Source organism: Arvicola amphibius, chromosome 1 (assembly GCF_903992535.2).
Source record: "Arvicola amphibius chromosome 1, mArvAmp1.2, whole genome shotgun sequence".
Classification (NCBI taxonomy): Eukaryota; Metazoa; Chordata; class Mammalia; order Rodentia; family Cricetidae; genus Arvicola; species Arvicola amphibius.
The window spans coordinates 9,036,433-9,108,521 of record NC_052047.1 but is presented as its reverse complement, the minus strand read 5'-3'; the positions used below and the strand labels follow the sequence as shown (position 1 = coordinate 9,108,521).

Below are 72,089 nucleotides of genomic sequence, written 5' to 3'. Positions count from 1 at the left end.
TGACCCATTTCTATTATTTCACATTTTACCACGAGACTTGTGGTTTACTGGTAAACCACATCTGTCTCCTTCAGCAACTACATGGCATCTCATTGACTCTGCCTACTTTCCTCATTTACCTGCTTGGAATTTCCACTTTCTATTCTGCCCTTCTGCAGGCCAAAGCAGCTTTATTCATTAACCAATAAAAGCAACACATATACAGAAGGACCACCCACACCACAGGGTGATGAAGGAATCGGAGAAGAGCAAAGGCAGCAGGAGAACAGGAAGACTGCTCAGCGCAGCCTCCATAGATAGACAGTGACTATGGGCTGGGTGTCACTGAATCCTCTGACTTTTCAAAACCAGTTTGAAGTCCAAACCTTTATGTCAGTCATTCCAAATTCAAAATATTAGTATAATGCCAATCTTCAATTAAAACGTGCATGGTTGAACAAAAACTAAATCTGTCTAAGGAAGGCACAGAGAAAGAATGTCCAAGACTAAGGAGCCAGAGAGCTGCCGGTAGAGCCAAGCCAGATAAGCAGTGTGTGAGGTAGTGGCTGGGACATTTTGAAGCGAGGAACCCGAGCTTGGAACTCTCTCAGCCTCTGCTGCATTTGACCCCTGTATTCCTTTGTCTCTTCTCTGCGAACAGGGAAATAACAACGACCTTGCGTAGTCAGTGAGAATGCTGCTGCCCCATGGGAGCATGCCTGGTGTGTAGTTGACAGAGTTGGGTCTAAGGAGAATATGGAGCATGGGACCTCCAAGGCCTTCTGTATCCAGATGTGGGACCAGTTTGAGATTCTGAGTTTCTCTTTAATGACTTAGCAATAAAAGTAGGTCACTTGGAACCTTTCAGGAAAAGAGCAAAATATTTGGAGGACTCTTGGCCATAGAGGAATCTCTAGGTTTACAGAATGTGTTGCCATACATACCAGGCTTCTCCTGGGCCACCAGCCAGCTCCCAAATCATGTCATGGAGACTTACTATTAGTTTTGAATGCTTGGTCCAGCTTAGGCTCCTTTAAATTAATCCGTTTCTCTTGATCTACTTTTTGCCTTGTGCTTTTTTCCCTTCTCTTTTGTGTATTTTACTTTCACTGCTTCTTGTGACTGGCTGGCTGGCGGCTGCTTGGCTTCTTGCCCCGGACATGTTCCTTGTTCTCTCCTCGTCTCTCTTTCTTCTCTCATTCCTCTCCCAAGCTTAGATCTCCCCTTCTATTTATCCTTTATGCCTTCCAGCCTTGCCTATCCTTTCTCTGCCCAGTTATTGACCATTCAGCTCTTTATTAGACCAATCAGGTGCCTTGGGCAGGCAAAGTGAAACAAATGCAACCCATCTTTACAGAATTAAACAAATGCAGCACCAACGTAGGCAACACACCTTTACACAGTGAAGTAATATTCCACAACAGACATCTTTAGACCTGCTGACTTAGAAAACAGAAACCAAGGGTTTTTTTTGTTTCTTATTCATATTTTAATATACTATTTCACTTAATATGTTTCTAATCTCTCTATTTTACCCCCTTTTCAGTGTTCAGTGTAAAACAGTGGAAGAAATGTAATGTAACTAGAGGTCTAGGTCTATAAATAGATAAAACTTGGACCATGGTCTTGGTCTCTTTCTGGAAATCCTGGTATTGGGTGCCTTATGGACTCCACTGAACCCAGCATGTGCCTGTACAAAGGAAGGGTGGTCTGCCAGTGAGGTCAGCAGCAGCAGCATAAGTAGTGGCTTCAAATAGGAACCGAGTGAAATAGGTCTTCAGCTTGACTGAACTTCTGAGTTACACATTTAAAAAAAAAAACTAAAAATTGACCCCCCCCAAAATATGCAATTTAAAGTCACAATATTATACTCTGTAGTAAAAATGTACTTTGTACCACTGGTTTATTTTTGAGTGGCCATTTTCTTGGTTTTTTCTCTCTTTTTTTATTGAAAATAGCTTTTTTTTTACTCCACAAAATATATCCCGATTACAGTTTCCCTACCTTCCACTTCCCAGGTTCTTCCCCACCTCCCCTTCCATCTAATCTGTCTCTAATTAGAAGACAAACAGAATTCTAAGGGATAATAATAAAATGTAATACACTGTAATAAGGTAAAACAAAAACTAACACATTGGAATAGGACAAACAAAAGGGAAAGAGCTCAAGAAAAGACACAGGAAACAGAGATGCAAGACTTACTCATTTGCACAAAGGATAAAAACACAAGCCTGGAAGTCATAATATATATGCAAAGGACCTGTAGAGTTTAAAAATGGGGGAGAATAACTAGCCAAATAAATAAATGAATGAATAAGTAGATTAAATACCTTAATGAAATAAAATTTTTAAAAATTAAAAAGTCCTTACATTACATTCTGAGACAAGCTACCTCCAAAGATGTCACTGATTGTGTTTTCCGTTGGCTTTCTACTGCTGGGGATGTGGACCACCCTAAAGAGTAGTTGTTTTCACAGTGAGACTCCCTTGGTAAAGACTAAGTTCAATTGGCGGTAACATCTGGGTTAGGAATGGGTGCAGGTGTCCGCTTCTCCTTTCAGCTCTAGGGCCCCATCTAGTGGAGACCTGCAGGCCCTGCGCTTGCTGCCGCAGTTTGGTGAGTTCATGTGGGCACCAACCCTGCTGATACAGAAGGCCTTGTTTCCTTGACGTCCTCCCTCCCCTCTGACTGTTACACTCTTTCTCCCTCCTTTTCCAGGGATTCCCTCAGCCCTGAGAGGAGAGATTTGATAGAAACATCCCATGTAGGCCAGAGTGTTCCAAGGTTTCTCATCCTCGGCACAGTCTGGCTGTGGGTCTCTGTATTTGTTCCTATTTGCTGCAAGAGGAAGCTTCTCTGAGGATGGCTGAGCAAGCCACTGTTCTATGAGTACAGCAAAATGTCATTAGGAGTCATATTATTGCTGTGGGATTTTGCTTGTTTGTTTGTTTGTTTGTTTTTCTTGACAGGGTTTCTCTGTGTAACTATCATAGCTGTGTCCTTGAAACTAGCTCTTGTAGACCAGGCTGGCCTCGAACTCACAGACATCCACCTGCCTCTGCCTCCAGAGTGTTTGTATTAAGGGTGTGCACCACCACCAGCAGCCTTGTATCTGGTTTTCTGTTAAGGTCTTTGGCCTCTTTAAAGTTGAGTTGTGTGGAGGGTGGAAGGCATGGCTCTAGGTACACTCTTCGGCATGCATCCATGCAGTTTGACCAGCACTGTTTGTTGAAGCTGCTGTCTTCTTTCCAGTGCATGTTTCTGGTTTCTTTATCAAAAATCACTTGTCCATAGGTGTATGGATTTATGTTTGGGTCTTCAGTTCAACTCCATTGGTCAACATGTCTGTTTTTGAGCCAATACCATGCTGTTTTTATTGCAATAGCTTTATAGTATAATTTGAGGTCAGGGCTGGTGATACCTCCAGAAGTTCTTTGATTATTCAGGATTGTTTTAGCTATCCTGGGTTTTTCATGTTTCCATATGAAACCGAGAATTGTTCTTTAATTATCTGTGAAAACCTGCATTGGGATTTTGAGGGGGATTACAATGATTCAGTAGGCTGCCTTTGCTAGGATGGACATTTTTGCTATGTTGAACTTACTGGTCCTTGAGGATGGGAGAGCTTTCCATCTTCTGGTATCTTCTTCAGTTTCTTTCTTCAAAGACTTGAAATTCTTGTCATACAGATCTTTCACTTGCTTGGTTAGTTTTACCACATACTTTATATTATTTGAGGCCTTGTTAAGGGTGATTTTTCCCAGATATTTTCCTCAGTCTGTTTGTCATTTGTTTATAGCAAGGTTACTGATTTTTGTGAGTTTATTTTGTATCCAGCTATTTTCCTGATAGTGTTTATCATCTGTAGGAGTTTCCTGATAAAATTTTTAGGGTCACTCATATATATCATATCATTTACAAAGATACTTTTATTTATTTATTTCCAATTTGTATCCCCTTGATCTCCTTCAGTTGCGTTATTGCTCTAGCTACGACTTCAAGTGCTATCTTTAGTAGTTAAGGAGAAAGTAGATAGCTTTGCCTTGTTCCTGGCTTTAGTGGAATTGCTTTGAGTTTCTCCCCACTTCAGTTGATGTTGGCTGTGACCTTGCTGTAAAATACTTTTGATGGGTTTAGGTATGTCTCTTGTATCTCTAATCTCTCTAGGGCTTTTGTCATGAAGGGTGTTGGATTTTTGTCAAAGGCCTTTTCTGTATCTAATAAAATGACAACCATGTGATTTTTATCTTTCAGTTTGCTTTTATGGTGGATTATGTTTATCGATTTACACATTTTGAATAATTCCAGCATCTCTGAGTTGAAGACTACTTTAATCATGGTGGATGATCTTACTGATGTGTTTTTACATTCAGTTTGCCAGTATTATATTGAAAAAATTTGCATCTATGCTGATAAGGAAAATTGGTCTGTAATTCTCTTTCTTTGTTGGGTCTTTATGTAGTTTGGGTACCAGGGTAATTGTGTCCTCAAAAAAAAATTGGGCAATATTTCAGGTGTAATGCTAATAGGACTGCCTTAGCTTTTAATATTCTTTCTTTGTTCTATACATGGAGTGTTCTGATTACTATGTGCCAAAGGGAATTTCTCTTCTGGTCCAGTCTGTTTGGTGTTCTTTATGCTTCTTGTACTTTGATAGGCATCTCTTTCTTTAGGTTAGGGAAATTTTACTCTATTGTTTTGTTGAAAATATTTTCTGTGCTTTTGACTTGGGTTTTTTCTTCTTCCTCTCTTCCTATTATTCTTAGATTTGGTCTTTAATATAGTGTGCCTAATTTCCTGGATGTTTTATGCCAGAAAGTCAGATTTAATATTTTCTTTGGCCGAGGTGTCCATTTCATTTATGGGGTCTTCAGCGCCTGCGACTCTCTTGCCCACCTCTTTTATTCCGTTGGTGAGGCTTGCCTCGGAGGTTCCTCAAGTTTCCAAAGTTTTCATTACCATATTTCCCTCAGTTTGAGATTTCTTTATCGATTCTATTTCCACTTTTGTGCCTCGAGCTGTTTTATTTACTTCTCTCCACTATTTGTGTTTTCGTCGATTTCTGTAAGTGATTTATTCATTTCATCTTTGAAGGCCTCTAGAATATTCATAAACGTTATTTGAATGTCCTTGTCTTGTGCTTCAGCTATGTGGCAAACCTCAGGACCTACTGTGGCAGGGTTTCTGGGCTCCAATGAAGACATATTTTCCTGGCAGTTATTAATTTTTTTATGTTGGCATCTAGGCCCTTGGACTTCAAATGATTGTAACTCTAGGTGCTGGCACCTGGTCTTGTTTTTGTTGGATGGTGTTTTATTCCTTAATTTTTGTTATTCTGTGTGGTTCTTAGGAGGGCATGGTCTCTGTGTGTTGTCTGGTAGGGAATTCTTCTGGGTTCCTGCCAAGTGAGGCCACTGAAGGTTCTGGGTAAAATGTGTTTCTAGGTATTGGGATCCAATACCTAGGGATGGGGATGTGAGATGGTCCTCCCCAAGGGAAGAGGGGAGGGAACAGGACTGACTACCAGATGTGGTTAGGCCCCTGGGAAGGGGGGCAGAGCATGATGAGAGGCCACAGCAGGCAGTCTGCTCTGGAGATCTGGGGATGAGACTGGGGGGATTGGATTTGGAGAGGAAGCAGGAGTGTGGAGACCTGAAGCCTGCCTGCCCCACTGGCCTACTTGCTTCTCTGCAGGCTTGACTGGTGGTTTCCCAGGGAGAGCCTGCTGGGGCTGGGGCTGGGGCTGGGACACGGGATGAGTGGGGTGGGGGTGGGGTTGGAGGGGAAGACCTGAGTAATGCTGGGGATGGGGGAAGAGAGGAATTGCCATTTTTGAAATGGCCAGCACTTCGGTGTGAATTCAAGTGTGGTGGACATTTTTTTTTCTCTTGAGGGGATGAGAAAGTAGTAAAAGCTTTGGTGAGAAAGGGGACATACCAATACAGTCTGTGCGCGCGCGAGCGCGTGCGTGCATGTGCACGGGCTTCTGTGTGTTCTGTTTATTTATTTTGCTGATATGGATGAAGCTGAGAAATTCATGCATTTACACAGAAGTGGCCAGAACTACAATTCAAAAATCACATATTCCGTTTCTGTATAAAAGAAAGATATCAGTGCTAAAGGGTTATTTGACTGCAGTCACAGTTTTGCCTAAGGATGAATGCTGAACTCAAGGGTCTCGGCATCTCACAATGCTGACAGTACACGCTTGGAAATGCCACAGTTCTTCTCACAATTCCCACAAGATGGCAGCATTTCGCCAAAGATGTCCCTTTCATAAGAGACAGAAGTAAAAATCAAGTAGCCCACAGGTTGAAAATTCATAAAAAAACAGAGGAAGTTCAAAAAGTTCCAAATCCTGATCATCACCAATTAAATAAAGGCCTTTAACCTGAGTTCACTTCATAAGGACTTCCAGCCTCCTACAAATGAGAACAGGTCCCCTTCAATTCCTTCAGCCCTGCCCTGTGTTTACCACATGGGGGCAGTAAAGGCCCTTTCACAGCAGAGTCGTTTTGTTTTTTAAGAGTTCATGTTTCTGGATCCATCCTTTTAGGTTCTTCTAGAAGAAGGATGTACAGTTATCTCTTGGGTCTACTACCCCTCCCTGAGCTGTGGCTGGCGCAATCCGAGCAAGGGCAGGGTCACAGGAGGACTCACACTTTCTCCACCATCAGCCTAATGAATTCAGTAATTTTTGTCCTTCAATCCCCAACGCTCCACAGTTGTCCAAATCTTCTGGAACTTTTCTTAAACATCTCCTGAGCTCCTAGTTCAACCCGACCTGATCCTATTTGGTTTCTTGAAAAGAGGGACTATGTTCAGTAGTTGCATGAGGCATACCACATTCCCTGGGGATCCGTGAAGATGATAACAAGCCGGGTATTAGAGCCAAAAGATAGTGTGAGGACAGTCACAAAGGACTATCCAGAACCATCTTCACTCTCTGAGTACCTTCACAATATCAAGGCTGTGGATCCCTCTTAACCCGACTCCACTCGGCATGTGTTAGCTAACTTACATACTTATATGGTAACATGGTTCAGCTCTGACAGTCCCTACTTAGGCGAACATTGCTGCAAAGAAACCATGGAGAGAATTCAGGAAGGTTGTTAGGAGATGAAGAAAAGCGAGAAAAGAGACTTTTGTTGGGTAGCTTAAAGTTTCCTGGAAAGGGGGAATAAATAGGTGGGTGGGTGGACAGATGGGCAGATGGTAGCCTCAGAAAGGAAGTAGACTTTGTGAAATCACCTCAGTCTCTATTGCCCCACCCCTGTAATTGAGGATGCTCCGTCGGCATCTCTGTCTGCCTTGCTACTGCTCAGATTGTATCTGTGCTGAGTGAGGCAATGCCTTCTTGGCACTACCGTCACACACACTCGGTGTTTGAAGACGGTTATCGTATCATTAGTCATTGCCGAGCCAGCTCTGCTCCCATGTTTCCACACAGACGAGTCCCTCCCGCCCCCTCAGCCATGTCTGCCCCGCTCTCTGATCTCCTTCCAGCCCTTCGCTCTTCCTCAGGCCCCAGAGCTCTTTGCTAACAACTTACTGTCTCAGGTAAAAGATCAAAGTTATCAGGGGAGGATGGGGGGAGAACGGGGGATGTTGTATAGACTTGGGGGTAGGGGTGGGAGGAAGTAACACTTTTCACACCATTCTAAAGCCAGAACCAGAGGGAAAAAAAAAAAAAAAACTTCATTACTGGCCACAACTATATTTAAAGTGCTTGACTATTGCATGTCAGACACTTACATTTGGAAGCATACCTGTAAAATGTATTGAAGACATTTAGTGCCTTTCTTTCTCTTCATCAGAGAAAAATATATTACAGAAACCATAAACTTTTGTAGAACAAAGAACAGACCCAAGACGAGAAGAATGAGGACCACAGGAAGAGGCCTCAGCCTTGAGCCAGAAGAGTCTGCACACTCCAAAGCCTCCCACAAGCAGCCATACCAGGGGCAGACATGAGCCAGTTGGAAAAGAAGATGGGGAGGAGGCACAGGAAGGTGGAAGTTGAGCTGAATTATGTCTGCTGGCCTCGACTATCTTGATGAAGCAGGAGGCGAGGGTGAATGGCAATGAAGTAGTTCTGAAGAAAGTCAGACCAGAGCAGCCTGGAAAAGAGGAGCATTTAGTCTCAGCAGAGAGTGGACACCCCCACCCTACTGAGCTTTCAATATGAGGGTTCGGTGCCCTCCACCCCAGCATGCCAGGACTATCATGAATACTCATTCCTTCTGACAGTCCCTGTTCTTGGTTCTGTCCTCTTTCCCCCATCCTGACAGCCATTCTCTCAGTACAGGTCCGTTGCTCATCTCGTCATCTGCAGAGTCATACGGTCAATCTTCCTCCTCTGGACCCCCCCACCCCCATCCCACAGGCCTTTACCAAACTCACCATATGGCCCTAAGACTGAAAAGTCTTCAGGGACTGTGAGACAGAAGTCAAGCTCCTTTATTTGATATGTAAGACTTGATAAACTGAAAAATGGCAACAAAATGTATCAATTATATAAATATATTTTTACATAGTGTGGTGGCTTAAATAGGAATGCCTCCCCCCTAGATTTGTAGATTTGAATGTTGGTTATTAGGGAGTGACACTACTTGACAGGGATTAGGAGGTATTGTCTTGGTAGAAGAATTGTGTAACTTGGTTTGAAGTTGCAAATGTTCATAGCCAGGACCAGTGTCCCCTTCTCGCTTCCTGCTGTCTTCAGATCTGGATATAGAACTCTCAGCTACCTCTCTGTCATCATGTCTGCCTGAGTGCCACCATGTTCCCTGTCATGATGATATTGGAATAAACTTCTGAACTGTAATTAAATTGTGGTCTTCCTTTTTAAGAGTTGCTGTGATCGTGGTGTCTCTTCACAGCAATAGAACATTGACTAAGACATATAGTAATTTTGCATCTCTTCTTTTTTGAGAGATGGGGTCCATCCTGACATGACACAAACACACACACTCACAGAAGGGGTGTGGAAAAGCTTGAAAGCATGTGTGTCCTTCTTGATCTCTCACACCTGGAGAAGTCTATGTGAAGAAGCTCACCTCAATGAATTAGAGGACACTGCACAAAGAGACTGAACATCCTCCATATTGCAGACAAGACCAGCATCACTCAGACAACTCCAGCTGACCACAGAAGAAGGATCTGGTGAACTCACCCCAAAGTATTGACCCACTTGTTAATAAACTAAACTACCAAGGACTGAGAAGCCTAGAGACCAGGCCTTCCATGGAGTAACTGAAAACCCTGGGGTACAAGTTCCAAGACAGTCCTCTCAACTGTGACCACGAATGCTCCTTAGAGCTCCTGTTGCTGAGTCTACCATCATTGGTTATATGGTCATGGAAAATGGACACAAGGATCCTCTTCATCAGGTTCCTGGGAAGTTTGTCCCAGCCAGTCAGCAACTGGACCACGGCCCTTACTCCCCTTCACATCATATCTTACACCATAGGATACTGCACTCCTTGGGGTAGGCATTGTGATCAGACACCTGCCTTGGACTGCCCACTAAGATAAGAAACATGCATTTGGGATGTAGAATCCCTGGGAACACAAGGCCAGCCTTGTCTGTATATTGCGTTCCAGGTCAACCAGGGCTCTTAGTGAGAGGAGAGAGAGAGAGGCAGACAGAGAGAGAAAAAAAGATAGACAGACAGGCAGACAGAGAAAGATAGACAAAGAGAGAGATCAACCAGATTCTTGGCCTTGAAATGTGATCAAGGAAAAGTAAAGAAGATCTACCATAGATAGACCAGTAGCAACCTTCTGCCGGTGAAATGCCCAGATCACCAGGACGAGTTGCATTCCAGAATCTGCCTTCTGGAAACATCATAGTTCTGTCTTCTTCCTAACAAGCTTTCCACGAGATTGCTGCCTCCCTTGAACTAGCTTGCTTCCACCAGTTAGCTCTTGGCCTTTTTCCTGCTTTTGGGTTCCTGTGAAGTTGCATCTATCCCCCTAAGTATGCATTCTCTCTGTATCTCTGCTTGGTTGGTTGTTTTGACGGAAGGCTGTCTCTTTCATGCTGGTTATGAAAGATGGTGTTGATGCTCCTACTGGAAGATATCACAGTCTTCTATGTCATATACCCATCCTCCAAGCTCCTTCTGCATACCTTGAAGCCAACGGCTCATACCCTATACACATAGTCTCCAGAGAATTCCAGCACCTGATATGCCAGAAGTTTTCCATCTTCAGCCTCCCTCCACCAAGGTAACTAACTCATAACCAACCAGTGGGAGTTCAGGTACAAAAGTCAAGTAAAGACTGGGGTGTACCACAAGTATCAGAGTTCCCTTGGGAATCAAGGTGCATCTAGAACTTTACTTAAGATATTCTCTTGCTTGGCTTTTTCAAAGTTTTATACAATGCTGTTAGCTCACTTCTGGTTCCTTTTAGAAGCAATTTTGTAGCATTTATTCCCTAGAGACACTCTTACCATGTTTGTAAATTATACTTAGTTATTCTTTCTATCCAGTGCCCTTGGCCACCTTGAAAGACAATGAATCACCTTTCCTCTGTCCCACTATGATGTTCATTCATAGCAATGCCAATGATTATAATTAAGCAAATCAACATCTATAACTGAACAAATCCCTCCATATTCCAGTGATTATTAGGGAGAAGGGTGTGGTTGCTGCTGTCTACTGGTAGATCTCCCATCATTAGGGATGAAGAATATATTTGTTGATTAGGAAACTTTTGGCATTGCCTCTTTCTAACTTGTTTACTGGTACCCATCGTGCCTTTTCATACAGCAGAGTTAACAGCCCACCAAGCTGTGAGTCTCAACAACTCTGCGCCTAGAATCTCTCATATGCTTTTGAGTCACGTGACCTACCATCTTCTTGCTACTCTAAAATCTGTCAGTGTCCTCTCAGAGCCTGATACTCAAAACTGAAAACAGGAGCTGCCACAAGGCAGACATCTGTCAACTGACCTCCTCAAGTTGAGTCAGGCTTTGTCTGTCTGTTTTCTTTACTGAGACTGAAATGTTTGCTGAAAACGCAGGTGGGGTGTCATCCCGAGGGGTCCACATGAAGAAAGCAATCAGTTAAGACAACCAGGCTCCCTTACATGGAGATTCAGAGCCCGGTTTTTCTCCTCTCGAATCAACAGCATTGGTTTTGAACCTACCCTGAAGCTTTAACTTCTGTCTATCAATCAGGCGTAAGCTCTTAATCTTGTTTTGTCCATTATTGTCCCAAAAGGAAACTTTTTCCCAGTATTCATATATCAGTGTGTGACCTGTCCAATCCTTTTCCTGATTAATAAGAGAGAAAAATGGGAGCAAGGCAAGGGCAGAGCCAGAAGCCTGTCCCCTCATTAAACATCCTTATCCAGGTGGACACGAACTCATTCGTCTCCCCCCAGCAGGGACTGTCGCCAGCAAGCTTACATGTCTCCTAACTACTATGACGTCATCGGAATTTATTTGCTCATGGAGTGATGTAAATATTTATTTTTAAAATTGCCCAAATCAATTGTTAGTGTGCACTTGAAATATTCCTAATGGAGAGAAAATTATATAGCAGGCAAAATTATGATTTCAAGGGTCAGAGTCAGATAAATCTAAGTTCTGCCACTTATCAGCTTTGTGACCTTAAGCAAATATATCTAAGCCATCATTTCTTTATTTCTTAAGTAAAGATAATTATGGTTTCCATTTCAGAGGAAAGTTGAAGTAAATGAAATTAATCAGAAATTTAAGAGTCTGGATGTCCATCCATAAATCAAAGGACAAAAAAGTGTGGTATATAGGTAATAAAATTTTTTTCTGTAATGAAATCACTTTGATAAAATAAGCCAGAATTAGAAAAAATATGTTAAAATAAGAAATCATTATGTTAAAATAACACAAATTTAGAATATTATTTTCTTTCAATGAAGAATCTGTTTTAAAATTTGTACAGCTATAAACATGTAAATGCATACTGTATAGACACGTATATGACATGGAACAGAAAGATGGTTATGAAAGAGGTTGTGAGGGGAGGGAGAAAGGAGAGGGAGATCTAATGGAGAGGGGAGGGAGAGAAGAGGGAAAGATCTAATGTGGAGGGGAGGGAGGGATTTAATGTAGAGGGGAGGGAGAGATGAGAGAGAGAGAGATCTAATCGGGAGGAAAAGATCTAATAAAAGGGGTGGGAGACAGAGGAATCAGTCACTGCACTCTGTGTCAAGAAGAGAAAAGCAGGACTATTTAAGAGGGAGAAGGGGTCCAGCAAGAAGACAAGATGGGGCAGGAGAGACAGCACTTTGGGGGCTAATAATCATAAAATATAATTACACATGTGTATGAAAATGTTATAAGGAAACTTATCTCATTGCAGCTGAACCCAAAATAATAATTTTTAAAATACCTTCATTAAACGGAATTTAGTAGAGAACAGAATCATGCAGTCATAACAGTTCATCTTCTTACTCTAAAGCAACACAGATGCTGAGGAGATATCAGCTGATGGAGAAGGGACCAGAAGGCTGCATAGAGGAGCCTTTTGAGCAGAGAGCTGACGGCAGAGGAAAACCAGGCAGGATGCTGTCCTGGGAAGAGTGTCTCAAGCCTAGGCAATGGGAAGAACTCCCGCTAGGTGATGGGATCTGAGATATGAATGATCACAGGGAGGAACCACAAGAAAGGAGATGAGGATGGAGACAAAACAGGTGTAGACCTCATTTGACCTTGTATTTCACCCTGGAGGATAATAAACCATCATCAGAATATGGGCAATGGTATCAGCAATGTAAACGAACTCTGCTCTGATGATAACTACCATTATGTGGTTACTAGGCCATAAGAAGTCAGAGTCTGGGCAGCTGCTGTGGGAATCCAACAGAAGATGAGGGTGTCTTGACCTGATGAGAGTTGTGGATGTGGTGGGCAGTGGTCTGTTTTCAGAAAGAGTTGAAGATGCAGTCTTCAGGACAGGTGATGAGAGACCAATCAAGGATAACTTCGTGATTTGGCAGAGCAATTTAAATTATTTATTAAGATGAAAAATTCTCAGACCTGAGAGCTGTCATTAGACTATGTCATTAGGTTAGTCTGTGGGTATTGTCTTGACAGTTAATGTGGGAGGGCTGTGCCAACTGTGGGCAGCACCATCCCTAGGCAAGTGGTCCTGGGATTATTAAGAGAGTTTGCTGGGAAGCAAGCCAGAAAGTAGCACTGCTCCATGACCTCTGTTTCAGTTCCTGCCTCCAGGTTCCTGTCCTGAGTTTCTGCCTTGGTTCCCCTGAAGAATGGAGTGTAACCTATAAGCCAAGTAAACCCTTTCCTTCCCGAGATGCTTTTGGTCATGGTGTTCTATCACAGCCATAGGAAGCAGTATTGGCTGAGCAGGATGCTCAGGCCATCGCAGACCATTTGTGTGGGTTGGAGCAAAGGGGAAGACAGAAGAGAGAAAAGGGCAATGGGATGTACGTCTTGTTTCTCTGAGGCCACAGGCCTCTGGGAGGGAAAGGTTCTGTTCTTTATTAGAGGAACGGATTTAACTTTTAATTCTGATCTCTGTCTTTAAATCTTGCTATGGTGTCCCTAAGGCTAGTTATTACACTTCACTGAGTCTTTTACAATTTTATCTTTCCATGTGTAACAATCAAACAGGTTTAGGACATTGATAGTGTTGTCTGAAAGACTAATGAGAAAGATTAAAGAACTCTGTGCATGTGCTGAACTCTCTAAATACGGGCATTCTGTGAGGAGCGAGGAGGAGTATTTTGGTGACAGACCTGCACTCTTCATTATAAAACTCACAAGCAGAGATAAAATATCACACTTATTCCACTCGGTAGCTGGCTATCACAACAGGAGTCGATTCATCTCTGTGACTGATTGTGTAGGAATACCCTAGCAGAGTGCCCCGCCCATTGCCATGGCAACCTGCTCTCTTTGTCATCTATTAAGTTTACTCCTGAAAACTACAGAACCAAATTTCAAAAAATAGAAAACCATTAGGCTGAGGTGACAGCTCAGACAGAAATCTGTTTGTCCTGTAGGCAAGGGATCCTTAGAACGCACGTTTAAGACAGGCACGGTGCCCACGACTGTAATCCTAGTGCAAGGGAGGTGGAGAACGAAAGCCTCTGGGCATTTCTTGCGAGCTGAGGAGCTCCAGTCCAGTTGACAGACTTCTTTCCAAAAGCAATATAATTTAGGCGGTGCCTAAGAAATGACAGCCAAAGTTTCCTCTGGCCTGCATAAGCGTACGCACACCATCACCACCGCCACTACCACTGCCACCACCGCCACCACCGCCACCACCACCACACGTCCCATGATGTTTAAAGCAAGGTTCCAGTTTTGTGTCAGGACACATGCGCAGCTATCTGCAGTCACGTCAGGCTTGTCAACTGCATGTAGTCAGGCTGGGAGGAGAGAAAACATCTCCTAGTCTGGAACTTTTGAGGGTGCATCAGAGCACAATGGAAGCGTGCAGCATCCCAGCCAAAAGGATGGGGTTTCCTTGAAGGTGAGCCCACCATTGTCTTCCCCTGCGGCTCATCCAGCGGTGCTGGCCGTCATGTAGCCTCCTTAGACCATGCTAAAGAGACCAAAGAAGTAATGAGGCCTGAGGGGCAGTGGACTGTTCCGTCCCAGAACTCCTGCCCACTAGCACAGTCCCCAGGAGCCTCCCTGGGGTCTGTTAGGACTGTCCAGGCCCCGTTCTGGAGTCCTGAGTCAGAAAGGCTTAACCTTCCCCTTTGTGTTCGTTCCCTTCTGTCTCTTTCAGGTGCTGTCCAGAGCCCAAGCATACCTCTGCTTATTCTCTGGGCTTCCTGGCTCTTCCTCTGAAGCTCCCATTCCCGTCAAATGGCTGCTTGTCCTCCACGTGGATCACGTCCATGCCTAACTCAAACATCACGACTTTTTCTCCCTCTTAGGCTCCCAGCTCTGAATCCATAATAAACGTTTCTCTAAAACTTACCTTCTCTGGTCAGCGGATTTTGGCCTTTGAATTCATGAGACAAGAACCTGAAAGTCGCAAGCTTGGGTGGCCAGAGTTTCCAGGACCCTAGCTCCTGAGAAAGGTGTTGTTTTCAAAAGCACCTCATACCCCATGGAAATGGTGGAGGCTGAGAAATCCCTGAGTCGTTCTGGTCCCAATTCCTCTTTGTTCTTCACAATGGCCTTGTTAGTTTTGGGATAGGTAGAGAGCAGCAGCTGATACCTCTTTTCTAGAACCCACAGGGTCAGTTCAGTAAGCTACCACAGCTGAAAACAGGCCTCTGCCTTACCTAGTCTACCCACTCACCCAATACCTAGTTTAATAGCAAATAGATCCTGAGCTCCCCGGAGAACCGGTTTCTTGGCTTCGTTGTTTTCTCACTAGTTTGACTGTTTCAGATGCTCAGATATCCTGAATCTGACACCTCTTCCCAGGCTCTCTTACTGGCTCACCCAAAGCTCTCTGCTCTGCTGTTTACACATCCATCTGGGGGACTGGGTTTGTCTTTCTCCACCTTCATCTATTCTCTGTTACTGAGTCCTAGCTAGGTTACAATTCACGGAGTACTTCCCCACAAGGAAAGGTCTTTATCCTCCAGGGATGGTGTGTCCCCTTTCCGATTTCCTTAGATAACAGGACTTTGTCTAGCACACTGGTCATTTTCAACAGCCCATCTCCATCTGGACAGCCTTCAAAGAGGCCATCTTGTGTCCCCACAAGGGTGGTGACAAATTCAGCACAGGACGGGGATCATTACTTCTCTAGATCTTAGTAAGCCAAAGAAAGTCTTTTTGTAAATGACCAGGCTCTTTAGGATGTCTACCTGCACATCTAGATTAGCAAGCACAGTTCTAACAGCTGCTGTGACAAAGATGCACACATAACAATAGTCATCTGCAAAGTCCTTGGGCTTTCCCAGTCTAGCATCTTGAAGTTATTATATTGGGTCTTGCATAAGCCCATTTTCAATTGCTAGGCTGGGTACCGACCACTCTTTTCTATGAAGAGTCTTCTTATCTTGTTTCATGGCATGCAGCTGGAGGGATGAAGGCAGATTCTGCTAGGCCTTTGTCTGCTACCCCAGTCACAGCAATTAGCCTCTCTCCCTTTCCCTCTATAAACACACTTAAACAAACACAAAGGGGTCAAGCAGAGGAGAAGGTAGCAGTATACAAACAGGATGCTGCATCTACTTGCTAATTCACCTTTGAATTGGGCAAGCCGAGAAAGTGGGTTCTAATACTAAAAACCTTTAGGCCCTCAACAGTCCATTCTGCTTCCGTTAGTCCAGATCCATGACTCACAAAGAAGATCCTGAGGGTCAGAGAGGGGAAACTTCCCAGAGACCAGAACCCTGGCTGGAGTGGCGGTCACCAATTAGTCCCCAGTCCTGCTCTGGCTGGAGTGGCGGTCACTAATTAGTCCCCAGTCCTGCTCTGGCTGGAGTGGTGGTCACTAATTAGTCCCCAGTCCTGCTCTGGCGCTTTCCTAGGAGGTGTTGCACACTTATCCCATGTCGCTAAGTCATGTTAATCACTTTGCGGGGTTTTTATATTACTGTCAAGGGTGGACTTAAAGTCATCTACTCATAACTACAGGGAGGACTAACAATTTAACCATTTATGAGCTGGAGAGATGGCTCAGCAGATAAGAGCACTGGCTGTTCTTCCAGAGGACCCAGGTTCATTTGCCAGCACCCACGTGGCAGTTCACAACTGTCTGTAACTCCAGTTGCAGGGGATCTGATACCTTCACACCAATGCACATAAAATAAAGTTAAATAAAATTAGAAAAAAAAAACCCAACTGAACAATGTGAAAAAACACACACTAACTTGGATTTTCTTTGCTAGTCTTTGTAGAGGCAGTGCCACCCACAGTAGTTATATTAGAGTCGCTTTATTTAATTTCTCAAGCGCAGATATGCTAATTATTTAACTAAAGAATATGAAATCTGCGACTCCTGGATGATAACCAGGCTACTAATTGTCTTGCTCATGAGTATGTTTACCGAGCACACGTTTATCTCCACATCACCAGCCATCTGCACTTAGGAGTTCTAATCACTTGAGAAGAAACACAACACAGTGCCTCTCAGGTGAATTGACAAGGCTTTCTGCTAAACTCACTTTCCCACAGTGATTCATCAGGAGACAAATGATTTCACACTTTCATTTCCCCAAGCAGCGGCGGGGGGGGGGGGGGGAGCAATGCCTGGCTTAGGTAGACAGAAAGTTGGGTGTCTCATGAGGGGCGCATCTCCTTCAGTACGCTCAGGATCTCCAGAATTTTCTCTACCAGTGCTGAAGTGGGCAGCTCACACAGATGAGGAGATCCTAAGACAGCTGCCTTGAGCTGTGGACTGCCGACATGCTGGCATAGAGAGGAAAGAGGCTCGCTGAGTGCAGGAATGAGGCCTGTGATGGCTAATAATACTAAAAGGGAATTAGCTACCTGGGAATTTCTTCAGTGAATTAAGTGAATGAGAGGGAGGGAGGGAGGGAGGGAGGGAGGGAGGGAGGGAGGGAGGGAGGGAGGGAGGGAGGGAGGGAGAGATGAAAGGAGGGAGGAAGGGAGGGAGGAGTAAATAATCCTCTGAAAGGCCTTGGCTCTTAGGTACAGAGTTGGAGTATTGTTCTATTTCACACTGAGGCAGTCTGCACCTTTGAGTTTCTAAACCACACGGCTTGGAGACAGAAGTCTTCAGTCCCAAAATTCTTGTCAGCACTGAGTAGAGTCAAGTGACCTTGACTACATGAAGCAGAGAACAGAGGCAGTTTTCAGTCATCTAATCACACACACACACACACACACACACACACACACACATACACACACACATACACACATACACACACACATACACACACGCATACACATACACACACATACACACACACGTACACACACATACACACCATACACACACACATACACACACACACATACACACACATACACACACACACATATACACACACACACACATACACACACACACACACACACACACACACACACAAAACAAGCTTTGCCTTTCAACCTCCCGAAGGGTGGATAAAGTCCACGGCTTCCCTGACCACGTTCTTATTCAGGAACTCCTCTGAACCCTCAGCTATAGCAGAAAATTGCCCTAAACTGCTTTATTCTCTGTCTGGCAGTCTCTTACCCTTAGACTAGAGAGGCGAGTGTTGCTTTGTATTGAGAATCACGGGTGAAACAAAAACCACCCGTGAACGGTGGAGGCCACTCATAGTCTCCAGCTCCATATCTAACTGAGCAGCTGAACGTCTATGGATGGAGTCCTCACACAAGGAGCAGGGCAGTGGCAGAAATGTGCCCAAAGAGAAAGAGTGCTAGGAGGGGGGTAGACTTGGAAGTTTCAGAGGTTCCAAGCCAAAGGCGACAACAGGTTTAATTGCGGAATCTTTGTTAGACATGGGCCACCCCCTGGCGAACTGTGTCCTCAAAAGCAAGGGGTTATTTCCAGTAGGGACACACTCTCCTGTTATCTACCCACATCCATCTCCGGCCAGACCCCAGCCAGGCCCCAGCTCAAAGCCCTGTAGGTTTGGAATGTGTGGCGGGCATGCCTCAACACTACTACTGATGCCGCCTGGTGCTGTTCACGCTTGTCTGTATGTGGGCTTGCAGCCAGCCATACAGGTCATACATGTATCCACTAAACTGCAATATACACGTGGCACAAAAGGGAAAAATACTCAGTAGAGTCCATGAAAGTTTCCACATGGTTTAAACCGCTGGCTCACCCGGATAGTAAAACAGAACGGGAAACCTTCTCTTTAAACTGCCTTAGAATCATTAGTCATAAGACCGCATTAGAAAAAAAAAATAAGATCAGTGGCCATATTTAGGTATCTCATGTCACAAGGGTAGTGGTTTTAAAAACTTGAACAAAAAGAACTACTTAGATCAAGTATACTTCCATACAGGGACAGAGTATAAATACGTGGCTTTGGAGCCATATGGTCTCTGCCCAACCATAACACTGTGATTGCAGCAGGAAACAACCACAAGAGACACACGTAAGTGGCTAGCATGACCATGGTCCCTTAAAGCTTTATTTATGGACACAGAAATTTAAAGTTCCCATCGTTTCCATACGGCATAAAATTTAATTCCTTTTTTGAGTTTTTCAACCTGTTTCCTGTATAGGCCATCGAGAACAAGTAACTGGCTAGAGGTGGCGACCCCTGACCATAGACGGATGGAATGTAAACATTGCTACTGTCAGCTACAGTTACGGCGGCCAGGGGAAGACAGCGCTAAGGGAATGGGACAGTATTGCAGAAGTATATTCATCACATTTTAACATTTTCTGTTAGATGTTTTAACATCCTAAGAACCTGGCTGGCTGGTGAGAGGCAAGCCCTCCCAAGGCTAGACAGGCCGGCAGAGAGTGAAGGTGAAGGGGCCACCTTTCATATGCGCCCTGACTAATTCCTCCTCTGTTCCACTGGCCCTCTCCATTGCCTGACTCCCGCGTGGCATTTCTTCTGTCCTAATCATTTCAGGGCACCTGAGGACCATCCCAGGCCCCGGGAATAAGTGATTAAGGTTTTCCTTGCCATGCCTTTCCCAAAGAAGCCTTCCTATCGGGCAGGGCCTCTGTTTCTCTTCTGCTTCTGCCTCCTGTACCTACTGATTCCCTCTGGTCCTCATGGCTATGTCCTGTCCACTTCTCTGAGAAATGTAAGATTTCTTTCAACGGTGCTGGCTCTCATGTGTAATTCTCAGTCACTTACACCAATGTAAATCTGTAGGTACAAATAAGACCAGCATGCCTGGAGCCTAAAATGGATCCAGGACCCCAGCATCACAGAGGCCCCATGCCAGTCTTGCAGGTTGAACATCTTCAGGGAAACAAGATTCCCCAAACTATCTGCAAGGGTACAAAAGCCTGGGAAGCCCTGGTGAGTTAAAGCCTGGGCTCTGGATTAAAAGGCCTAGTTTAACCCTGTGCCTCTCATTAGCTCTGCGGCCTTCGACAAATTATCAGAATATTCACGTATCTTGTTGTGCACCTAAGGGTGGAAATGACGGTGGCAGAATCTGTGCTTAAACACCTTAGGAAGTGTCTAAAACATGCTTGCTAGGGTTTCTTTTCAGAGCACAAATGCCCATCCATGCCCACAGTCCTAAGACCCTCCTTCGGGAGTGCACACATTCTGAACCAGTCGAGTGACCTTTAGCTATAAGCCCACCCAGCCACCGTTCTCTCCAAAACGCAAAGAAAGAGTCCACACCTCTTGGCCACAGAGTGTAAAATGTATTGACGTTGTGAAGGGACGACTTGGAGACAGTTCAGGCCTGTTGAGACAATGCATACGCAAGGCGTGCTGGTTCTCAAAACAGCATAGAGAGGTCAATGAACACGCCTGGGGTTGGAACTTGGATTGTGCGTTTTTATTAGCTGGGCTCACTACTCTAAAGTTTCTCCTAGAGTGCGTCTGAGAGCTGCTCTCAGAGCAACTACAGGCCTATTAGATGTTAACAAGGTGAACTGGTTCATAGTGAGACTGACCATAGTGCCACCAGCAACCTGGTTCTCATTAGCTTTGTTCATTGGGGGAGGAGGCTACTTTTCCAATTTCCTCCTCGTTTACACGTGTAATCACCAACAGGCTCCAGAAAATAATGAACAATAAGTTAGTTAAAAACAAGTATGGTTATGTCATAGATTTTTTTTTCCCCCAAGACCCTTAATGTCAGACCATTTACATTTACGGGGGTGGGATGGGGCATTATGGGAAACTAAGTAACAATAAAAACAAAAACTACTGAAAAATACATCTATAGAACACAGGGGTCAGTTGTAAACAGCTCAGAGGGGCGAAGAAGACACCGTCCGTCCTTCCAGCAGGATGGGCAGGTCCAAGGGGCCAAACTCTGCTTCGTTTGTCTGTTTCCCTAGTGGCTATTTCCTACCACAGTGTTGCGCTCCATTATTATATTAAATAACTTATACGGGCAAGGAGGAGTGTGCTAACCAGCAGCCAACTCAAAACCTCCGGGGAAGAGGGAGAAGAGACGTTGACCACACTGCACATGCTATGGGAACAATGTGTCCCCAGGCAGCGGACATCCACCCAGTCTTCATCCTCACCAGGACACTGCTGGCTCAAGCAGAGGTCTGGGATCCAAACTGAGGTGTGTGTGTGTGGGGGGGGGGGGGGTTCTCCTCCCTCCTCTCCCTTTTTCATTTAAATTAACAAGGAAACATGGACTTCCATAGAGCCAGCACTTGGCTGGGTAAGTTCCATTAGCAGCAAATGTTCAAGACAAAAAAAAAAAAAAAAAGCCACACACACACAAAAGAAAACTCCATCCAGGTGCAGAGCTGTGATTCACATGGAAATTCCAGGAGATGAATCATGGGCAGAGCCGGGAATTTTAGAGGATTCTTTCTCAAGTGTCTTCAGCGAGCATTCTGTCTCCACGCTCTGAGTGCGTCTGTCGGCTGTAGGAAATGAGTTCTCCATCTGCTCTGCAGTTGGGCTTGCTTGCAGGCTCTGCACTGATTGTTCCTAGTACTAGATGCCAGAAAACAAAGGCCAGGCCGTCCAGGGTCTGTTTGATGCAGCAGCAGCAGCAGCAGCAGCAGCAGCAGCAGCAGCAGGTCCCATATGTTAAACTCTGCCCAGCAGGCTGGACCTGTAAGGCAGAAGGCAGAGGATACTTGGATTGGCTCAGATTGCCTTGGTTAATGCTCATCTCTCCTATATTTCCAATGTCTTTCCACAGAGTGAAACGATGGGTGGAAATCAAGGTCTGGAGTCTTAGTAGTCCTGCAGGAACACTGCTACACCCTTAAACAGTTATTAATGGAGACAGCCAAAGCACCGCTTACAGTAAATCTCTATCTTGAGCGGTTTGATATTAAAACAAAAGGTGAACACCATTAATGATAACACGCGCCTGATACCCAGGCTTATGCCTTAGGCTTTAGTCGCTGTGATAAAACACAAGGGTCGGAAGCATCCTGGGAAGAAAGGGTTTACTTGGCTGACACCTTCCACATCACAGGCCATCGTCAAAGGAAGTCAGGGCAGGCACCTAGAGGTCAGACTTCGAACCAGAGGCAACAGAGAAGTAAGTGTTGCTAACAGGTTGACTCCTCAGGACCACCAGTCCACGGTTGGCTCTGCCCACAATGGGCTGGCCCTCTCCTGTCAGTCATCAATCAAGAGGCCACCTAACAGGCCAAGCAGGTGGGGCCATTTTCTCAATTAAGTTTCCTCTTCCAAAATTATTCTAGTTTGTGTCAAGTTGACATAAAACTTGCCAGCACAGTTTACTTAGTAGGATGAAGGCAACTTCCACAGTGTGTTCACTGAAGGGAAACAGCAGGTGATGCGGAAGGTGTCTGTCCTTAGATGTGGGCTCAAGTCTGCACTGGTGTTCTGAACGTAGGAACAGCAGGAAAAGCATCTATGGAGAGCAGCTCACTGCTTCAAAGCTAATAGGTGCGTGAGAGGTTTCAGGCAGGAACCGCCATTCTAAAGAGTTTGCTGACATTTAAAAATCCTTTCTATGGTTGCTAGGCCTTGGCCAGCACCTGCAATGTCCCAGTGTTATTCTGGTGATGCGGATTATAGCCCAGGCTGGCTGCAAAACCACTCTGTAGGCCAGGCTAGCCTCAAACTTGCAATTCTTTTACCCCAGCCTCCCACACGCCTGGCTTGCAAAACCTCAAAATCATTCGGACCAGATAAACATTATTACTGAACATTTCTGAGTTTACACAGCTGTAAAGAGATCCCCACACCCATGCCTGAATTCAGCTAGCACGCGGCTCTCTCACTGCACATTTTTGGTTTCACCACTGAAGTCTTTGGTTACGTCAATTTTTTTGGTTACCATATACTGTGTGTAGAGTATACAGAGCCATGGGGAGAGCATGCAATTCATTCTTTCCTGTCAAGCCTTCTATTTGCAGCCTAACAACTGATTGCCACAGAACAGAGTAAAATAAAAGAATTACGGGTAGGTTTTGGTTTTTAAAATATATCTGGATTTCACATTCAGATACTGAGTTACAGAACTGATCTCTCTACTTCTTCAAATTCACACACACACACACACACACACACACACACACGAGCTGATACCTGGCTGGTAACTAATTGTTAAATGATACCCCACCTTCAACTCACCTTAATTTTAACCAGCATTTTTGTTGTTGCTTCACTCAAATAGAGTTTTAAGATTAGAACTAGTCAACAATAAAGTCTGAACTCACCTTAAAGACTTCCATCTGTCCTTCTCTATGTTATTTTCAGGTCCTTCGCTTTCGTAAGACGCCAAGTAGAGAGCTACAATCAACCAAAAGAAAGAGTACGGTGAGGGAGGCCTTCTGGTACCCGACCGCACGGCTAGGAAGACCTGCTTGCCTGAGCCTAACTTCCAGAACACCCTTCAGATACGGTGGAAAAACATAAAACAAACAGCACTTTGCTTCTCATTGACCAGCGCTACAAAACCTGCTTCTGATTGGCCATCTCAACAAAACTCCAGGGCTCTAATCTAAGCTGAAAAAGCACTTCATCACCCAAGAATTTATGAGGCAAAAACTTTCAAAATGCAAGCAACAGAGTGTTGTCGAAGTACTCAGGTTTATTTTATTCCTTACAAAGGAAAGGAAAGGAAAGGAAAGGAAAGGAAAGGAAAGGAAAGGAAAGGAAAGGAAAGGAAAGGAAAGGAAAGGAAAGGAAAGGAAAGGAAAGGGTCATGGCTCTTTCCTGGAGCCTCAGAACTTTAATAAAGGTCACATGCATGTTGTTTAAATCAGAAAGAACTTCATCTCAAAACTGTGAAAGTTGTTGTTGATCTTACTTATAGAGATGAGAACAATCAAGTTCTCTTCCCCACCCCCAAACAGGCAACAGGAATTCAAAATGGCGGTTGGGCAGACACCATCAACCCACCATGACAATACAACAGTCCAGCAGAGTAAGTTCTCAGGTCTTCTGCAGAAGACTCGACTGGTGAATCTTCCTGTGCAGAAGCAATCACTTTTTCCTGCCTCCACTGCCCAATGCTTTCACAGGTCAAGGCTTCCCATAGCTTTCTGAAATACTCTTTAATAGCTTTCTACTTAAGCTCATTATTGCAGAACAGGTATTAGGAAGGATGCTTAAATGCATTGTGTTTGGCTGATTAAAACCATTTTAGGGGTAAATCGCAAGAAAGAAAAGGGTGGATCAGCTCAGAGGCCTGGTTTCAGACGTGAGAGCCAACCAAGTAGGGACATTTATAGACAGGATCTGGGGGTGTTCAGGGCAGGGACACCCTGAAGGCCTCACCGTCTTCACTGAACACGGGCACTGAGAGCAGGTACTGTAGGACCTTCCGGTCATGCTCAAACGGACACTCCACCTGCTTCCATGTCATGAACTCGCTCACTTGTTTGGCCAGTTCCCAAAATTTCTGAAAGAGAATTAAAGAATTGTAGGGCAATTGTCAAGAATGAATGGGCTTGCAAGACACAACTCCGTTTGAAATGCACCCAGTTTTGGAACTTCGGGATCAACTCTTCTTCACTTAATTAACATTATATTTGCTAACTAGGGAGGGTGAGATCTAGTCATATTCCCTCAGGTGACAGCGCTGATGGGGTGACATCGTTACTAAGCTACTTGGTGGTGTGCATTTCTCACAGGCAGTAGGGGAATAGCAAGTTGTTCCAAGCTGTGGCTCTGCCTTGCTGCAGAAACAACCCACTCCCACTCCTATCCTTAATTTCAATATATTTAGGTTTTTGAGACAGGCTCTCACTATGTAATACTGGTAGGCCTGAAATTCACTATGAAGATCAAATTAGCCTCAAACTTGTGGTGGTAATCCTTCTGCTTCTGCTTCATAAGTGTTGAGATTGTGAGCCTGTCCCACCATCCCTCCCTAATCCCTCCTCTAGATAGTCGTACCCTACTTCATTACACTCACCTCAAAGTTGACATGGCCATTTGGAAGACGGTTGGCACAGCCCTCGTTGAGGAAATAAATATCTTTGATTAAGAGACTGAAGAATGGTATCACGATCTAGAAAGAAACAGATTCAGGGTTGCCTCGGTAAATAAGACATTTACCTTCTTGTTACAGACAGAAGTGGTTAAGGAACAATGTTGATTTGGATTACGTGGGAGGCCACATTGAACGAGGGTACACCCCACTCCACATGACAACACTTGCAACCTTACACAGTGTAGCCCAAGATGCAAGTGTCACCAAGACCCAAGCACAGTAGGGACTAGCACTATTGGCAAGTGGACAGGTACTTTCTGTACAGTTTTTCCTATTTTCTTCAATATTTAGCTTGATAAAATCAAAAGGTTCTGCCCAAAATGAAAGTATATAAAAGGATGCTATTCATTTAGTGATCCCTGATTATAGCAAAGCCCCAAAGGCACATGGCCTATCTCCTTGCTGTGCTCCAGAACGCTCCATCACCATTTAGACATCTACATTTTAGTTGACGTTTTCTTTCTCTTTTCTTTTTTAGTTGTTGTTTTATATTTTATCCTTGAAGCCTTTACTCAAGATAATGTGACAGCTGAAGGTTTTAAGCAACAGTTGCTACAATTTCCTGTTGAAGGAACCTGGCCGTGTCAAAGAACAAGTCCGTGCCTGCTGTCTAGGAAAAAACCCCTTGGGAGGACCTGGCACCGTCTGCAGCAAGACAGATGCTCCACGAGAAAGGGAGGGATAGAAATGTATGAAATAAAATTAAAGACTGAACAGAGGACAGTATGTGTCCCTGATGCTATGCTCTTGGCCTTGTTTCCTTGGTTTGAGGAGGTGGTACTTAGCCTAAAGGAGCAACCTTTAAAGGGACCCTAAGTCTGACCATGTCCATCACAAACAGAGATCAAAGTGCAGATACAGTAACTTTTATTTTTTCCCCTCAAAGGCAACATATTTGAATCAAAAAGTTCTGCAATGTAAATAATGCATCAAACAGATTATTTGGGAAATTCTGAAAACCCCAGGATCAGGTCTTTGAAGTCTCCTAAACTCATGACTCATGAGTGTGAAAATGACTTTTTGGCTCACACACAAACAGTAAGCAGCAATTCACTTCTAGAGAGAAATTCCGACTGTTTCCCCCCTGAAGTCATTTTCAAAAGGCTAAAACACCTTTGAAATTTTCATTTCATTGATCTCTGAGAATAATCAAATTTATCCTCAGCTTTACTTGTACCCTTGGCTACATCGTATCTGTTCTTGTCTGTGGAGCCCCTAAAGCAGAATTAGCAGGGAGTGTGTGTGCTTCCTTTCCCTCTGACGTTATGGGCACAGGGCTGGAACTAAGAGTAAGTCAGATCTGAACTCCGCCTCTTCCAAGGAAGCCTTCTGGCTGGGAGGTGTTGGGCTATGGACTCCAACCGGCAGAACCTAAAACACTGGCTCTACCACTGGCTAGTAATAAAAGCCAGGGGCTGGCAAAATGCAAGGATTTGTTTGTAGGTTTTGTTCTGTCTTAAGTGTATGTGCTGTTATTTCTGGTGTGGCCTAGGAGACACACACCTTACATTTTTAAGTCGCTGGGGGAGGTCCTCAAAAGAATAATGGCTTCAAGGTGCATGAAAAATCATGTGAAATTTTAACGACAGTGACCACAGGATTTCTCTGGAGGATGGCCTTGCTCATTCATCTAGACACTGGCTTTCAGCTACTATCCAAGTCCAGTTACTGTTAGAAGGCAATAAACACACATCATCCCCTGACAGCCTCGGGGAAACGGAGACAATGAAAATCAAGGGGTAGTAGTTGATGGGGCAGCAGCTTTGAAGCAAGACGTTCCTGGGTTACTCCAGTTCTTGGGGCTGGGCTGTGAGTCTCAGATACTGTCTTCGATTGGTACTTAGACTCACTCAGTTCTTGTCACAGCCTATAAGCCATGGGAGGCAGAATGGTTCCTTCTGTGAGTTTTTCCCTCAGTCAGTGTCCCTACATGATGCTCTACTACCAACAGGGTTATTCTTCCAGGAACTAGGCAACACAGCCAGCCTCCCTAAAGGCACTTGACTGCTGTGTCTCGTGCCCATGAGAAGGAGGGAATCTCAAACTTAATTTCCTCCTTCACTCATGGAAGTCCCCACCAGCTCTGCACAACCAATTGAACGGTGAAGAGGAGAAGAAAACAGTAACTCAGGATTGTTGTGAGATAAATATAGAGAACAAGTCTTGTTTCTATTAGGTCTTGCCAACATTATTAATGGGCAAACTTCTTAAGTAGCCATATATAAACTATTATATATATGGTGGGGTTGTATATTCCTGACTGGCCTGAAGACTTACTATGTAGCCAAGGGTAACCTCGAACTCCTCTAATTCTCCTGAGTGCTGGGATTTCAGGCATGGACCACCTCGTGTGGTTTTGTGTGGTGCTGGGGACTGAACTCTACTGGTTTTTGTGCATCCTAGATGAAGACTCTGCCAACTGAGTTACACTGTAAATTTCCCCCTTACATAATATTCTGAATCCTGGGACTGGAGAGCTGGCTCAGCAGTAAAGAGCACTGGCTGCTTTTCTAGAGGTCCCGAGTTCAATACCCAGCAACCACATGGTGGCTCACAACCATCTGTAGTGGACCTGATGCCCTTTTCTAAAGTGCAGGCATTCATACAGACAGAGCACTCATGGACATACACGTAGAATACATACATCCATTCTGAATTCATTTGGGTAATCTCAGCTACCAGGGAGGCTAGGCTGGAGGATTACAGGCTGAAGACCTGTCTTGGATTCTTTCTCAAAAACAAAATAGTACAATGATGGCTGGACATATAATATAGTTGAATAGCAGAGTGCTCCCTGGTAGGGTAAAACCCTGGGTTCGCTCCCTAGCACCGTAAAAGCAAAACATTCGTAATTCAGAGTCAGCCTTTGTACTTGAAGGTATTATCAGTTCCATGTCTAGAAACAGATGCTAATGAGGAGGGCCAAGTCGAAACAAACAGAATAGCAAAGGGATGGAAAACCACATAATCACATGAGGCATGGCTAAAAACCGAGAGCCACAAGCACTCGCAGGGAGGGAGACTACTCTGAGAGCCCCTCAGCACTCCTGTGTGGAAGAAAGGTTTGAATGGCTTCATAATAAGCACCTGGAACGTGCCTCCCTGACCACACAAACTGGAGATTTGAAAAAGATCAAAGACCATGACTCAAGATATGCTGCCCAGGAGACTGTAAAAGGGGACGTTGCTTTGGAGTAAAGAAAGTAATCCCTCAGCTCAAAATAAGAAAAGCAACCTCATTGTTTAATGAAGGATCGATTTAGCTGGACATGTTCTTATTTCTTATTTTTTCTATCAGCTTGCTTGTTTTTTTTTTTAATCAGCTACAAGGTGCAATATATAAATTTATGTAGAACTGGCTTTTAAAAGCAAAGCAGGAAGAATTTCCTAAGTGGTATAAACTGTAAATAACTAGGTTTGTTTTCTTTTCTGGGAACAACTGTTAAGGTTGCACAAGGGACCACTCTTGGTGGCTGATGATGGAGCAGCAGTCCTCAGACAGACAGGACTGCACAGCCTCCTCCCACCGCTCACTGAGGGCCACGTGTGAGCCCAGTGTCCACCACAGGTAGATGGGCATGGTCTCATAGCCTCCCTGCATCCTTCACTTCAGGATGTGGAGGTCCTCCCACACGTGTTCGTCTCCAGAAATCTGACCCACTTCCGATTAGATCGTTTCAGCAAAATAGAAACCCTAACAAACTCTCAGGCACCTGGACGTTTCCTCATTTAAAAACCAAAGTGAATATATTTGCAGTGTTTCTCAGAAGTCACCAGAGCCGGTATTTCGTGTGTGATGGCAGAAGGGTCACATGTTTAAAAGGAGATTTCGTCACAGTTCTTGAGCCTGATGATTCAGTGGGGACGTGACTTAGAAGCCGGGGAATGTTTTAATCCTGTTTTCCCAAGCTGGTTGAAAATACTATTTAACTCAGGGCAGAATTCAAATAGACAATAGCTGCCACTAAGAATCAGCATTAGCTGTTTATCATAATTGGACATTAATTCTCAAACAGCACAACAGACAATCTGTCCTTCCTCCACGAGGAACGGAGACAGAAATGGGCCAATGGGACCATCAGAGTCCAGAACTCCATAGATCCAGGGTGGTACTAATGGGTAGGGGACAAACGACAGGATCATTCATTTTTTTTTTTTTAGAAATTGCCCCTGTATTTTTCATGCCACCTACATATCCAATTAGTAACAGCAAGCCTAATGTTAGAGCAACTACCCTACTTTCTGAGAATAAATGACTGAACTGTAGGAGGTAAGCTAATTCTTCTGAAAGAAAAGGTTACATTAAGTGAGCCACTTTATGCAGAACTTAAATGTCTTTTCCCCATTAAACCAAATTACTCTCTAATGCTATTAGTCACCTATCACATGACTTAATTTACTGCCTTAAACACAAAGAAGACACTACAGAACACACCAAAAGCACAACAATGCAAGTAATATCGCAATATCCAATTGCAAAATTAGATTCCAAGTCCCTCCTCTTTGTCCACAGCTCGTCGCTGCTCTATCCCCTCCTCGTGTGCCAAGGGATACGATGTGTATAAATGCACTTCTCTTAGATCTGAGCTGGCAAAAACAGCCCCAGGGAGGGGTTCACAGTCAGTGTAAAACACGGCAACTCCCCAACAAGTAATCCACACTTTTCAGAGCATACCTTCTCTCTGCTGCTGTGAGCAGTCAGGGACCTTTGCGCTGCTCCTCGGAGAGCAGTTCTGTAGTTATAGAAATTGCTTGAAGGGTCCATCTGGTGCTGTAGAAAGGCAATGTTATTAACCACTCATTCTTTACTGTAGATGTTTACAAGATCATGTCTTTAACTATACATACAAATTCAAAGTTAGTTAGGGAATTCATAGAGGTATGATTTACCCATCACACACACTCCTCACACACACACACACACACACACAACCCCTCAGGGTTATACAGGAAGGGCTGCTGGTATTAACCAACTCTGCACAGAGTGGTGAATGACTATTCTAAGGCTAAGGGTGCTACACAGAAGTGTGCAAGGCAAACTGGGATGTTGACCTCTCTACTGTTCAGGATTCCGGGTCTATTCTGGCACACACAATCACATGATTCGGAAGTCAGCATCTTCCGTCAATCACTCCAAAATGCCACCTCTATTTATAAAATGACCAACCTTAAACCCAGTTTATGTTGCCCTACTCCAGCCAGATGCCTCTCCTACCTCTGGGTCTAAAAGCCTCTTCCTTTGATGGTCCTAGCTATTTAAGAGGCAGCACCACAGAGCAGAATTCCATCCAGGTGCCTTGCTGTTCTGCCCAGGCTGCCCGAAACTCAAAATCCTCCTGCCTCAGTCTCCTGAATGCTAAGATCGCAGGCACGCTCTCTCCACTCAACTCTGAAACATGACTTTCACATACCTCAAGAATGTCAAACTTGGCAGTCTTCACTTTGGCCCAGGTTTTTTTTAGTCTCGAGACCGGGCTCATGTTCATACCAGCTTCCCGTTTAAAATGCACATGGAGAGAAGAAAATCAAAATAGAAATGTAAGAAGTCACTCTAGCTTAGACTCCAAAAAAAGCATACGTTGCTAAGCATTAATAACTGAGTTCTGCGTGCGTGGTAACACCCTCGAGTTTTACACCGTTTCCTTGCAAACTCCTCCTCAGCTAGGGCTGAGCACAGTTTTAGGAAAAAACAGTAAACATTTTAGGGTACACAGGCCATATGTGGGGCACGGCACTGCCACGCTGTACCACGTGAGCAGCCACAGAAACACGGAAACACGGCCATGGCTGCCGTCCATCCACACTTTACGCATAGATGCCAGGCTTATGCTTTGCTGAAGTAGGGTCTCAAGTGGCTCAGACTGGCTGGACTTGGCTTTGAAGTTAAGACTTGAATTCAAGACCCTCCTCCTTCATCTCCTACGTGTTAGGATGAAAGGCAAAAGACTCCGTACCTGACTAGATATTGAAGTTTGAATTTAGATTATATTTGTATGTTAAAAATTCTTTTTTTCCCCATTTTTCCCAATCACTTCAAAAAATGAGAACTCTAGTTAAATAAACAAAACAAGACAGTGGGTGACTGGGCCACAGGTTGTCCTTTGATGACCTGTTTCTCTTAATATGAAAGTTGGTGCTGCTGACTGATGCTCTACTCACTTGTCTCCAGCATTCAGCTGGAATGAGTGGCATTATTATTATTATTGGTTTTTCTGTACATTTTTCTCTGCTCCTCTCCCTGCTTCTCCCCTCCCCTTCAACCCTTCCCCCAAGGTCCCCATGCTCCCAATTTACTCAGGAGATCTTGTCTTTTCTACTTCCCACGTAGATTAGATCTATAAGTCTCTATTTGGGTCCTCATTGTTGTCTAGGTTCTCTGGAATTGTGGTTTGTGGGCTGGTTTTCTTTGCTTTGTGTTTAAAAAACAATTATGAGTGAGTACATGTGATAATTGTCTTTCTGAGTCTGGGTTACCTCACTCATGAGCTTTTACAGATAGATATTTAACAGAGGATAAATGAACTAAAGGTGTTCAATGAATTCAAGCTTACTAAGGAAAGAATATACATCCTTGCACCAGTTTGGTTCCATAAAGCATTCTGAATGCTCGGAATTACTCCAGATTAAAAAGAATACAGTTATCAGGAAAGAAAGATTTCCTTTTCTTTCCTTCCTTTCTTTAATTTTTGTTTTCTTCAGGATAGAGTTTCTCTGGAAAGAAATTTTTCAATGGATTCATTTTGAAAGCCCCATAAAACCAGTGTTTTCACAAAAACACTCACAGATTATCGCCATCAAGGAATTGAAGTTTCCAATGTTGAAACACTCCCGAGCCACGTCGATGAAGTACTCAATCATCCTCGCTCTGTGTTTCTTCTTCACAGGCTGTTAGGAAAATGACAATGAGTAGCAGGTACCCAGTACGTGGGCCCAACTGTTAGAAAGCAAGCAGGAAAACAGGTTTGAGAAAAAAAAAACGCATTCTCTCACCATGCAGATTTCTGTAGCAACCAAGTAGCTTAGGCGATTGAACCACTCTACGTAAGCTTCTAAGTTCCTCGTTTTCTTCCGTTCAGTGTAGCAAGTCTGTGGGGAGAGCAATATGGACAGGTGAGGCCTGGAGTACACGCTGATGCACCCACAGAAGTGCCTCCCTCTCCCTCCCGAGAAACTATGTTCCTCTGGGGTCATGTGTTCTCAGGTCCTCAACTCCAAAGAAGGATTTGCTGGTTCATTTTAACCATCAGCTTACCACAAGTGAGAATCTGACGGGAGAGACTATTAGTGGGGAATTCTCTAGATCTGGCTGGCCTGCCTGTGTGTGGGAGACTTGTCTTGATTGTTAAAGAATGAAGGAAACAAAGCCCAGCTCACTGAGGGTGGCACCATTTTCTCGGGGCAGGGGTGCTAAACGGTATGAGGAGCAAACGCTGACTGGGCATAGCAAAGGAAGCCAGTAAGGATACAGGCCGGGCTGTACTTAACTTCTCTCTACTCCATTTTTTTTCCTTTAAAGGTAAAAGCCTTATTTTTGAGGAACTTGTTGCCATATATTTTTTAGAGAGAGCAACATAAAAAAGCAAAAATGTTGCCCTTCCTCCATCCAAGGAATAAATAAGGGCATAAAACCTTTCCTTAAATGGTGGCATGTTTCTCTCTGCTCTTGACTGTGTGGGATGACTAGCTGCTTGAATTCCAACCTTGATTTCCCCTCCGTAGTGTTCTGGAATCTGGAAGTGTGAGGAAATAAGCCCCTTCTCCCTAAGTTACTTATTGTCTGGATACTATATCACAGCAATAGATGTAACTAGAACAAGGGTTGCAGGCTCAAACAGGATGTAAATGCCAATTGCTATCAACACAGCAAGGAGTGGCTGAGTGCACAGGGCTAGTAACCCCTCTCTCACATTTAGATGGGAGACAAGATGTTGGAGCACCATTTACCCAAAGATAAATGGAATTCTACGCTATTACTCTCTTGTGTAGGGTGAACGGCGGCACACTGTTCAAAAGCAGAAGCTCATCTTATCTTGGAGTTCAAGGCCATACTTGAAGAGGTTCATTAATCCCTCTTTCCTTCCTTTCAGAAGACACAAACAAAAAAGTCCACTGGCGTCCTACTGAAAATTATGTCTTCACTTCCCATGCTGAGTGAAACTAGTCTAAGGCCGGAAACAGCTGTGGCCTTGTCTCCCGGAGAGACTTCATCAGTAGGTGAAGCAGCCACAGATCACCTAACAATTCAAAATGCTTCTAGAGGTCACTCTAGGAAGAAAAAAAAAAACCTGTGCATGTGTTCATGGAATGGATAGTGTCGGTCCAGGACCATGTTCTTTCTGTGTGTGCTTTGCCATAACACTGTCGTGAGGGATTGATTCACTTACAGCAAGGGACCAGGCTAACTGGAGCTCTGCTGGGCAAGCTGGATGCGCATCCTGTCTCCTGCCCCTGCTGCTGAATCACAGGCAGACTATTCTCTTTGATTTTCTTTCTGGCTTAATCTGCTAAAACCATTATATGCTTTTATCGTCTACCTTCAGCACCACAAACACTTGGATCTTGCCAGGAAGGGCTGCTTAAATTCCTAAATAAGGAGGAAGTGATGGAGTAAACTATTGTACAGGCACTTAGAGACCCAGCCCAAGAAAACAACAGTGAATCACACACAGCTAATGAAAAACACAAAAGCAAACAACTTGATCCTGATTACCTTATCGTTGTCCAAAGGGTCCTTCTGCACAAACGCCTGAACAAATTCTTCTGGACCAATGTAATTGAGTCTCTCCTGAAACAAAAGCCAACAATATTAAATAAACAATATTAAATAAACAATATTAAAGAAAATGAGAAGAAACAGATAACTACACTTCCCCTTATTAATTTTGCCAGCACCCCCAAATTTCTTAGATTATAAAATAAGCTTTTAGCCCTAAATACTTTCTTCATCTTCAAGAGGTGAAAGGAGATGTTTCATAAGACAGCTGAAGAATGAACAGTTATAGGAAAATAATTAGAGGCAGAAGATAAAGAAGGTCAATAAACCTTGCTTTCCCTCGTCTTGTTTAGTATGTGTTTATGAGTAAATTCCTAGGATATCAGAAGCATCCGTATTCAAATGCCAAAAACAAAACACGCTTCAGTTGTTTTGTGGATTGCTCCCCTTTTGAGTTATTCTGACCTTTATCAGCAAACACAGTCTCGTTGCCAAAGCAAACAATTCTGGGGCCACAAAGGGCAAAGAAGATAGGGCCTTACCAGCTCGATGTGAGTCAGCTGCTGGGCCAACGTGTAAGGGTCGCTGCAGACCGTCATGATGTCGCGCTGTATGGACTGGGGCTTGGTCTTCAGGACCGTGAGCCGGTCTGTGGCTGTGGAGCTGAGTTTCGCCAGGACCTCCTCGTACTGGCTGAGGGCGGCCAGTTTTCGGATGAGACTCTGCATCATCTGCTGGACGTTCTTTCGGTACGTCTGCTAGGAAGCAAGGGGAGGATGACACCCTTGACCTGCCCGTCCTTGGCCAACCTCAGACACCCTGCCTTCAAACGCTTTGAGCTCCACCGGCTTCGAGGAGACCCATACACAGCAAAGTGTTCAAAAGCCTAGGTTTATTGGACCATTCTCTTAGAATGCTTTTGAGAATGTCATTCAGGCTGGGCCTTGAAAACACCTCAGAAACGTCAGGTTAGCTAGGGAGGTGGCCCAGTGTAATGAATACTACACACAAGGAAGTGTTCTCTAGTGAGAATATGCCTGTTCACTTCTGTTAGATGAAACCAACGCGTATCTCAAAGCAGATCATCCTCTCCCTGGGTTCCTATAGCCGCCTGCATGACTTCTCCATTCCTATCACTGAGCCCCATTCTGCTGAGGGCGTGGAAGCTATGTGACCCGAACGCACCTTACTTGCCACTCCCTTGTCATTCACCTTCCTGACTCTCACATCTGCAGTGGAACTGGATACCCATTTTTGTTATCTGACCTAGTTTTTGATTCATGTCCATTTTTTCCCCATTCATGAATTGATATTGATGTCCACACACACTCTGACGTGGGGCAGTTCCCACCACAATGCTACTATCTGATGCCACCCTGTTTAAGATTTCATCGTGCTATTCTCGTGACATTTAAAGTAAGTGATTTCTAAACTGTTTCCTGTATCATAGGTTAAGTATCAACTTCTTGCCTTTTTAAAACACTTAAGGCAAGAAATGACTTCCCAGTCAATCCATTCATCATCTATCCATCCATCATCCTTCTAGCCATCCATCCATCATCCATGCATTCACTGTGATCCATCCATCCATTCATCCATCATCCATCCATCATCCATTCATGCATCCCTACCCCCTCCCTCTATCCCTTCTTTGAATATAATTATTTAATGCAGTGTTGCTCTTGTCTTCCTTTTCTGGCCTCAAACTGCTAACAGCAACTATCCTTCTAGGTAAATGATGCTGCCTGTGTAGACAAGAGGAATGCAGGCTGACACAGTGCCAGCTGGTCACTTAGGCTGACAGTCCCAGGGAGTCTACCAAGGCAGGCAGGCCCGTGCTTATGCCTCACTGGCTTTTTAAAATGTGCCCGATACCATCTGCCAGGATTAGCAATTTGAAAATTATAAATCTAAAAGGCATAAAAATTATCTTTTTTCTAATTTGGCTTAGAGTGTGTTTAAACACACACACACACACACACACACACACACACACACACACACCTGTAGCTGTTCACAATAAGGAAATTACAAATCTGAAAATGGCTACATCTCACGTAGGCAGAGGTTCAAAGCAACCACTGCCTTCTCCATCTTTTTTTCGTCTCTACCTGGCAATGACATCAAACAAGCTCTTAAGTGGGCCCACCGTGTAACCTTTGTCTTTCTCTACTTTCCCAGAGTGAGTGGGGCCTGAGGACTGGGAGTTCAAAGTCATTCTAGGGATTAGCCTGAGATACATAAGAACCAGTCCCCCCCCCAAAAAAAACCCACCTTTAAACACCCATCTAGGACTAGAGGTGGAAGTTGGTAGTCTAACACTCAGAAAATGTGTCTTTCTTTGGTACCCAAACCAATCAAAGCTAAGGAATGTGCTTCTCCTTTCCCACCCCAACCTCGCCTTTCTTTGGGAACACTGAGATACACTAAAACTAACTTGTGTTCACTTCAATCTTCTGTACCAAATGTCCTTATAAATGCCTACATGAGCGCTCCTGCTACTTCTTAAAATTATGCAAAGAGTTCCCAATACATTTCTCTTCTTGAGACACTTCAGCTGCACCGTGTACCATCCTGAGTAGAAAACATGTTGTGAGGTTGCCTTTTTGCAGTCATTAAAATCTATTTACAAGAGTAACCCACAACTGCCATTACTAAAATATGAAACACAGCATGACGTGGCTAAGGGGATATTGGTCAAATATTGGTCAAATTCTTCTAAGAAGAACTCAAAGGTTTCTAAACGGAAACTTACTTCCCTAAACCCACCGTTGTTCAGGTGTCTGAACCTGTACACAGATGCATACATGCCAAGGGGGCGCTCTGGGAGGATGCACACAAACTGGCAACACCTGGCGTTGTGCAGAGAGGAGGGATTGGTATTTTTACATTGATTCCTACACTACTTGATTTGGTGCAAATACAGTGGAAGGCCACATGGTGGTATTTCTCGGATATCATATGCATGAGACATGTGTAGGAAAGTTCTTTTTCACTTGGAAAAGTGAAAAACTAATCTTCAAAATGTCCATTATTTTACATCCTACATGGGTTGTCTTGGCACCTCACGCCTCATCTCCTCCTTCTCAGGGTCCCTCACACAAGAGACTTTGGGTAGAAACGGCCATTTTTCTTCAGGTCCCAGCAGAGTATCAGTGGGCAAAAGAAAAGGCTGAGTAGGAACAGTCTGCAGTCTGGGTCCACGCGGAGGATTCCCACTGAGCAGGGGTGAGTACTGGGAGAAAGATGGGGGAGAGGGTACTGGCAGAAAGATGGGGAAAGGAGTACTGGGAGAAAGATGGAGGGAGGGGGTACTAGGACCCTTTTCAGTCTCTTGCTTTCATCTGATCCCATTTGAGGAGTGAGGTTCTGTGTGGTTAAGCATGCTTCCTCACTGAGTCACGAACTGCTAAATGTGTACTTATTCTTTTTTATGACTTCAGTTGCCAGAGACAGTAATTACCTGGCAAATAAAGACAGAAGTTCTCATAGAGACCAGCCCCTTGAGGAAGAGAAAATCGCATTTTACCCACTCCAGCCATTTGTCATGGAATTCAATCATTAGATTCATTTCATGATTCTTCCAGGCGAGCCCCAATAAACCACTCCATTTGGGGCAAATCCCCAGGGGAGAAGCATATTAAGCCAAATTATGTGGAACTGTCCTAGCAGATTCTAAGGAACCTGACTAAATTATATACAGGGCACACCTGGATTTACTGAGTGCCAAAATCCTTCCCTGAAGTCAGAGGCAAGAAGCAACAGGCCCTGGTTCAAACCCAAGCTTCTTCCGCAGGGAGGAATGATGTCTCCCCATTCTCGCAGTTGACTTCTTTGTTTATCCGCTCAGTTTTTCTTTCATTCATTCATTCATTCATTCATTCATTCATTCATCTGTTCAGATATTCTGAGAACCAACTATGTGCCAGGTATTCAAAGAGGAGTTAAAGATGTCACAGGGAACAAAGTGAGCAACATCTAAAGTCCATCGGAGCCACAAACAATTTAGCACAAATCCCAGAGTACTGTGAAGCAAAAAGCACAAAAGCCAAGAATGGGAGGGGCTGGGACTGGAGCTGTGGAAGGTCTCTCTGAGGAGAGAGGTTTAAACACGTGACAGGAAGGAGATGGCCAAGACAATACATGCAGCAAGAGCCTCTACTGCACCAACAATAGCCACTCAGTGTCACGGTTTATGGAGATGGGAAGGGAGCGAGCAGTTTAGTGGATGAGGCAGAGCATACTCCATTCGGGCAACGGTTATGTGTGGACCAGTTCCTAAAGTCTGGATAAAAGCAGCTGAGGAAAGGCGGCTTCCTGTGACATCCCGGCCAGTCAAGGCAGATGCAGCCTCCACTAGACAAAGTTCTTGTTTTCCTAGGAGTTCTTTCTCATGCCATGCCATCATCAAAGCCAGCTGACTTTTCATGGTGTGGAAAGAGAAGGCTAGTAACACATGCCAACAAGAAGTTGGAGTCAGAAGGCTGTTTGACCCTCTTCTCATGTCACCCAATCCCTGGAGGCTTGACCTTGTTTATAAAGATCAGATCTCAGTTGGCAAACAGAAAGGATCACCATCTCTGATTTCATGATAAGAAAGACCAACAGCCATCAATAAGGCATTTTCAAATCACTGCATTTTATCCGTTAAAAAAAAAATCAAGCGTTCCTTTTGGGAAGAAACAGTTATGATCTAATTTCTCTCTGAAAAAGCTACAGAGAACAATTAGCCAGCAGTGTCAATAGCTCTGTACAACTGAATGGAAATGAAAATTTGATTGTGACTCAGGTAGGTCCTCACCTTCATACAGAAACAGCCCTAGGATGGCACCTATCTTGGTCACAAACCAAAGCCACTGAGCCAACCCTGACCCTGCCAAGCAGCCAGTAGCAGTCACCCAGAAGAGAATGCCTGCAGTAATGCCACCCTGGTGGGCTTTCACCTTTGTGGGTGCTCATTCACAGAAGCAAGAACCTAAGGCGGGAAAACCGACAAGAACACTGTGCGCTCACAACCAGCTGGGAGTTCCACACGATGGCTTAAAGCAACAGTGAACGCCCCTGAGTTGAATGCCACACAAGACAACTGAGCGCAGCGCTCTCAACAGCCAGGTTTTCCTAATTTCTCTGATCTCGGCTTAGGAAAATGGCAGCGTGAGCATTCCCGTGAGTCAGGACAGGTGTCTTGAGCTCTTATCTCTGCAGCACGAAGCTGAGAAATCAGCTTCTCCCAGGGAGCTGTCATGGAGGGGACAGTGTGTCAATGGAAAGGACATCCCTGCCCTGTCAGGTACCCCGGCTACCTTTCTCTAGGTGACAGTGCTACACCGTGCCAAACTTACTCCCAGACGCTTATCTGCCACACGGAAACTACAAACATATTCTTGCCCGGCAAGCCTCGACACACAAAGTTAGCCCTCCAGGCCTGCTTCAAATACCTCAGCTCTGTTGAAGCTGCTTAGCACCTGCTATCAAAGGCTCAGTTGGCAAAGGTGATATTTATGGAAGATGACCTAAGAGTCCTGCTTTGAACCTCCACTTATTCCAGGTCCTAGCCTTGAATCTACTTCCGGCACCAGAATACTTGGATTGTTTCCTGCACGCCACCCCCAGCCCCTGACACTCTAGTTCCACGAATTACCTTTGTTAATTATACAACACTTCATGCTCTCCCTTTGATCAGAGTGTGCGCTGTGAACACCATAAAAGAGCCAGCGAAGCCTCCTGTGCAAAATCCTGCCTAAGAAGACTTTGTCGTCTCTTGTTTTCATTGCATTCATCACCACGCGGGCTCATGTATGCCACACGAATGTTCTACCAGCCCCAGATGTCTAAGTTTTTCATCTAATGTCCGGAATCAGTAGGATGCTTTTTCCATCCCCTGTAAATTATGTAACCAACTGTATTTCCCTTTCATCTGGAATGGACCAATCACAGCCGTCCTTTCTAGATGCACTGGCTCTCAGCACCGGCATATGTGCATTCCCCCTCCTTAGTGTGGACTGTCTATTTCTACATAAGTTATTAATATGCTATTTAGTTATATCTACTGTAAGTGTAGGTAGACACACAGAGAGAAGAATTAATATGTGAGCTGGGTCAAACCTTTGAAGAAGGTAGACCAAAGTGGAATAAAAACAAAATGCACCTGGCCACACGAATTAGCATGAACACAGCCGGAAATAACAACCTAAAACTCCAGATCACACTCACCACATGACACACCAAAAAGGCCAACATATGCTATGTTGAGGGCTGGCTGAGGGCAAAAGGAAAAGGCAGCACTGAGTTCTGGGCCAGTTCAGCCCCACTTCCCACCCAGGTTCCACCTGGAAACCCCGTTGGCTCCACTACATTCCCGTGACCAACCTCCTCGCCGCTGGCCATCCTGTGTGCCAGGTCCTTTAGGTTTCTCATCATTCTCTCGTCCCGGAAGTCATAAGGAAACGTTTCCGTCCACTCTGTCAGGAGTTGAAGAATTTTAGGTGCAATTTTTCTCATCTGGTTCTAGGGAGAAAAAGAAATCTACATCAGGGGTATCCACCACCAGGGTCTGCGTTAAATAAATAACCAAAATAACTCAAAATTCTGGTGCTGCACGTTCTCTGGGGAAGAAGCAACAGCTATAGACCCCTTGATAGCAATGCCAAGTATAGTTAACAACGGCAGGACAGGGGTCCTCTGTGACTTTTATACTGCTCCTTGTTTTGCATCTTATTTTTGCAGTGTTAGGGAGCTAACCTAGGGCCATACACAAAGGAGGTAAGCGGTCCATCACTGGCCTACTTCTGCAGCCCTACCCCACGATCTTCACGCCATTCCCAATTCCATACAAACCGGCCATTGTGCCAGTTAGGCACGTCAGCCTGGGGCTACGTGGAAGTCTCTTTTGGAAACCATCACCACGAAATCTAAGTCAGAGTTAGCAGATCTAAAACAAAACAACAAAACCCATAAAACTCACGTGCTGCATTACCTTATCACTGTCCCCTTCGCTGAGTCGCTGGTGCTCCACACACAAGTGGCAAACCTTGGCCATCAGCTCGTACGGATGCATGAATAACCGGGAGCTGAGCAGGAAGGTGAATATATACGTTCTCTGCAGCAAGAGAGAGAGAGTCGTCTTCGTCACGACCTCTCTTGAGTTTGCACCATCCCCGCACACTATAATCTCGTGCACTGGAGCTAAGAGGCTGTGGGGTTCTGGTAAATGCCAAGTCCCCTCCATTGTCACTTTATCTTTCCCCTTGAAACACACTAAAAATCACAGGATAAATTCGACTCCCGAAATGGCCCAGAGGACATTTTCTTATCTGTCATCAGGGAGCCAGGACATATTTGTTTTCCCGTGTCATCAAGAAGAATGAAATTCAGCCCAGAGAGAATCGAGGCTGGCTTAAATAGGTTACACACACTGAAGAAGGTTACATGTCCACATACTCTTTTAACCAATAAATAAAAATGAAGAAACAGAAACCCACCTACCCTACCCGCCTTCAGTCAAGAACTGCCCAGTGTGTTCCATGCAGCACGCACAGTGTTTGTGTTACAACGTTCGAAGGCTGACTTTCCACTGACCTACTGGCTTGCTCAAGACTAAGCTCTCTGATAAAGCACAATACAGCACTATATACTTTTCTCAAGCAACCACTGATGAAGTGGTGCTTATTTATCTTAACAGTTTCAGGTTCTCCAGCAAAAGAGGGATTCCATGGGTTGTTGGCTCCCCCAGCCCTCCTTCGGCACCTTCAGTGCTTCATAAACACTTACAGTACTGAACAAGGGATTCCTTATACTCTCGATAACAAGTTTTCCCTGTCTGGGAACATATTTGAAAATGCTATGTCATGAATCACGCGGAGATAACTCAGTTAAGGACATTATGGTGAATTGCCATCGGCAAGCGCACGCTCTCCTTTGCACCACGAGTTTATGATTGTATTTATAAAACCTAATAAATGTGGTCTCTAGGCATTTCCAGGAACTCACCATCAATAAACGGCTGCCCGTTAAACTCAACCTTCTTGTCCTTCTAAATCCCCCTGAACAGACACAAGAGGGGAGGGGCACTCAGTTGGCCCAGAAAGGACACCTGGCTTAACTGCTGATACTAAGAGGAATCAGTGAGTAGATACATGTCCCCTCCTGCCTCTCGGAACAACCAAGACTGAGATAACATACAGCGGCCCTCCTAGGTTAGAAAGTGCCGTCTATGCGAGCGTATCAAGGGAAAGCAAAAGCGAGGCCAACACCACCTGACGTCTGATCTACAAATCACTGCATCTGTGTGTAGCTTATCTCTCTCTATGGACTTTCCCTGGGTATGTTAAAGTCACGTGACAGAAGCACCCAATGCTCTCCTTAATTGCATTTTCACAGAGCAAGACATCAGCATGGATCAAGTCTACAGATATCTCTTGATTTAGACAGACTAAAATGTGGTGGACAACCTAAAAAAAATCCGATGTGGAGACTTTGCCCATCTGACCCATCCCCAGGCTCAATTTGGTCTCAGAACTTTCAATGATTACTGTATAATTTCTTCTTGGAAAAAAATTCTTAGTGACCACGTAATTTCCCAGCAAGGATAGTATGTATAGCGTACTGTAATTTCTTTTTTTTTTCTTTTTTTCTTTTTTTGGTTTTTTGAGACAGGCTTTCTCTGTAGCTTTGGAGCCTGTCCTGGAACTAGCTCTTCTAGATCAGGCTAACCTCAGACTCACAGAGATCCACCTGCCTCTGCCTCCCGAGCGCTGGGATTAAAGGCATGAGCCACTACTGCCCGGCTCATACTGCAATCTCTAAGCCATACCAAAAATGGGTTTCAGAGGAACACCAATACCTACATCTGGATAGTAATCCACATTGGGTACTAAGTGTTGGATAAGTGCCTCCAGAGATCCAGAAAGGAGGTTGTTGTCATGGTAACATAAGCCCCCGCAGCTGTCCTCTGCAGACTGGTAGAGGTTTCGGTTATAACCACTGCTGTCAAACATTGCTGAAAAGGGAGGTGTCTGAGGCATACTTTCCTAAAAAGAATGAAAAACAAGAAAACACAGTCATGAGTGACATGTGATATGAAAAGTAAGATTTCATCAGCAATTCTCATAACAGCGGAAGACACGCAGCTTGAGGAAATAGCTGTGACACACTGTCAGAACCAGGAAGAGCCAAAGTGCTCTGAGTTCACACGTACACACACACACATGCAATCAAATATTACAAACTGCTTAGATCCAGTCTGGACTGTAATCCACATGGTGTCATTTTTACACACGCTCCTTTACAGTCACTTGTGAACAGGTGTAGAGGAACCTGGCCCCAGTTGCTTAACCTCACTGAGCCAAGGATTTTCAAGTCAAGACATCGCCAGGATGAATCAGATAAAACTGAAGAGAACTGGCAGGCACTGGACTCGTGGACGAGCACCAGGGCTGAAGCTGAAAAGTTCCTCATTTGCAAGAGAGCTGGAATTAAAGGGCATAGATTGTGTCTTTGCCTGTGTGTGTCTAACATGTGTGTCTGTGTTTGTGCATGTCAAGAGACGTCATGCTGGCTCCCCAGCATGTTGTCTGGCCTTTGCTCCTCTCATCAGCTCTCAGGTTTGTGATGCTGTGTGGGTACTGTGTGCAGAGCCTGTCTCAGCCAACGGGCAGGATAAGAAGGCACTTTCTATTTTGGTACAAGGAGTACTGCCTCAGTCTAGAGAAGTTGCTCTTGACCCTCTGTGTGTTTTGTCACTCAAAAAGCCCATGTCAGACAGTGCTCAGTGCAGGCCAAAGGTCAGTAGGTTATTATTGGGATGCCTGGGGACCTAGTGCAGGGCCCGGAGAGCAGACTCAGATTTCTGGCTGCGTGTCTAGACACTGGAGGAATACAGAATTCATGGAGTCTGGGGATTCAGAGCCGAGGGAAACTCGAACACTCTGCCCAGGACTGATGAGGAGCAGCCGTGGAGGTTGCAGGAGGACACAACCTGGGCTAATCCTTCTTTTTAATAGGCTGAAAGGTAATTGCATCTATACGAGGGGGCTAAGCTCAGCCCCCCAGCAGCATCTGTTCACCTATGGAGGTGGGATAAGATTGGGGCTAAGAACCTCGTAACAAGGTGGTGCGTGGCTGGGATAGGTGGTGCCCAGGGAGAGGGTGTTAGAACAAAAAAAAAGTCTACAATGCCAATGTGTCAAATGAAAGCAGCATTTAAGAAGAGCGTATCAAGAGAGATATGGAGATACAGTGGCGCACGCCTTTGATCTGAGCACTCCAGAGGCAGAGGCAAGCAGGTCTCTGTGAGTTCAGTGCTAGCCTGGTCTACATTGTGAATGCCAGGACATTCAGGGCTATGTAGAGAGACCTTGTCTCAGAAAGAGTCAGAGAAAAATAGCTTCATGTTCTGACCTCTATCCAACCAAAAACCAGGACAGAGATAGAATTTCTAAAAGTTCCATTAAAAAAAACAAAATTGCTAGAAATGGGAAGAAAATTATCTTTGAGAACCCCTCCACTGGGATTTTCAACACCTGGGTTATCAGTGTTGCGCTTCTATTAGGGAGGACATGGTCATAGCATCTAAAGGCTACACTGTCAAGTCACTAGGCGAATGGTTAAATAATCAGGACAACCACTCAGATGGTAAAATCTGAAATACAGAAACTGCAGGTAAACTAAAAAACAAACAAAAACAAAAACAAAAAAACCCTCAATGTTATTCCCTTATATGGCGTAGACAGAAGTGACTTTCTTTCCTCTTCAAATAGCCACTTTTTATGAAGATAATTCAGGTATAATTCACTTGTTACAAATCACTGGTCCCTGACGAGACAAACGGACGAGAAACCCTTCACCAACGTTACTTGTCACAGCCCGAAAGAAACCCTGTCTGGATCTGGTTGTGGCTATCATAGAACAGCTTTCAACAGTGGCAGCCACACAGCATCCTTCACATACAGGATGAAGGCTAAGACTCCTGGATGGGAAGCTTTGCTACCCAGAACTGTGAATTTTCCTTGACATCTCTACTCACCTGTCACTGAACCCAGTCAAGTGTCTTTGAAGATGGTTGGCCAGGACTTGAGAACTCCAGAAAAATCAATAAATGATAAACCTCCAAAAGGGCCCCAGAAACTGTTTCAAGAGGTAGAAACTACATTTCTAAGTACACTCAATTAGAAGTGGTTGGTCGAGAGGACCAAGGACGGCCTGGAGGATGGGGGTAGGGGGCTGGAACTCAGTGGAAAAGCTTGTCCTGAGTGATTAGGACAGATGGTGAGAGGCCATAGAATAAGCCGCCCAAACTCTTGTTTCTAAAAATGTAGGACCTGGAGCTCAGGAAGGTGAACTGGGGTGACCAGGCTGACACAACACAGCCACATGACTGCAGTACAATGTGGCTCCCCAAGGAATCTGTGCCCCAATGCCTGGAGCCTATTAGCAGTAAACAGCTTACCAGATAGTACCAGAAAACCCCAGTTCCCTTTTAAGAGCTTATCCCCCAAATTACCAGTATTTATTATCACTCTTATTTACTCTCCTGTAAAGTAGATAAGAACTTGGATTTCACCGCCACTCCTAACCTCCAAATTCGGACTCAGTGCTGGAGAAACAGCTCAGCAAAGAACGCTCGCTGTTCTTGTATAGGACCTGGATTCAACTCACAGCACCCACATGGCGGCTCACGCCAGCCTCTAACTCCAGTGAGAAGGAACCCCAAAACCTACTTCTGGCCTCTGCAGACTCCTGCATGCATGTGCCACATGTATGTATACTCATGCAGGCTCACACACATAAACACAAATATAAATCTTTTTTTTTAAATCAAACTTATTGAAATAGCCCTTGATAGCTGTGAAGTCTTAGAAAGTCTTAGAAAGTGTCCCACATCCAGGTACATTTCATACCTGTCACTTTCGGGTTTGCTCACCTTTTCCCAAACCACACACACACACACACACACACACACACACACACACACACACACTCATTTGTGTTTACAACTTTTCTGCTAAGCAACAACTCTTCTTAGAACAGTTTTTAGAGTTGTAGCAAAAGCCTTTAGGAATCATACTACTCCAATCACAATGGTAGCACTCAGAAAATGCCCCCCCCCCCCCAAAAAAGACCCCCTCAAGAAAACACTGTAAGTAGAACTGGCAACCTAATAGAGGTAAGTTAATCAGTATTGTAGCTTATTATACCTAAAACATCAGTGGAAGGAAACCGTGTGTCTCTGGCGGTCATCTGCCATCAAACTGATGCGAAGACCTGTGGCCAGCCGCTGAGATCTAGTCATGACTTGAGACCTACACGCAAGGGACACATTACTTCTTTCTAGCCTTGGGCTCAGAACCATGCCTCTGTCTGCCATCTCCAAGCCCTGTTCTCTTCAAGGTGACCCTTCTGCCCTCTGATCTCAGCTAGGAAAGTCATCTACTTTCCATGGCTCATTTCCCCAGAATGCCCCCCCACCAAGAAGTTGTCCCTCCAGAGGAACACGCAGGCAGGGCTCTGGGAACCTCACTGACTTCTCTTGTTCAGAGTTTCCTGACTACAGATGTCTTTCTGGATTACCCTCTAGTAATTCTTGTAATCCTTCTTTACATCCATTTGTGACAGACATCCTGTTTTGTTTTGTCTTTTTTGCCCCCCCAATGTCTTCCCTGACTGCTTCCCCTTCCCCCACAAGAAACAAAGACTACAGTAACTTGCCTGGGATTACATATAAAGTAATAGGTAGATTAGGACTTCAAAGCTAGGTCTCCAGATCCCAGGAACAAATTTTATTATATTACTTAGATTACATTTAAAAGAGTCTTTGAACTTCTAATATATAGCCAAAAAGTGAAAACCCCAACATTTTGTCCCAAATTGTATGCTATTAGAATGATTTGTATGTTTTACATGTTCTGCATGGATTTCTTATTTCTAAGATATGTTAAAATCACGAATTATTCTTATTAAAATACAATCGCACTGCTAAGAGTAGTAGTTAAAGTTAAGCTTCTGACTTTGATGATCAATACACAGTTCCATCCAGACAGGAAGTTCAGAGGTTCCAATATGTGCCTCAGGAAGCACACTCTCTTTACAGTTGCGGGACATGGGAAGCCAGAATAAAGGGGTTCCGTTGACTTGCTTAAGCAGCATATGAAAGAGCGCAGCGTTGTAGAGTAGATGGCTGAAACTGTGTCCATGGCTCCATGAAATGCGGAGCTATTTTCCTGTATTTGCTCACAGATTGCCAGCCAAAGAAACTGTCACGAGCCAATGACAATAGACCATGGGACAGAGTGTCCATCACTCATTCTAGACCGTCTCCAGCGAGCAGCCAATGCAGGAGTTTTCTGAAAGTCTCACTGCTTCGTCGGGAGATGAGTACAAAGACGGCAGAGTGGTGCAAAAGGCACTGTTGGGAAACTTAACTTTAAATCCCTAAGAAGACAAGGCACAAAGGTTTGGTTTCTTGCAAGCATTCGCGGTCCCGTGACCCAAATCTACAGCTAGGGTTCATTCAACACCATTCACCTTCCACGTCAAGGTCTCCCACTCCATTAGACTCAGGTCTGGGACTGAAAAGTGGAGCCCAGAAGATGAAATAAGATTGTAAATTGTCAAGAAAATAAACTCAGTATCTAATGTACTAGACACAAGAATCAGAGACTTCTTGACCCCTGGGCTCCACCATCTCCAGGAACTTCTTGCCAATGACTCCTCAAGGGAGATCCCGGCAAGAAGTCGCTCTCACCCTCTGGCTCCCGTCCATCTTTCCAGCTCACTGTAGTTCTGCTCTCTCTGCTGTACCGTCATTGTGACTAATGGGTTCTGGCACTAGGGTTCATGTGCTTACTCCTTCACACACTTTCTAACGTAAAACCAGCTCCTCCAATGTCCATCCCTTTTTTCTTTTATGCAAAATCTGTCCTGTCCAGTATACTCATAAATGGGAACCTGCTAACCAAACACCTTGTTTAGGAAACAGAGATTACTTCAAAATTAAACTGTACGACAGCAGTTAGTTAAATCCTGGCTCGATTTATACCTAATAAGCACAGAAAGAGTTAATTCCCTGGAAGAGGAGATGTGTATGAGACACATGACAAACCTGTTGGCGATTCAACCACTACTTAGCCTACACTGCAGACTGGAAAACTGTTCTCACCTTAGAGAGTTTCATTTCTAGGTTGGTTGCTTGAAATTCAAGATACATCCTAGTCAGCTAATGGAGCAGATCTTTTTGAAGAAATCCCACACCTATCTGCTGCTGTTCCCATATAAATGCACTAACATGTCTGCATAGACATTACTGAAGCTCCTGTCCAGCACAGGGTGCTGGCCTAACATGGAACCTAGATGTCTTATGTGTACTGCAAATCAGGAGAGTGAAGTGGAACAACAGGGAACCTTCCTCCAAGACATTCAGGACTAGCTCCTTCTAAATCATGTGTATGTGTGTGTGTATGCATATGTGCATGTCTGTGTATGATTGTGTGTATGTGTGTGTATATGTGTGTGCATGTGTGTATGTGTATGTGTGTATGTGCGTGTGCATATGTGCGTGTTTATGTGCATATGTGCATGTGTAAGTGTGTATGTTTGTGTGTATGTGTGTGTATGTGTGCATGTGTGTATATGTATATATATATGTATATGTGTGTGCATGCATATGAGTGTGCATATGCACATGTTTGTGTTTATGTGTGTGTGCATGCATGCGTGTGTGTGTGTGTGTGTGTGTGTGTGTGTGTGTGTGTGTGTGTAGTACCAATTCAGCTGAGTTAGAGAGAACACAAGAATGGCAGGTCTGAAGGGCAGAGTTCCTGAAATGGGCTCCGTGGCCCAGTGGAACATCACTCTGGATAGAAGGCATAGTAAGATAACAAGAAATAGATTTTTATTTTTGAAACGATAAACTAGGATGAAGAAAAAACTGCCTTTCTGAGCACTAAAGCTAGCCCACAGGTTATAAGTTACGCTGGAAACGCTTCCAGCAGGAACAAGACACACCCAAGCCAGGCAGAGTAGACAAATATTCCTTCTTAAAATTGACTTGGGAAACAGAAGTCAGTTGACAGACATCTTACAGGGGCCGCTAATTTGTGCTCAAGCATCGGTCATGTTCTTCCAAAGACCCTGAAGAAGACCCTGACATTGATCCCAAAGCAAGGGCCGGCTGTGGGTGATTTACAGGCTGAATTGATCCTGAAAGGCATGTCGAATGGCTTCAGACCAACCGAAGCTGCAGATGAAAAGCCGCCTTTCCGACTGGCAGATTGTGTCTGAATTAGCAACTGCCTTGGCAGGGTATTTACGATGGAGCAGGTGCACTGGGGAGGAGGTGGTTTCAGGTGAGGACTCCAACTGGGAAGGAGGCTGGGGTATGGATGGGCGTGGAGCCACATCAAAAGCCACCCTGACTTCTGTGGCTCTGACAGCCTTTCCTAGAACAGCACGTCAGTGACTCCTTCAGTCTCAAGAGAAAACAGAAAATGTGCAAGGCAGAGAAAAGCACTTTCCACTCACCCTGCGTCACCACAGGGCGCAGTGTTTATAAACCCAATGGCTCTACACTGATTACAGTGCTTTACCATCAGTTTAAATGCTAGACAAGTGTCCCGACTTAAAAAAAAAAAGTAGGCAAAGCTCTCCTTATCTCCGCTGAACCTTGAAAGTATATTTGTTTAGTGGGGAGAGATTTCATTTAGTACCTGGAATTTGACCTTTCTCAACTCCTGTGTAGATTCCACGGGAACTTTGAGCTTCAGGATCTGCACACTGGACAACTCTTCCTTTTCTCAGTTGACGCTGCAGACGCTGGGTAAAAGTTCCTAACACCCTCCTAGCTAATGCCTAGACTGACAGCTTCCCTTGTGTGACAAAAGACTCGGGAATGCAGACAGACTGAAGGCTCCGGTGACTGTGGATCTGAGTCCAGGTGGCATGCCAAAGGTGAGCCTCTGACGCTATCTAAAGCGTGGCTTATTCTAAGCTTGGAAATGTCAAGATGATTATCTTCTCGTTTCTTTCCTTAGACTGAGAAGCCCTTTCAGCAGAGACCCCAGAGAGGATCTCCGAAAGCTGGGATGCCGCCCCTCCACTAACCATCTTTGGAGAAGAGGTTGTACAATGAGAAGGCACAGGGCTGAGAGAAAGATGAGAGACAGTTAAGAAGTGCACAGATGGAGCAGAGAGGCAGGATACACGGAAGCTACTCCACAATGTGCAGCTTTTAGAATTGAATCCCAATGCTCAGGTTTCCCAGTTAAGGGAGGAACAGGATCACTTATTTAAAGTTTTGTTATTAACATGTACGCGGGGGGTGGTACCTGAGGAGGCCTGAAGAGGGCATCCGATCCCCTGGAACTGGAGTTAGAGTTGTCTGAGCCAACACGGGGGCTGAGAACCGAACCTATATTTCCTCTGCTAAGGAATGGCGGTGTTTCCTGATTTGAGTTGTTGTGTGCTCTGCACCACCACCACCCCCCACAAAACTCAAATTTACATTTTGCTTTATCAGCTCTTATGCTTAACTAGGATTTTTTTTCTAACTAATCCCTAATTGGTGATGGAAAAGAATTCTGACTCAACTAGTTATAATTTTCTGTTGGAAGAACAACAATGATAAGATTTGTGATCTTTTGTCATGGGACAGTGGCAGCAAATCTAATTAGGCCTGAGGTGTCATTGAAATCCTTCCTATTGGGTGTGTGGGAAGGCAAGCCAGGCCATGCTGACATTCTTCTTCACGCCTAAAAAGCCTGTACCATCTACAGCATCCTTGCAATTCTCGATCTTAGCAGTAGGTGGCGCCTGGTTCCCTGTCTTTGACACCGCGGTCGCTTTTCAGCATTAACAGCTGGGGCTGGTTTAGGACAACAAGAGAAGGGCAGCTACAGTGCTGGGGGAAATGTGAAGATCTGAGCACTTACTGAACTCGGGGGAGGGGCACCGCCCGTGCTGTACTAGCTGACAGTGCCCAACAGATCTATTTCCTGATGTCTCAGGCGCCCATCTGTGATGAGAATCAGTTACTTCATATTTCTAGAAGAATAAAACTCATCTCCAAATCATCACCACCTAATCGAGTGTTGCCAGAAGGGCTGGACTCCTAGAAGACTCGCCTCCTCTTCCCTGTCTGATAGCCACCACCCGCCACAGCGACGGGGGGGGGGGGGGGGGGGGAGCACTTCACACCGGCAGAGAATGGGCTAGAGAGTGACTTGGTGGCCCAGAGCTTCTACAGCATGCACAAGGCCCTGGATTTCAGCCCCAGCACAAGACGGAAAGAAATAGGGGGGGGGGGGAGGCAGACAACTGAGAAGTATGCAATTTTGCTCAACTTAAGCATATTTACATGTAAATATCTATAAGCCGCCAGAAGCTGCCATACTAAATAGCACAGACACGCCTGGATTATAAGATATATGACAGATCTGAAGCTAAATCATGAAATATCACAGGGGATAACTTTTATTAACATATTTTACTTTTCTGTGTCCAGTTTGTTTCAATAGGGAAATTTCCAGATCATTTCTGGGTATATATTTACTTTAAGAGAAAAATATAAATACATAAACCTACGAAAACTGATTGGTAAAGGAGAAATTGACAATTAGTAGACAAGAATGACGAGTTGATAAGCCAAGAAAAAATTTCTGGCCCCTCTTTACTGATAATTAGTGATCTTAAATATTCCTAAAATGAAGAAGAAAAAAAGCAAAAAAGGCAATTCAAGAAAATACTAAATTTCTATGAAAATCCACCGAAGAGCAAGTGTTACTTGCCCCCTTTCGTGTCCCACGTGCTCAGGAAACACCTGCATGGCTAACAGGCTATCCCCACCCTGGCATGACCTCTCTCATACGGATGTATGAAGGGCACAGAAACAAAATGAACCAGCTGCGACAGAGACACAGAGGCACCAGAGACCATCTCCTTCCAAGGTCCATCCCTCAGACACCACAGCTACCTAGAGAAGGTGTGGGTCTTCTTGGAGCTCCCCACCTGCCCAAACCCCAACTTCTCATTTCCAGGGCAGAGCTCTGTAAAGCTACAACTGTCATTTTAGAAGGAGCAATGCCTGCCCAGGTCTAATTTTTGTAGGCTTAACTGGTGAATTAATAAAAAGATGTGCAGCTGTATATAATACAGTGTGTTACATAGTTCTAGAATAATAAAAGGGGTGGAGATAGACAATACGTAAATTCAATTACTAAACCCCTCAGATCCTCAATGGTACAATTAGCCAGTTTTAAGAATCCACAAAATCTCCTTAAAATCTTCCCATTTATTTTCTCATTATGTGTGCCATCAGAATTAAGATTCTCTTCAACCCTTGCCTGGGCTTCCTAACTCTTCTCCCAGGCAAGGACTAGAACCCTTCTTTCCCTATCTCCTTTCCAAGTATTCTCCTTGGAGGTCATCCCAATATTGCAAGTTCAGGTCTTCTAAGTCAGTAGCCTTTGGAGACTGAACAGGCTGGTCCCATGGTTTTCTGTACTAGACTGGGGACCCCAGCTAGTCTACGTATGTCCTCCTGGCCCACATCTTCCTCCCTGTTTTCTTACCTATTCTCTTTCCTTTAGATGAGTTGTATTTAACTGGTTCAATTTGGCCTATTGTACTCTATTAAACAGTGAGGTCAATGTTAGATTATAAGAATGAGATGTTAATAATGGCATAAGGAATATTATGACAAACAATGAACACTTAGCACTATTTAGTTAAATATATTTAAAATGTATTAGATTAGATGCAAAGGTTAGGATAAAGACAATGCAGATACATTGTGTTGATCCTCTTTTCCACCAGGCAGGGCACAGCATGCGGTACACAGACACAATGTACAGTGTAGCTCATGCTATGGGGAAAAGCTAAAATAAATTCGAAGAACCGAACAGGCCCCAAGTCCAAGGCCACAGTACTCTTGGTATCCAGAAGAGCTGGCACCTCTAGGAAAACAAAGGATTGACTGACACAGGGAAGCGACTTCCTCACCAGAGGTTGATGGTATCTCATGCTCGCCAGCAAGTCTACTGAAAGGGATAAAGCAGCCAGCACTGTTTGTGAACACTGACTTCCGTCAAAAGTGCCCTGGTTCCTCAGTGACTCAAACATTGCTCCTTGCCCCAAATAAAAATGTCATTAATGAATAATAGTACTTAACTGGGGTTGTCATTTTTCTTCTATCTTCAACAGCCAAAAATATCCTTAAAAAAATCAGTTCTCCTTGTGCTTTGAATGTCACATTACCAGTAATTTCCTCCTACATCCTCAAATCGGCTACACACTATCTTGTTTTTCAATCCTCTTTGCATAGGCTGACCACCCTGGTCACAACTATGCACAGATCATCTATGCACGGTCATCACATGCCACGTTCCAGCTACTGTGCTCAGGAGGAAAGAATAATTATTCACCCACCTGAGTCTGACTGAGCCAGACAACAGCCAGGGGCTAGGTACCCTGATCCCTAGCCTCTTCCCGCTTTATGCTCCTGGCTGGAGCCCCGTCCTCCCTGTGAGACACCATCAGGGCTAAATATAGATCTACGCACACCAGCAGTTCCTGACCATTGTCACATGGCGTTGCTGACGAAGGACTCCTTGGAGACGCGTTCACCCAAACATACATACACAAGTATGCGTGCATATTTATTCATATGCACCATACCCCGCGAATTCATTTGCAAAGTGGCACATTTACATTCAGAAGAGAAAACTGCAGCCTAGATGCTCTTCTGGCGCTGTTTACCACACCGGTCCACCCCCATCTCCCCGCACTATCTATCAGAAGGCTTAGCCACGGTGCTTTGCTTTGCCTGAAATGCATCGATTTGAATGGTGGCAAGCAATAGTCAAATCTTTCTCACACACACAGAGGCGCGCACACTTCTGTTTTCCCATTTGCTCTTTTCTCTTGTAGAGTCCAGAAGTTGTTCTCGGGGCTCTCCAATAAAGAGGCGCCTCCCTCACGCTGTCAGCCCACGAAGCTTCCAGGTATCCTAAACCACGTTAGTATAACCCAGACTAGTGTCCGAAGGCAACTCACCTGGGTCCAAAGGCAAACGCAAAACAAAACAAACGAACAAAAAAACAGGCTACTTGTTCAAGTTTGCATAAGAGTCAGGGAAAAACAAGACTTCTGTTTCCCTGTCTGTTCCTACGAGTCAGACCTTAGATTATAAGGAATCAGCAACAAAAATAAACAACAGTCGGTACACTCACAAACACCCCAGGAAACTAGCCCAAAAGTATATGGAAACAACCTAGGTGTGCACAGGAAGCTTAGAAGGAAAGCAAAAAAAGGATGAATGCGACTCCAACTCAGACAAACCCTCAAGATCTAACAAGATCTCTAAACAGAAGGCCTGGCTGGGTACTGGGGCGAGGCGCAGCACTGCGTCCACGGATCCCCGGGTCCCCGGCGCTCAGCTCCGCACCTGTTGGGACCGCGGCAGCCTCCGGCACGAAAGCAACGGACGCGGGAACTCCTAAGTCCCCGGCTCTGCCGGCGCTCGCTAACTGGGGACCTCGAGCCACGCCGGGTGCACTGAGCAGCTAGCTGGGTCCGGGAGCAGCATCCACGCAGCCCCGGGGCTCCGTGCAGCCCGCTCCCTCCATCCCGCCGCCGGATTCCGCGGAGTACCTACCCGCACACGGCCCCGGGCCTCCGCCTCCTGGCTGCTGTACCGCGGCGCCCCCAAAGGCGAGCTCAGGACCAGGAAGGACCGAACGCTGAAGAAAGGAAAAACCCGCCGATCCAGTCGGGGTCCTTGTTTATACTGAAACTCCAGCCGCAATCGCGCACACCCCCTTGCTCCTGAGTGCCCGCCTCCTGCCGCCACCGGCTCCGCCCCCGCCTCTGGCCACGCCCATACTCGCTGGCCAATCGTGGCGCCGCTCTCCGCCCACGCCGCCCTGCAGCGGGCGCTCGGGGACTTGCCCGGCCCCCGCGGGTTGGGACTCCAGTGACGCTGAGGCCGTAGCCGCCCACGCCGCCCTCGGAGGCTGGGTTGCTGGCGCAGCGGGTCTCAGCAGCCAGGGCTGGCCCCACTCCGGCGTGCGCTTCCTCCTTCGTGCCGCTGCCCGGGGCTGTTTGTGCAGTCATATGTCCCCCGAGTGTGTATTCATTTGCCTGTGTGCTCTACCTGTAAATACCGGCTCGACTCGTTGTACAGTATCTATTATCATAATTATGAACTGTAGGTTACTGTCCGTGTAACTTTCGGAGCAGATCCGGGAGGAGCCACCGAGTATTTGCTGGGTGCTAGGTACGGTGCAAAACGCTGGGGGCGCACTGGTGGCTGCGACCTGCTGGTCCCAGACTTCTGAAGCTTACTGGCTACTGGAGGGCAAACCCTAAGTAAACTGCCAGTCACTGAAATTACAGGTGTTAGAACTTTCCTCCTCTAATACATGAGGCTAGTCCTCAGTGAAGGTTGTTTTATCTTTGTAACCACATACTTAAAGCTACCATCAGGTATCTGATAACTCTTAGAAAAAAAGGGGGGGGGGGACTCAAAACTTCCCTTGTAGGTGTGATAGAAAGGTAAGCGAAGAAGTGGGAGAAAGAGATCCGTGGGGTGGGGGGAGAATTGTATAGGATCTGGAGACTTGGCAGCGCTGTGACCCTGGATAAGAAAAAGAAGGATTTGGGAGCTTCCGTTAATGTATAAACACTGTTGTACCGTCCAGTGGGGCTGTAATTGGCATTATTAGAGCCCCTGCTCTAAGGTCCCTGCCTCTCTCCTTCCCGGAGTGGAAGTGGAAGGCGCCACCTTGACCTAATGTCCATTGCCTGTCCTCTGGCTGGAGAATCATTAGCAGGTCCCCTCGCATATCTCTCTAGCCTATGCTCTCCTTCTATAGACGGGTCTCCCTAAACCACCAGTTTATTCTCAAAACTCTGAGCCTTTTGTTTAACTCTGGCATCTCTGCAATGTGAAGGGGAATGGTTTAGGACAAATGAGCAGGACTGCCGGCCCTCAGTCATGGCTGAGTTTTCCATCCTGTGTTTGCTAACAAATAGACCATAGGACACAGGGCAAACCACACTCTTCCTGATCCTGCAGCAAGACACTAAGAGGGCTGGACCAAACCAGGATTTCTTAATGGTGGCACCAGACACAACCTTTGTAACCACCGTGTACTCTCACAAGCCCAGAAGACTGCCTTTTTACTTTCCAGAGGCTTGCCTGCTAAACAGAAAGATAAAGCTCACTTTATTTATATTCTAAAAAAACGTAAAGTGGATGCTACTATGATATTGATATAAAGTTTTGTTTTGTTTCTCAAACCGTATTCCTGCTCCCTATCCTGCCCAGGCCCTTCTAGCTCTGGTGTAAGAACCATCACGTGCAGACACAGCTCTGGAGCCAACATTCAAGCCAGAACCCTGTCTATCACACAGCTACCTCCACAAGGCACTGGAGGACTCTGGGACCCTGTTTACTCACTAAAACATGGCATCGTGAGAATCAAGCAACTTGTTGAAGGAGTACTGAGACTAAAAGAGATAGGACATGAAAGGGCTTAAGATACTGTCTCCCAGAGACGTCTTTCTTGATCTCACCTAAAATTGGGATCCCCTCCACTTTGGATGGCCCTCTTCCCTCTCGTTTCTTGTATAAGTCTTGCCACCATACCATTTGACATATTTCATTTTTCTTATTACTGCGTCTCTCCCCTCACCTGATGAAATGTGAGCTCCATGGCAGCAGAGCTGGGTGTTTACCTGCCCTGTTCCTACTGCAAGCAAACTGACCAACACATAAGCCCTTGATAAGTGTGTACTGGCTTAATAAACGGATGGATGGATGGGTGGCTCAAAACACAGTATGTAATTTCGTTTCAACTGTGTCTTCCATTTTCTGCACCTCATAGTTTCCTCCGGATCTTTTGACTCCATTGGATCAATTTGTGTCCTCCTGAAAGATGTTGGAGGGCCGCTGAGATGACCCAGCAGGTAAAGGCGTTTGCTACCAAACCTGGCCACCTGAATTTGATCCCCAGAAGTCACGTGGTGAAAAGAGAAAACTGAATCCTTCAACTTCACACACACATACACACACCTGATTAATATAACAAAAATGTATAATAAACTCATACAATAGTAGTCAAGCTGATTCAAACAAAGCCCTGCAGAGCAGAATCTCATCGTAGCACTAAGGATGGCTGCCCGTGTTACATTTCCACTCCACCGAGACTGCGTAGCTATGTAGGGAAGGTTGCTTTTCCTAAGCCTCCTGCACTTCAGGTACACAAAAGAAGTGCAAGTATCATCATGAACAGTGCAAGTCCAACTTCCTTTCTTTTGCCACTTTCATTTCCAAAGAAAAATCCCAACTTACATCATACTGTATTCAGGATAGTTTTCAACCCACCTTTTGGGAACAATGATGCTATTGCTGTAGGAATCACTTGAGAACATAGACTGAATTGTCATTGCGCAATCCTTTTCATTCTGTTTCCTCCATTTCTGCTCACCTTGTGTTTTTTTTTTTTAAGAATTCATTTCATTTTGCTTATTACTAGAGGGTGTGTGTGTATGTGTGTGTGAGCCAGTGTGGGGGGGCAGTGTGCCAGTGTGTGTGTGAGCCAGTGTATGTGTGTGTGAGCCAGTGTGTGTGTGTGAACCAGTGTGTATGTGTCAGAGAGAGAGAGCCAGTGTGTGTGTGTGTGTGTGTGTGTGTGTGTGTGTGTGTGTGTGTGCCAGTGTGTGTATGTCGCAGCATGGGTGTAGAGGCCTGAGAACAACTTTTGGAAGTTTCTCCATTCAGGATTGCAGGGATGGATCACAAGTGTCAGATTTCATAGCAAATGTGGGTTTTTTTGGGGGGGGGAGTTGTTTATTTGTTTGGTTTTGGTTTTTTGAGACAGGGTTTCTCTATAGCTTTGAGCCTATCCTAACACTAGCTCTTGTAGACCAGGTTGGCCTCGAACTCACAGAGATTTGACTGCCTCTTCCTCACAATTGCTGGGATTGAAGGTGTGCGCCACAGCCACCCAGCCTCATAGTAAATGCTTTTACCTGCTGAGCCTTAGATGTAAGGATTGTGTTGCACACACTCCAGTTGAGGCTGGGAACCTCATGATCGCTTCCTCCCCCATTTTGATTAGTTGAGTAGCATTCATCTACTATAAAAAAAAGAAGAAGTTTCTCTGATGAGGGGTGAGAACTTGTCCTTATCTATGGGTGTAAGGATAAGTATTTAGCATACAGTTTGAAGCAATATTAATTTAGCAAAGTGATTGTAGTGGAATCTCCTCTAAAGTCTATGACCCCTGTAGACATGGGTTCATGGCTAGGTTTACAGCACCAGGCATAAGCCCCGTCCTGTTGAGAAGCCCTTAAGTCCAATTATGCTCATACCTTAAGTGCCACCATTGCAGAGCTGGGGCTATCTTCACTGTGGCTCACAGACTTTACGACCGGGTAGCAGGTAGCGTTGTGTACAATGCTTTTCCCCTGGTGGCTCACACAGCACCTTCTGATACTCTGAGTTGTTTAGAGATCTTTAAGAGCTTTACGAAACCATCATGTAAATCCTCAGAATGTGTCTATTCTACCCTCACTAATGTGTTCTCTCCGTCACTCTGGAATGCGGATCCAGGCCCTTGAAGGTGTAAACCCCAAGCCCCAGTTTGTAATGGATAGAAACAAAGGTGCAGGCCACATTGCTAGTCTCCGGTTAGCCTGGACACTGCCTGTTCTTCCAGCTTTCAAACCAAGAAGGGTAAACCCGCTCTTGGGAAGTACGGTTTACAATGCCTGTCTACATGATGATGAAAGATGGTGAGAATTTTGTACAGCAAAGCCAGGAAGAGCAAGCACAGAAAGTGCCCATAAACTGCGTCTAATAGTCCCTGGCTGTCACTCTGCAGCTTGCTAACCTGTCATGTATTCAAAGTGGCTTCTCGGTGACAGGCAAAAGTGATGGCCTTTCTTCAACAGGTAGAAAGTAAGAAGGAATAAAACCCTCTGATACCTAAAGTACTTAACAGACAAACCACTCCCTATCAAAGAAAGGAAAGTCCTTTCTATTTCACAACTAATAGATTTCTAAGAAAGGAAGAGGATGTAACACCCACCCCTGCAGGCCCCATAGAGGAGGAAGCCCTGCAGTTGTGTGGGCACGACAGTGGAGAGCACAAGGCCCACCTCCTGGGGCCTCTGCCTTTGAACTTACAATCTCATTCAGTTGCAATGGGAAGATGAGCTACTGTGCCCAGCCCTTAGGACAACGAGAGCACTTGCCTCCAGCCCTTAGAAAAAAATCCCTTATTTCCTTCCTTGACTTTTCGTGTTGCTTTCCATTGCTTCCCTTTCCAGAAGGGGAAGAAGGCTGCTTGGCGTGCTTTGGTTTCGTGCCCTCTTCCCGCTTTGACCTAAGGAAAGCCTGTTGGTGACCAATCTAGCTTAGAAGATGGCCATGTTGGAATTCCATGGAAATACAAAGGTGGGGGGTGGGCTCCAAACATTCACATCCCTGGACCACGGTAAGAAGAACAGGGAAGGACAGGTCTGAAAATGTGTTTATTTATAATCCTGACTCCTTGCCCAGTGCTATCAATTCTTTGATGACTGTAAGGTTAAGTCTTGCTGTTTTGCAGGAATTTCTATGATGAGACAAATGACCTTGAAATGAATATTTCAAACATTATCAACGTGAGTCAGTTTACAAAACTCTCCCATCTATTAATTGTTTTAGGGAGGAGACTGTGGGAGTCTCAGTCCAGCAGCAGCCGTGATAGAAGATACACAACTTCATTGTCTGAGATCAATGAGAAGATTCTATCCAGCCTGCTAAGACTTCACGCCTAAGTGGGAGGACTTGAATACAAAAGACAACTTCCGGAAGGTTCTTTCACATACCCTTGCTAGTGCTGTGATCACTGCTACTCTTTAGCTCACAAACCCAAAACTTCCTCCAAAAATGTAACAACTGCACGGGAAATTCCACCGTACATATGATAGGTTTTCAGTTCCTTTAAGGACGTGTGAAAACTAAAAATTACTGAAGACAATAACTGCCAAAAGGCAATACTACTACTTTTCCTTTAATGAGCTTTGTTGTTTTACTTACCTACCAGTTCAAATTTATTCTTAGAAAGAAGTTATGTGTGACACAGACAATGTGTCTCCTTAGCCTAACTACTGACAAGGGATAGCTAATATAACATGACCTGATCACAAGATCATGAAGCAATGCATCTCTGTTGATAATGCAATGGACCACGGCATACTTTTCCTCACTGACAAAGAAACACCTAATAAATATGGGTCATTTGATTACAGCATATCACCACTTTGAACAGGAGTGTAACTGTGCTTGAATCTGTATAGCTATTCTTTACCGTATAAATTGTTATGGTGAAAAGCAGGTGTATTTCTTTATTTGTGATTTCTATGTAGCCAAGATCTGTCTGTTTTCTTCTGAATGAGTTGGTTTTAAAATGAATTAAGAATAAGATAGCTTTCTGTTGTTTTATTTTGAGACAGGGCCTCATGTGTCTTGGACTGAATCAAACGCTCCACTTGGCCAAGCATGACAAGAGAGTTTTATACTTGAGATACTTACCGCCTTTTATATTAAGCTTTCTTATTTTTCTAGAAGGTCCCTTCAGTTCTAACTAATTATCACTCTATGTCCTAGAACACTGAGTAAGAAGGAAGAAGGGAGAAAATGAATAATAGAATAAGACAATTTTAGAGCTGGAAGAAATATTAATTATCAACTCTTCTAATCTTTCCGATCCTCATGCCACCAATCAAAGCATTTCTGAGATGAAGAAGTTGAGTCCCAGAGAGAATAAATGATATCTCCAAAGCTATCAAGATAATAGCAAAGTTACACTTGTCCAAGCCCAGGAAATAAGTCAGGACTTCAAACAGTACCTGATTTGACTTGCTAATTATTATCCCTGCGGGGGCAACTCTGTAGGGCTACCTTTATATTATACAAGTAAAATTTGTTATGAAACACTGAGGACAGATGTCAACACTAAGGACTCTTGTTGACATGACAACATAGAATTCTCTAGATTCTGCTGACATAGTGAAATTCTCTAAATGTTACTAATCCTGGTCAATTATGATCTTACTTAATGTTTAAGGCAATGAAAGAATAAACACTTTAATATTTTTATCCATAAAGTAATTATTTTCTGGTCACTCTATTAGTCAGACCTCACAAAATTATGGTGGTCAAAGGGCTTCCTCAACTAGCATCTGCTGTTGTTATTATGAAAACTCATACCTGAGGATTCATCTCTCACACAGAGTCAGGCAACCAATCAGAAGACTATGTCATCTTTTAAATCAATTAGAACAGTGGCTCCTAACCTGGGGGTCAAACAACCCTTTAACAGGGGTCACATATCAAATATTTACATTATGATTCATAACAGTAGCAAAATTACAGTTATGAAATAACAACAAAATTATTTTGTGGTTGGGGTCTCCACAATGTGAGGAATCTTATTAAAGGGTTGCAGCAGTAGCAAGGTTGAGAACCACTAAAGTAGGCAATTTGTCTAAAGCAATGACTTCTGGCTGATACTGTAAAGTTAAACCAGTGACAATACCCAAAAATTCATTTTGATTTGTAGATGGATATTATTTCATCAGTAAAACCAATATTCTAACACAATATATCTAGATGCTGTTATGCATGGAGAAGCACAGTGTTAACTGTATTTCACACACACTCACAAGCATTCACTCAGACACACACATACACACACACACACACACATATCCACACACACTCACATGAAGTGATCCTAGCAGTCAAGTTTTTCTCCAAATGGCTGAGAAAATCTGTCTCTGGGACCAGTTGAGTCTGGGCATGGTGGGCCAATGAGGCTCTAACTTAATCTGTAGAATTCAATTCTTTTCAGAAAGACTTTAGCAGATTTGACAGTGTGCTGACAATGATCATCTGAGTGCAAGTAGATTCTTTACATTTTTATTTTGTGAAGTCCTTAAAAAATGGAAGAATTTATAATCAAAATTGGATTTTTTCCATATAGCTATACTATATAGACTTAAAATTCTATATTTACTTAAACACAATATATACTGATGAAGCTAAAAAAATGTCTCTTAACTTTCTCTACTTATGGATTGGTCACATTTATAAAGTTGAAGTACCTATCAGTAGTCCAGGTAATTGCATTGGGTGCCACTGTGTAAAATGATAATGTATGTGACGTAAGTTTATTAACGAATATGATGCTGCTCACTTGTTTATCATATGAGCCGCCTCTCGTGTTTTGATGTGACAGTGTGGGGCCCACTCTGTGATGGGCACGGTGACACATGGCTAGCACACGAATGTGCTTGGCTTCTTGACTGAAATCTGCTTGAAAGTCAAATCTCCCACATACCACCATTAGCATATGATTAATGTTTCCAAGGCCTGGAATTAACTGGTGATAATTTTAGAATCTACAATTACCCCCACGATTGTCTCTAATTAGCTGTCTCTGAAAGAGTGGTCAAGAATGAGAGGAAAATGGAGGCTGGCTGGAGCTCTGTCTCCCTAAGGCTTGCACGGCATGGCGCCTCTACTCGCGATCTGTTGCAAGAGCGAAGAAGTGTTGGGGTGGGAGATGGGCTGGAAGGACATGGCTGTGGCAGAAGTCAAGCTCAAAAAGAGTTAGAAGAAAAGAAAGGCAGGTTGTCTGAGCCGGACCATGGCTCGGGGATTGAAGAGATCACCTAAGCGTTAAAGAAACCAAATCTGAGGAAGCCCGGGCCTTCTCTACAGAGGTACGAACTCAACACCTCTCTCACAGCAAGAAATGCATGGCGGAGGACAAAACAATATGTCCCAGTCTAGACAAAAGCCCCACAGAAAAGGAAAATATTTGCCTTATGTTCTGTTTGTTGTTTTATTAGAAACTCACAACAAATTCCTTTCCTAAATACTCCAGTTGAAAAGTCAAACACCAGCTGTTACAAGTCAGAAGCCCAAACTTTCTTGATGTCCCAAATACTAATAAGTGCCGTTTTCCCCCAAAAATAGTTGAACTAGGACATAGTGTTTTAAAAACATCTCTAAATAGATGTTTGGTTAGCCCTAGCCCCTCTCACTTTAAACTTAGTCATAACCTTTTGATTCAGAGTACACAACAAAATAAAAATGCACATGAATTTTGCTCTTTCTCTTGATGAGACAAAACAACTGTCAAAGCCAGCCGGTAAAGACTGTCACAGAGCATGCCAGCCGGTAAAGACTGTCACAGAGCAGCAAACTTGAGGAAAAAACCTAACAGTCAGCGGGCCCGCGGAGCTCCATGAACATTACAGGACAGTTCTCGCCCTCTGTGTGTGTGTGTGTGTGTGTGTGTGTGTGTATGTGTGTGTGTCTGTGTGTATTTCTCTTTGCCCCTCCCCCAGCCTCTATCTCACCACCACCCCACACCCTTTCTGTGGAAGTCAGGCTACAAAGATGGGTAGGTGCTTGTCTCATAAGCACAAGGACCTGAGTTTGAATCCCCAGAACCCTTGCATCGCCTGACATGGGAACTCCCATCTGTAACTCCACTGCTCCAATGGAGAGACGGCCAGTGGGCCTCAGGCCAGCTGATCTAGTGTACTCGGGAGCAAACAAGAGACCCTGTGTCAAACAAGGGAAGGACCTACACCTGAGGCTGTGTACCTTGGCACCTTCCCCCCCACCCCTCCACCCCCCCCCCCCCCCACGATCTGAAAGCCACAAAAATGATGAAACCATTTTCATCCCAAACTGAGGAGTGGTCATCATGTCTCAAGGAAGAGGAAGTATCTGGCCTGCTGAGCAGAAATGCTCTGGGGGATAAAATAACGTGGCGGGGGCATTCACACAGAGGGCAGCAAGACTTGTTCTGGAGAGCTCTGGCGGGAAGCAGTTCAAACCAGGAGAACTGGTGAGCAGATGAAGAAGACAGCGCTGTCTCACCTGGAGAGCCTTTGGCAGTATTTCAAAAGGACCTTGGCCAGATTCGAGCAAAACACAAGCAACTGGCTCAGAGAAGCTATTGTTTCAGATTCTCGGAGTTCTGCGTGAAGTTAAAGACGGCAGCTTCCTGTGAAGACTAGGTTTTTGTTTGTTTGTTTTCTTTGCTTGCATTTTATTTTGAGACAGATTTCACGTCACCCTGGCTGGCTGTGAATTCATGACTGATAAACATCTGATCCCCCTGCCTCCACCTCCCTAGTGCCAGGACTGCAGGTGTGTGCCACCATGCCCAGTTTATGCAGCCCGAGCTTTTAAACGTGCTAGGTAAGCCCTCTGCCAACTGAGCTGCACACATTCCCACTCAAAAATTGCATCTAATCCACAGTTGTCAGACTAAGAATATGGGATCTGCAATAACTGAGTGGCTTGACAAGGCCCAGGAGTGACAGACTTGCTCCAGCCCCGCTGGTCAGAGAGAAAGTGCACGGCTTTGTTCAGAGGCCATTTCTACATCGTGACACTGATGTTCACGAAACTCTTGATATGATCCTAGGAATATGTTTTCCCTTTTCCTTCAGGCCCTGGCCAAACAAAACAGCAAAAAACAAAAACAAAACCATAGCTCTCACCTTAGAGGGTTTGATAATCTTTTTTTTTTTTTGAGCCAAATATAAGCAACAATGATCCAGGAATATAAATTTAGATAAATATAAACACCGTGTTTCAATGTGCTAACAGTTTGGTAGAGTTTTTATAGTGTCTGAACAAAGTAGATCATAAATCAAAACACCTTTTAAAGACATTGGGGCATAGACATGGTACCATAGGCCTTAGTGTTATCTGATGACACTCTTAGTTTTGGGGTCTATCCAAAATGATTTAGCTAAGAGTTGCAATTTGTCAAACATGGAGATGGGCAACAAGCAGCCACATAGAAGCTAAGATAACCCCAGGTAACTTGGCTGGGGATCTGCAGTATTCCTACCCTCCACAGTATTGACACTCCAGTCAGTTAACTAGCCTTGTGGAATGCTCGACAGAGGTGAGGCATTTTTCTGGATGTTAATATAACAGCTCAAATCTACATGACAGTCAGTGACTAGAACGTACTGCACCTACCAAGGCTCGGTAACATTCCTGCTTAAGTCTGGTTAAAACAGACTTAAGATTCAATTTCTTTAACAGACAGCGTTTTGTGACATTAACCTTTTATTCAATGTATCTGCATGCCACTCAGCAACCAACTGTCCTGCTTAGCCTGGGGCCAGCCAGGTTTAATACTGAATTCCATAGTTTAGAAAAACAAAACCAAGTTTTCTTTATTTTGTGTATGGGGTGGGGGAACCCATGTGACTTGGTGCTCATGGGACATCAATTGTAGGACTTGGTTCTTTCCTCCCGCCTCCTGAGCTCTAGGGATCAACCTGGGTTTGCCAGACTTGAGGCAGGTGCCATTACCTCCTGAGCCATCTCCTCGGCACTAATCCCAAATGTTTTAAAGCAAATCTTTAGGCAAAAAAAAATCTTCAGGAATGGGTTCAACAGGGGGTGGTTGATCACCTAAATTCCAGACATTTCTAAAAGTTTTCTGCAGGCCCTGGAGAAGGCATTAAGCAAAACCAGTGAGGAGAAAGCAGAGAAGGTGGCGTCCATCATGAAATGACCACCCCAGAAAGCAGTGGGTCTTTCGAAATAAGCAGTCTTTAAAGAGATGCCCATGCCTATGACAGAGATGTGCTTCTCATGGGGACCCGCTTGGAGGAGGCTGGGAATGAAGGCTGCTTGGCTTTCAGACCTGAAGGATGAGAAGTTGTTAGCAGTGGATTTTGTCAGGGGAGGGCCATTCCACTTCGTTTTTAAGTATGAAAAGCACTTCAGGATCTCTGGAGGATATTAATGCTCTCTCTAAAATTATACGTCTATTTTTGTATCTGCTATTAGGATGAGACTGAGTGAGAGTCTCAGGGTAGAGATGTAGCCCTGTTGGCAGGCTGCTTGCCAGCATGGAGGAAGCACTTGATTTTATCCCGGGGACTCACAAACTGGAACACAGGAGGATCAGAAGTTCAAGGACATACCATATACAGAGAAAACAACTCAAGACCCGCCTGATATAGAGGAAAGAGGGGGAGTAGAGAGAGGGGAAGAGGAGGGAGAGGAGGGAGGAAGGAAGAGGGAGAAAAGGAGGGAGAGGAAAAGTGAGGGGGAGGGAGAGAGAGCTAAAGAGAGAGAATTTCAATAGAATAATTAGAAAAGGCACAAGCTAATAATGGCCTTGTCTGCACCCTGCCCTGATAACAATACTTGGCATACAACAGGTACCCAATGCTTAATTAGTAAATACGCGCATGGAAACATTACTGCTTTTTTTTATGTATTATGTTCAGGCCCTCTATCCACTTTCCCTGAATACCTCCTTCTCTTCTCCCCAGCCTATCCATAGCCTGATGTAATTATAGATCAAATGGACCATGGCTTAGCTGTAGGCCTCAGGGTAGCGGTATCCTGGGCCAGACTATACCTGCTGGTTCAAAGAGAGACTTTGTAAGCCTCTGCGTGGGAAGCACGTGGGAAGAGCTCTGCTACCTGAGCAGAGGTGAGATCTGTTTCTGTTTTAAGCCCTGTGTGTCATTCTCTGACTCTAAGGCAGAAAGACCAATGTTAAGGCACAGAGTTGCTGCAGGCTGGCGATTTCACTGTTTACATTAGTGACTTCCTATCACTTTCTCCCTGATGACCATACCCCCTTTCTTTGGTCAGCTGGGCTTGAAAGCTCAGGGCCCTGCTGACCCTCAACACCTACCTCAGAATGGAGGCTCTGACCTCGGTGTTCTTCTCAGGAGAGCCTCCCTCTTTTTCTTGTCTATTGTGGCCCCACTGCATTGTGAGATGAGAGAACCGTCAACCCCTTCACGTCTCCCCACCAACAGACACACACAATTTACTTCAAGGTCAGAGTCTCACACACCCTGTGGGATCGGAAAAGGAGTTGTTCCTTTGCTTTCCATGGACAATGGTTTGCTATGTTTAACAATCTGAATCCTTGGATTTATTCTTTACACTTTTCTATACATAATAGCCCAAATGGTGGATTACTTACCTGAGCAGGAAAAAAGCAGCTTACGCTTTCCTCTCCCTGTGGCTTTCTTCATAAACTTCTACACATACAGGATGAACCTTCAGAGCCCCCAGATGGGTTATTAATAGCTGCTACTTCTTTTAATTTTAGTACATTTATTTTTTATTTATGTGGATGTATGCGCAGGTACCCTCAGTAACAAGGCAGAGTGTCAGATCCCTGGAGCTGGAGTAACAGGCAATTGGCAGCCACCTTGTGGGTGCTGGAAAATGGATTCAGGTCCTCTGTGAGAGCAACCAGTGGTCTTAACCTCCAGGCCATCTCTCCAGCCCCTTTACCTGGCTTTGGAAATCTGCTGACAGCGCCTTAATCTTCAGTTCCTACGTAAAATCTTTAAATAGCTGGCACAGACTAATAAATCATAATGGTTAACACTAACAACTTGCTGTATATTAGTTGCATAATACAGTAATTTTAGGGATTTGATGTCATAATGCCTGGTGCCAAGTTGACAGCCTTGGGTATGCTTGCAGGACCCAACATTGCAATTACTTTAACTTTAAGGGGTGTTTTTGTTTTTGTTTTGGTTATAAACTAGGGTCCTTTGGGGACATCCAAGTTAAATGCAAAGAAAGATAGGGACACAGCTAACATTTAGGATCACTTTTGTTCCATGGTCTCCTGATAAATATTCTTAATCTTATAAAAATCATATACATGCCTACCATCATCTCCACCATCACTGAAGTGGAAACTGAAGATGAACAGTTTTACTTATGGACCCAACGGACCTTACTCCAGAGAGCATGCATTTTGTATCTCAAGCAGCATTTGTAGAACAGACACATAAACAATGGCCCGCTTTCAAATAAGTGCTACAACTCAAGAGAAACAGAGAACTATGTCCTTTCCACTCCTTCACAGGTGGTTATGAAGTCTGGGGCAGACAACGTTGCACAATGACCGAGGTCACCCACCGTGGAAAGAGGAAGAACCTGCATAAAACCCCAGCACAGAGAGGACTCTCGGCTACTCTGAGCCGTTTGTCTAAGACCTCCTCCCCCCACTACCACGTCTAAGACTAAACTAATGCTGGTTTTGGAAATGATGTGAACTGATGCATCCAGTCATGGGCACAAACTCTGGAAACTAGAACCCAATAAATAGTAGTTAATTAAATATAATTACCAAAACTATCCAGCAGTCTCTTTCACGCCTCATACCTCAGTCTCTCCCTGATTCCTTTAAAAGTCAGGTGATCCCAGCACGCCAGAGGCAGTTACAGGAATATTGGGAGTTTAAGGCTAACCTTGGTTACATAAAGAGTTCAAAGTCACACTAAGCAACTGAGACTATTTCAAAAAGGTGCGCGCGCGCACACACACACACGCACACACACACACACACACACACACACACACACACACACACGCACGTCTCCTTTTAAATGTGTGATAAGCCAGGCATGATGATACCCACTTGTAACCTCAGCATTTGGGAGGCTGGGGCACAAGGCAATAGATCATTATGAGTTCAAGCCGGCCTGGGCTATACAATGAACTCCTCTCTAAAACCAAAACAAAACAGAAAAGAAGAAACAAGTGTGACTGTGGATCTTCTTATTCTGTATAACTTCATTTTGTGTTGTCGAAGAACTGTTTAAATATTTGAATATTATAAATACCTCTAAAATACATTTGTTTGTATCATCTCCTAAAATAAGGATTTTATTGTGTATAGTACAATACAGTACATTACAGTATCCCTGAAGAATATCCAACAATATCCCTATCATCTAATTTCTACTACATATTTAGATTTCCTAAACGAATCTCAAAATTATCCCCAAGAATATTTTAAGCCTCTTTAAGAAACTAGACAATTTGTCCTAGAGAAAGCACCATTTTCTGTATTTGCCTGATATTTGTCTGTAAGTGATTTTTATTTGTTCATCTACCCTCTATATTCCCTATATATCTGAATGTTAATCTTTGGTTTTATTGCTTTTAACTTGAACATCGTGGTGAGGATGCTTCTTTAAAGTCAATATTACGTAGTAGTTCATACTCGACCTAATCAAACTTTCCACAACCACTTCCTTTTCCCAACACGCTGCGGCTTCCTGGCTTTCTCTAAGGTATGACCAGACCAGTGGTTTTCAACCATGGCTTCACTTAGAGCCCTCTACAGAGTTTTAAAAAATATTCGTGCCTGAATGACACCTCTAGGCTTCAACAAAGGGATAATGAATCTTCCCAGGGCATTCTCACGTGTAACTCAAGACGGGGTGTGGTTTGGACTCCACAAAGTCAATGGTCTGTTTTTCTTGTTTACTACCACACATTCATAGTGTTAAGCAGAATGCCTGACTCATAACTACTTCATAACAAGACGTGAATTTCAGCACATAGACGGCTTCAGCTTTCGTCCATGTTCTGACTTTTTCTTTTTCCCAAATGGCTTGCTATGAAGCTAATGGGTTTGAGGGGGAGAAAAACTTGGATCTGCCTCAGTTGTCACGGTTTACCCCAAACATACCAAAAAAATATTCCAATCATCGGGGAGGAAAGCTGATGGGACCCTGGATGTGTTCAGACTCAACTTGAACCAAGTCTTACAAGAGAATAAACAATTGTCTGACTTGTCAGTGCTTGCCACAAACAGAAATCAATTCAAATAAGCTAGGGGTGGCCATCCTCCCCTAAAGAGAAACCTGTGTCAGGATTAATTCAGGAAGCAGCTAACACACTTGCTTACAGCCTAAACTAAGTGAAACCCATCAATAACCCAACAGGAAGTCCGTGAAAAACTAAAACTACCCTTTGTTTCTAAATGACTCACACAAAAGAAAAAATACTCACTCTTGTTCGTAACAGAAAAATAGTAAACTCAAAACATACTGTACATCTACTCTACTGTGAAAGGTTGTGAAGGGTGCCCCCCTCCTTTATTTCTGTTTTGCTTGTTTGGTTTTTCAGACAGGATCTAACAATGCAGTTCAAGATGTTCTGGAACTTACTTTGTAGATCAGGCTAACTAACCTGAAACTCCTGACCCTCCTGCCTCAACCTCCTGGCACTGAAGCTACCAATGTCTGGTCCCACGTCTGACGGAGGCACATGTCTGTTAAGAAATTCTAAGGAACAAGATCCCCCAAATTTGCTCCTCTTGACCTATGAAATAACATTTGGACAAACTTACCCATTCTCTAAGGAAAAAAAGATAAATGTCATTAGCACAGAACTGGCCAGAACCTTCTGAGATGCTCACAGCACCAGGCACCTTTTGGGTATGATAGAGACTCAGCATAAGACATCGGGGATTGTATTCCATAATAGCCATGAGAGAAAGGAACAGGAAGGAACGAGTGTCTGCACTGGATTTTTCTATACATAAAAAAAGCCCCTTGGGTATGTAAACAAGGAACTGGTAAGTGGCTGTCTGGAGGAGCGAGGCTGTAAGAGGAAGAGGAACAGAGGGGAAATTTTCTCAGGGTACCTTTCACAGTTTAGCCTGTTTGAACTGTCTAAATCACATATTCAAATTTTCAAGTTTTTTTTAAGTATTATTGGATGTTCTTGGGAACGTATTTTTTTTAAAATAAAATGTATTCCAGATATTCTTACTGCCCTTATTCCTGTTGGAGGATCCTAGAAATTACTTATATCCCTCTCTAGTTTCACTAAAAATGAAAGTGAAACTTTGCATATTTCTCATTCCCAGGCCTAAAAATGGCTCAGAAGAAACGTCTCATATCTTTTCCAGCCTTGAGTTGGGATCTTCTGCTTCATCTAACATTTCACTGTTTATACATGCACGTGGCTCAATATCTCTGACCCTAGAGATCACCTTACATGGAAGCGAGGGTGTCAACTTGAAGAGAATTCTTTTATCTTCTGAAGCATCGTTTATGCTCCACAAGAGACTAGGTAGGGAGAGAAATTCTTTGTAAGAAAAAAAAATTCTTTCCAGATAAACCAATAAAATCAAAAGAACTTATGATTGACACCTTGGCTTCTCAGCATCTGCTACTCTAGGTTAGGACTTAACTTCTGTATGTATAATCTAAAAAAATATTGCCCTTCACCAAGTGCAATACATACAAGAGTGTGTCTTAGGAGTCTGGCAGACTACAGGTCTCTGGTTGGCTATCCTCCCTGCATCTTCACTCAGCCCCTTAACTGGTATAGGAGGGATGGTACCTAATCTGAATGCATCCTATTTCTCATATGGTGACCAATAGCGACGACTGTGGCAGATTTTTGAAAGTGTGCATCGAAAATAGTTCTAATACTACTGTAATTACAGCAAAGGCATCGATCACCAGACAAGGCAAAGGAAGAATGAGGTCCTGGGAAATGAGGGAAGGAAACTCAAAAGGTCAAAACCAAACAAACCTTGACAACAACCAAAACTAGTCAGAAGCACAAGTGAAGACAAATTCCCATCCAGAGGGTTTAATTAGTTGCCTCGTTGCCCCGTTCCTTTGTTTCCATTACCCAAGCCTAGAGAATTCATGGGAAGTGTGAGGAAAGAGAAGGGAGAGTCACGAAGGATGCTGTCCCCAGAGGGACAGAAGAACACTGGAGTGGAGAGACGGCACAAAGGACAGTGGCATGTTAGGTTGGCCCTGGCCTGACTGGGACAGTATACAGACCAGCAGCATGGAGCGAATGCTGCAGTAAGCTAGCAGTAAGTGACTGTGATCCAGGGTTGTTAGACACTCGTGTCTATCTTATTTAACCATTATGGATGGAATTAATGTTGCCTCCATTTTCTAGTTAGGGAAACAAAACAAGTGAAGGCTGATCATCTCCAGAGCCTTGGCGATCCCCGAGAAGATGTGAACCTGCTTCACCACAGTCATTCCACAGTCATTGATAAAGGTTGCAGATGTTGTGGCCCAATGGAAAGAGAATTTAAAAATAGTTAAGGGATAATTAATAATGCATGTTTGAAGTTTAAAAGCTAATTCATTTTGCTGATGTTTTTCTTTTCTGAACATTGAGGGTAAAAAAAAAAAGTACAGCTATCAGGATGGACTGATGCGAAGGGTTTTCTTTCTGGGCGATGGCCTAGAGTTGATTCTACTTTATGATGGGCCTTCAGGATGCTCCTATCAGAAGAACCAGAACAGGGCGTGAGGTTGCTTCATAAGCACTGCCACATAGCAACACAGCAGCGTGCAGGTGAGATGAGCCAGGAGCACCCATTTCTCTGCACTGAGACTGCTTCTACGGGATGATGAGATCCAGCAGAAGTCTAAGTTTTGTGCAGCATTCTGAGAGAAGGGATGGGCATGCTGTTAATCCTCCCCATGGTCTGAGATGAACTTTACTGTTAACTCCACTTCGAAAACAAAGA

General features: G+C 44.4%; 1 protein-coding gene across 2 annotated transcripts; it reads right to left on the bottom strand.

The window, feature by feature from the left end:
• Positions 1-20,216: 20,216 nt before the first annotated feature.
• Rasgef1b (RasGEF domain family member 1B) lies at positions 20,217-54,476 on the bottom strand. 2 transcript variants are annotated; one of them, XM_038329901.1, is made up of 14 exons: positions 54,350-54,476; positions 42,552-42,734; positions 40,682-40,804; positions 40,075-40,212; positions 34,248-34,463; positions 33,703-33,777; positions 31,983-32,078; positions 31,775-31,877; positions 30,404-30,483; positions 29,668-29,763; positions 24,915-25,010; positions 24,275-24,398; positions 23,212-23,284; positions 20,217-21,623 (listed from the first exon to the last, which is right to left on the bottom strand). In XM_038329901.1, exons 2-14 carry the CDS (start codon positions 42,726-42,728, stop codon positions 21,599-21,601), a joined length of 1,422 nt encoding a protein of 473 aa, XP_038185829.1. In that variant the 5' UTR covers positions 42,729-42,734; positions 54,350-54,476; the 3' UTR covers positions 20,217-21,598. The 2 variants fall into 2 exon arrangements, with proteins under 2 accessions (XP_038185829.1, XP_038185839.1); XM_038329911.1 differs by having other exon boundaries at positions 34,248-34,460.
• Between the last annotated feature and the right edge of the window lie 17,613 nt (positions 54,477-72,089).

What these genes read in the sequence shown, in the direction of transcription:
- Rasgef1b (XM_038329901.1), bottom strand. Translation starts at nt 42,728, where the DNA reads ATGCCTCAGACACCTCCCTTTTCAGCAATGTTTGACAGCAGTGGTTAT. An exon ending in ACCCTTTGGACAACGATAAG is followed by an intron (nt 32,079 to 33,702) that starts GTAATCAGGATC and finishes CTCTCCCCACAG; the next exon opens with ACTTGCTACACTGAACGGAA. An exon ending in ATGGCCATGTCAACTTTGAG is followed by an intron (nt 24,399 to 24,914) that starts GTGAGTGTAATG and finishes ATTCTCTTTCAG; the next exon opens with AAATTTTGGGAACTGGCCAA.